Source organism: Ipomoea nil, unplaced genomic scaffold, assembly GCF_001879475.1.
Source record: "Ipomoea nil cultivar Tokyo-kokei standard unplaced genomic scaffold, Asagao_1.1 scaffold0302, whole genome shotgun sequence".
In the NCBI taxonomy this organism is placed as follows: domain Eukaryota; kingdom Viridiplantae; phylum Streptophyta; class Magnoliopsida; order Solanales; family Convolvulaceae; genus Ipomoea; species Ipomoea nil.
In genome coordinates this window covers 2,121,849-2,191,832 of record NW_017616730.1, presented here as the reverse complement: position 1 = coordinate 2,191,832, position 69,984 = coordinate 2,121,849, and the positions used below count along the sequence as shown (strand labels likewise).

General features: G+C 37.2%; 8 protein-coding genes and 1 long non-coding RNA gene across 19 annotated transcripts in view; 4 read left to right on the top strand and 5 right to left on the bottom strand.

Moving 5' to 3' along the window:
* The first annotated feature begins 10,324 nt into the window (after positions 1-10,324).
* On the top strand, positions 10,325-17,869 carry LOC109162005 (subtilisin-like protease SBT6.1). 5 transcript variants are annotated; one of them, XM_019310632.1, is made up of 11 exons: positions 10,325-10,599; positions 10,812-11,556; positions 11,641-11,769; positions 11,915-12,067; positions 13,680-13,796; positions 14,115-14,299; positions 14,596-14,859; positions 14,945-16,013; positions 16,452-16,940; positions 17,309-17,369; positions 17,470-17,786. In XM_019310632.1, the coding sequence occupies exons 2-11, from the start codon at positions 10,936-10,938 to the stop codon at positions 17,556-17,558; spliced, it is 3,177 nt and encodes a 1,058-aa protein (XP_019166177.1). In that variant the 5' UTR covers positions 10,325-10,599; positions 10,812-10,935; the 3' UTR covers positions 17,559-17,786. The 5 variants fall into 5 exon arrangements, 3 of the variants coding, with proteins under 3 accessions (XP_019166177.1, XP_019166190.1, XP_019166204.1); XR_002050994.1 differs by lacking the exon at positions 10,325-10,599 and adding an exon at positions 17,842-17,869 and having other exon boundaries at positions 10,761-11,556; positions 17,470-17,662; XR_002050995.1 differs by lacking the exon at positions 10,325-10,599 and having other exon boundaries at positions 10,761-11,556; positions 16,456-16,940.
* An 8,308-nt stretch (positions 17,870-26,177) lies between these two features.
* LOC109162047 lies at positions 26,178-30,569 on the bottom strand. The gene is made up of 3 exons (XR_002051009.1): positions 30,489-30,569; positions 27,999-28,004; positions 26,178-26,188 (listed from the first exon to the last, which is right to left on the bottom strand). It is a non-coding gene; the product is annotated as an uncharacterized LOC109162047 (long non-coding RNA).
* On the top strand, positions 29,524-31,507 carry LOC109162040 (60S ribosomal protein L13a-2-like). The gene is made up of 4 exons (XM_019310688.1): positions 29,524-29,875; positions 30,028-30,144; positions 30,257-30,344; positions 31,179-31,507. The coding sequence occupies exons 1-4, from the start codon at positions 29,604-29,606 to the stop codon at positions 31,320-31,322; spliced, it is 621 nt and encodes a 206-aa protein (XP_019166233.1). The 5' UTR covers positions 29,524-29,603; the 3' UTR covers positions 31,323-31,507.
* A 1,786-nt stretch (positions 31,508-33,293) lies between these two features.
* Positions 33,294-36,614, bottom strand: LOC109162026 (BTB/POZ domain-containing protein At5g48800). Of its 2 annotated transcripts, XM_019310670.1 has the most exons (4): positions 36,415-36,614; positions 35,770-35,836; positions 34,492-35,667; positions 33,294-34,080 (listed from the first exon to the last, which is right to left on the bottom strand). In XM_019310670.1, exons 1-4 carry the CDS (start codon positions 36,453-36,455, stop codon positions 33,562-33,564), a joined length of 1,803 nt encoding a protein of 600 aa, XP_019166215.1. In that variant the 5' UTR covers positions 36,456-36,614; the 3' UTR covers positions 33,294-33,561. The 2 variants fall into 2 exon arrangements, with proteins under 2 accessions (XP_019166215.1, XP_019166223.1); XM_019310678.1 differs by lacking the exon at positions 35,770-35,836.
* A 12,345-nt stretch (positions 36,615-48,959) lies between these two features.
* LOC109161992 lies at positions 48,960-51,273 on the top strand. Of its 2 annotated transcripts, none has more exons than XM_019310619.1 (5): positions 48,960-49,247; positions 49,319-49,428; positions 50,191-50,288; positions 50,371-50,552; positions 50,668-51,273. In XM_019310619.1, exons 1-4 carry the CDS (start codon positions 49,058-49,060, stop codon positions 50,543-50,545), a joined length of 573 nt encoding a protein of 190 aa, XP_019166164.1. In that variant the 5' UTR covers positions 48,960-49,057; the 3' UTR covers positions 50,546-50,552; positions 50,668-51,273. The 2 variants fall into 2 exon arrangements, with proteins under 2 accessions (XP_019166164.1, XP_019166157.1); XM_019310612.1 differs by having other exon boundaries at positions 50,663-51,273.
* A 3,626-nt stretch (positions 51,274-54,899) lies between these two features.
* LOC109161987 (cyclin-dependent kinase inhibitor 3-like) lies at positions 54,900-57,740 on the bottom strand. The gene is made up of 3 exons (XM_019310599.1): positions 57,066-57,740; positions 55,143-55,343; positions 54,900-55,040 (listed from the first exon to the last, which is right to left on the bottom strand). The coding sequence occupies exons 1-3, from the start codon at positions 57,542-57,544 to the stop codon at positions 54,971-54,973; spliced, it is 750 nt and encodes a 249-aa protein (XP_019166144.1). The 5' UTR covers positions 57,545-57,740; the 3' UTR covers positions 54,900-54,970.
* A 2,782-nt stretch (positions 57,741-60,522) lies between these two features.
* Positions 60,523-62,563, top strand: LOC109161981 (desumoylating isopeptidase 1-like). Its single transcript, XM_019310589.1, has 5 exons — positions 60,523-60,712; positions 61,065-61,134; positions 61,265-61,362; positions 61,497-61,813; positions 61,986-62,563. Exons 2-5 carry the CDS (start codon positions 61,126-61,128, stop codon positions 62,312-62,314), a joined length of 753 nt encoding a protein of 250 aa, XP_019166134.1. The 5' UTR covers positions 60,523-60,712; positions 61,065-61,125; the 3' UTR covers positions 62,315-62,563.
* Positions 62,564-64,881: 2,318 nt separating this feature from the next.
* LOC109161970 (serine/threonine-protein kinase At3g07070-like) lies at positions 64,882-68,022 on the bottom strand. Of its 2 annotated transcripts, none has more exons than XM_019310577.1 (5): positions 67,364-67,525; positions 66,986-67,149; positions 66,695-66,884; positions 66,100-66,491; positions 64,882-65,545 (listed from the first exon to the last, which is right to left on the bottom strand). In XM_019310577.1, the coding sequence occupies exons 1-5, from the start codon at positions 67,422-67,424 to the stop codon at positions 65,213-65,215; spliced, it is 1,140 nt and encodes a 379-aa protein (XP_019166122.1). In that variant the 5' UTR covers positions 67,425-67,525; the 3' UTR covers positions 64,882-65,212. The 2 variants fall into 2 exon arrangements, with proteins under 2 accessions (XP_019166122.1, XP_019166112.1); XM_019310567.1 differs by having other exon boundaries at positions 64,894-65,545; positions 67,374-68,022.
* A 1,789-nt stretch (positions 68,023-69,811) lies between these two features.
* Positions 69,812-69,984, bottom strand: part of LOC109161946 — a 4,638-nt gene continuing 4,465 nt past the window's right edge. For all 4 annotated transcript variants that reach the window (XM_019310534.1, XM_019310555.1, XM_019310541.1 and 1 more), the window contains exon 9: positions 69,812-69,984. This exon is cut by the window's right edge and continues 186 nt beyond it. The gene's annotated coding sequence lies outside the window, so the exon portion shown is untranslated.

The window sequence follows — 69,984 nt, the reverse complement described above, 5'->3', positions numbered from 1 at the left end:
CGAGCAAATCGCCCAGCAGGCGATCGGGGAGGCAGCCGAGCTCAAGGCTCGTCAGAACGACCCGGATAAGCTCGCCCAGCACCTATTTCAAGATACCAAGTCGGGCGCTCGCTTTCTTCAGTCCGTTCGGGGCACTGAGGTCGGGGAGAAGCTGATATGGACGTTTGGCCGGTGGGCTTACAAAACCGGTCAGCGGAAAATGCGTGATCAGACCAAGAAGATCATGGAGCAAGCCCTTGAAGGGGATGATCTGCAGTTGGTCTTGACCACCCTCCCCGACGAAGTAGCCGACCCGGGGCCAGCCCCTTTTGATCCAAAGGATCGGGCCGCGGCGAGTGGGGCTGAAGCCGGCCCGAGCGGGGAGGAAGCGCCGAGGAAGGGCGATGCCGAGGCGAGGAAGTAGAGTAGTTTTTAATTCTGCTTCTTTTGTAAGTGATATCAATCGGGAGCCCAGTCCCGAATTTGTACCGGGCACTCCTTTAAATCAATGAAACTCATCTTTTGTTAAACTTGCGCCGCTCGTCCCTCTTTCTGTATCTTTATTTTTATTCATGCACAGGCCGACCCTTAATGCTCGACCTCATGGCCTTTTGGCCCGGTCCTGCATTACTCGACCCGCTCGACGCTCGAGATTTCGACGTCCAACTGGCCAACCTGATCGGGTTTACCCGATCTCCAGGCCTGTCAGAAATCTTGAAATTACCCAAGCCTCTACGTCCGGGATATCTCCGAACAACGGACTTAAGTCAACGTCATATTGGCCAACCCGATCAGGTTTACCCGATCTTCAGGCCTTGACGAAATTTTGAAAATAGGTAAGCCCCTGATAGCCGAGTTTTCCCGAGCGATGGGCCTACGGACACTCCCTTATAGGTAAGCCCTTGATAGTCGAGTTTTCCCGAGCGATGGGCCTAGAGACACTCCCTTATAGGTAAGCCCCTGATAGTCGAGTTTTCCCGAGCGATGGGCCTACGGAGACACTCCCTTATCCCAGCCCCCACACTATTGTGCTCTCATGGCACGAGTGAGTGCAATAGTGGACAAGAGGTGATCAGACCGGGGAATTATGATGTGTGCTCCTGGCTTCCCCGACCGGTGGCGTGACTCGAATGTCCGCCGATGTGGAGCGCGTCTGACCGGTCGATAAATTCGCCCGGTCGGTGTAGCTTGAAGATAAATTGATCTGCGTGCACCGAAGGTAAAGAAAATGACCGACCGGGCCGCCGCATGCAAGCGGTCAAGCAATCACCGATCGTATATACATTAAAACCTTCCCGCTCGCAGGCGGTTAATATCTACAAACATAGGAATTTAACTACAAACGACGACCGGGACCTACACACAGGTCAAGCCCCCTCTTCGTCCAAAGATTACAAAAAATAGGCTTAATGCCTAAACATAACGAGGTGCTCGGAATTCCAAGTCCCCTTGATTACCCGACCGGTTGTCGTCTCCAATCGGTATGTACCCGGCCGTATGATCGCGCTGATGATGTACGGCCCTTCCCAGTTTTGAGCTAGCTTTCCGCCCTCTAAAGGTTGACTGGCCTCCCTTCGTCGTAGAACATAATCTCCAACCTAAAAATAACGAGGGTTGACCCGAACGTCTTTAGAACTCTTAACACGCTTCTGGTATTCGGCCATACGCCGAGCGGCTAGCTCTCTTTTTTCTTCGACCGCATCGAGGTCTACGGCCATCGCATGCTCATTCTCCTCCGCATTGTAAGTTCTCTCTCGATCGGTCGGGATCCAAGCCTCGATCTGGAGTCGAGCTTCGGCTCCATAAACCAGGGCGAAAGGGGTCTCTAAAGTAGCTTCTCTCGGGGTCGTCCGATAAGTCCACAGCACATATGGCAACTCATCGGCCCAACTACGACCAGCCGAATGTAGCTTCTTTTTCAGACCTTCCAAGATCGTCCGGTTAGCATTCTCCACTTGTCCGTTTCCCTGCGGGTAAGCCACCGACGATCGGATGTGAGTCGTCCCGATCGTGGCCAAAAAGTTCTGGAAGTACTGGCTTACGAACTGGCGGCCATTGTCACTGATGAGATGTACGGGCACGCCAAAGCGGGAAACCACATTTCGCCAGAGAAAACGAGCACATTGCTGAGAGGTGATCGTGGCTAGGGGCTCGGCTTCTATCCACTTGGAGAAATAATCAATGGCGGCAATCACGAACCTTCTCCGACCAGAGAGCTGAGGGAAGGGGCCCAAGATATCCACCCCCCACCTAGCGAAAGGAATTGCGGTCGTGACTGGTTGATAGAAGGTTGCCGGTCGTCCAGGCATCCGGGCGTACAGTTGGCACGTCTCACATTCCCGAGCTAACTTTTCACAGTCTAGCTGGAGGGACGGCCAATAGTACCCGATCAGCATGATACAACGGGCAAGCGATCGGCCTCCTTGATGCGAAGAGCAAATTCCCGAGTGAAGTTCCTTCATGACTAAATCGGCCTCAAATGCGGTTAAGCAACGCATGAGAGGGCCTCCATACGATCGCCTGTAGAGACGGCCATTCAAGACTTGGAACCTCGGGGCTCTCAACTTGGCCTTTCGAGCACGCTGAGGGTCGTCTGGAAGTCGACCGTGCTCGAGGAACTCCTTCAGATCGGTGATCCAATTGTCTTCTGCCGGTTGGATTGGATTGACCAGTAGACGATGGATGCTATGTCTCGGGATCACCAAAATCCGAGCTATCTTCGACATGTGTTCCGGGGCGTCTTGAGCCAATTTAGATAAGATATCTGCGTCGGCGTTATCCAATCGGGGTATATGTCGGACGGTATACCCCCGGAACTGAGCAAGCTTCTCCATGGCAAGGTCTCGGTATAGCTGCAAACGCTCTCCATTGACTTCATAATCCCCGAGAACTTGCCCGACCACGAGCGCGGAATCCGTTTGAGCCTGGATGTATTCAGCCCCCAAATCCCGAGCACACTGTTAGCCATTAACAAAGGCTTCGTATTCGGCTTCATTATTGGTCGGGTGGAACTGATACATGAGAGCAAAATAAACCTTGAATCCTTCCGGGCTCGTGACCACCACCCCTCCTCCTGCTCCTTTCTTGCTACTCGACCCGTCAGTAGCCAACGACCACCACTCAGCCTCGGGATCCGCTACCTCGGGGGGTCGGGTATCCCGGGCGGTGCACTCGACCAAGAAATCAGCAAGGGCCTGACCTTTGATAGATGGTCTTGGTCGGTATTCGATCGCGTATTGTGTCAGCATTAACGCCCACTTGACTAGGCGGCCGGATGATGAAGCGGTTCGGAGGACTGGCCCGATCGGCTGATCGGTCAACACGCGAATTGCTCGACCTTGGAAGTAGGGAGCCAACTTCTTCGCGGCAATGTATAAGGCGTAGACGACCTTCTCTAGCCGGGAGTACCGGAGCTCGGGACCATGTAGCGCGTGGCTTACATAGTACACCGGTCGCTGGACCCCTTCCGGATCGGTTCGGCACAACACTGCGCTTACTGCGCGATCGGACACGGCGAGGTACACGTCTAGCTCTTCTCCGAGCTCAGGCTTTGAGAGCACGATCGGTGACATGAGATATTCCTTTAGCTCATCAAAAGCCGCTCGGCACTCTTCGTCCCAGACGAATCCATTAACCTTCCGCAATACCTTGAAGAAAGGTAAAGCGTGCTCGGCTAGCTTGGAGAGGAACCGACTGAGGGCTGCCAACCGGCCGGTCAATTGCTGGACTTCCCGAACGGTGGAAGGTGGTTGCATGTCCAGAATCGCTTTTACTTTGGCCGGGTTGGGCTCAATTCCTCTCTTGGTCATCATATAGCCGAGGAACTTGCCGGTCTGAACCGCGAATGTGCACTTGGTCGGGTTCAGCCGCAACTGGTACTTCCTCATGATCTGGAAGCACTCCTGGAGATCCCGAGTGTGGTCGAATCGGTCCTGACTCTTGACCAGCATGTCATCGATGTAAGCTTCCATCGTTCGGCCCAATAGATCGGCAAAGAGCATGTTGACCATCCTCTGGTAGGTCGCCCCTGCGTTCCGGAGACTGAACGGCATCACTCGGTAACAATACAGCCCGTCCGGGGTCACGAAGGCTGTCTTGCTCTCATTTTCATGGTGCATCATGATCTGATGGTATCCCTTGAAGGCATCCATGAAGCTCATTAATTCGGCCCCGGCCGTCTCGTCGACCATCTGGTGTATGCTCGGTAGAGGATACGGGTCGAGCGGACATGCCTTGTTGAGGTCCGTAAAATCGATGCACATCCTCCATGCTGGGGGCTTAGGAACAAGAACGATGTTTGCCACCCACTCGGGATAAACCACCGGGCGGATGTGCTCGATCGCCGCCATCTTTTTGACTTCTTCTCTGACAAATTCGCGGCGATCGGAGGAAAGGTGTCGTGTTTTCTGCACGACCGGCTTGGCTGAGGGATCGACGGCCAATTTGTGACAGATGACCGATCGATCAATCCCGGACATGTCTTCAGGCCCCCACGCAAAGATATCAGCATACTCCCGGAGTATGGCCAAAACTTCCGCTCGAAGCTCGGGGGTGAGGGCTCGGCCAATCTTGATCTTCCTATCCGGGCGGTCCTCGGACAGGGGAACTTCTTCTATTTCTTCGGAAGGCTCAGGTTGTTCCTTCCGATCCTTAGCCTCCTCCTTGGCTATGGTGTTCACCCGGGAAGACGGACCGGAGTCGCGTCTATTAACCGCTCGGGTGTAACATTTCCGGGTGGATTGGACATCGCCACGGACCACACCGACCCCATTGGGGGTGGGGAATTTCATGCACAGGTGAGGCATAGAAATTATCCCACCGATCTTCATAATGGCGGGTCGGCCCAAGATTATGTTGTGGACGCAATGGAGGTTGACCACAACAAATTCCAGCTCCGTTTTGATCGACTTTGGAGGTGCGCCAATCTCGACCGGGAGCGCTATTTTTCCCTCGGGGTAAATAAGAGCCCCGGTAAACCCTGACAGTGGTACACCGACCGGAGTCAGCTCCTTCCTGTCGAGGCCAAGCTTCTCAAAGACGTCCAAGTATAGGACGTTCACACTGCTGCCCGTATCGACCATAACCCTCTGGACGTCTGTCCCCTTAACGTCAATCGTGACCACGAGCGCCTCCATGCCGTGGTTACTGCTGCTAGGTTGGTCTTCAAGGGTGAAGGTTATGGGCTCCATCTTCTGCCTCTTAATCCACTATAGCGACCGGGCAATTAGTCCGCGGTCGGGAAGCATCTTCCAGTCCACCAAAAATGACATGGATGTTAGGCTTTCCGGACGGGCGGCTACCAGACGGAGGGTCAGGGTCCCGTCGGTCATCATGACGATCGTCCCTTCGATCGTCTCTTCGGTCCTGACCTGGTCGATCGGAGCGGTGATGAGAACGCCTGTGATCTCTCCGATCGGTATTCCTCTTATTGTCTTCTCTCTTCCCCACGCACTTGTCCAATTTTCTCATGTTAAGCAGATCTTCCAACAATTGGCGCAAGTGGGTACACTCCTCGGTGTCATGCCCGGCGCATCGATGGTAAGCACAATGCTTACTCTTGTCAGGGCTGTCTCGATCGGGATGGGGGAGTTTGATGAGATTGCAGGACTGAGCGTACTGCATGGCCTCCGCTGCGGATCGATTCAAGGCCGTAAACTCGCCAGGCCTGGTGCGGGATCGGGGGTTGTCATCTCCCGACCGATGTTCCGCCCGGCCGGCCGGTTTACGGGACGAGGAGCCGACCTCCTGCAAGCGCTTTACGGCGTTCGCCTCGCCGACGTTAGCATAGTCTGTGACCCTCCGAAGGGCCTCCTCATAACTGGTCGGGGGGTGTAAGATGAAGTCTTGATACAAATGTCCCGCCCGGAGAGATATGTGAAGCATATGGGTGGCGGTCGCGTCGTCCATAGGCTCGACCTCCCCGACCGCTGCCTTCCACTTGACGAGGAAATCGGTCAGGCTTTCCCCTTCTAGCTGCTTGGCCTTCTCAAGATACATGTAGGACTTTCTCACCACTTTGGAAGTAATGAACTTCCTCACAAACTTGATCGCCAAGGTATCAAATCTGTCGATCGAGCCCGGTTGTAAGGTCCGAAACCATTCCGCTGCTCGATCAGTGAGCGTAGAGTAGAATGCCCTACACATTACGGCGTCTGAAACGCCCTTCATCATCATGTTGCTGTAAAAATCATTCACATGGGCTTCAGGGTCTGCCCGTCCGTCATAACTCTTCTCTCCAGAGACCTTCAAGTCGAGCGGGTAAGGCTGGGCCATTACCGCTGCTGTGAAAGGCGTCTGGTGCAGAGTCGATTGGTTGACCGGGGGTGTTGCAGGGTACGCATTCCTGAGCTGCGCAACTTCCGCCTGGAGGTTATAGAGCAATCCTCGAGTTTCATTGAGCTCGGCGGCTTGGACGGCTTGGGCTGTTTCCCGAGCGCGTCGCCGTCGGTGTGATCTCGACCCGCTATGCCCAGATGAAGCCTCCTGACTAGCGTCCTGCATGTGCACGTCTTCCGGTTGGCGATTCGGATCTTGGGGTCCCAATCTTTGCCGCATTTCCGGTCGAAGACGGTCAAAAGCTACCGCTCGGGCAACTTCTTCAGGGTCCTCCGCTTGGGCGGGAACCTCTTCTGCTTGCTGGGCCTGCCGTGGTGCCTCCATCGCAACAGCACCCCCCGACCCCAACCGCGAACGAGCCGAGCGTCGAGCCCGGGAAGTGGGCTGATGCTGCGGCTCTACCTGTGCGGCCGAGTATACTGGAGGGGCGGCGGCTGGAGCCGTGTACGCAGGCGTGAACGGTGGGTAACCAACCGGAGGAGTGTAGTACATCGGTTGGCCTGGCCAATACCCATACGGTTGAGGTGGGACCGGGTACGGATACTGATCGGGATACATCATTGGTTGCGGGTATTGCTGACCGGGCGTCTGAAATCCCGGTTGTATGTAGTTCACCGGCTGTTGGGCGGCCGGGTATGTGTTTGATGGATGCGGGGGCGAGAGGTTGAGGTTCAGATCGACCGTTTGACCTTGCTGTTGGGTAGCGTGATGGTCAGATGAGCTCGCCGCATCGGCTTGGTCGTCGGCGAAGTTGTTGTATGCCCACGGATACATTGTTGCAAAGAGACCGAGTGCTCGTCAAGACGTAGCTTTGTTGCACCGATCCCCACAGACGGCGCCAAAATGATACTGCTAATTACACGCAAGCAATATAAAATACCCGAGACCGTTTAAAGCAAATAAAAGACTTTATTGATCACGGTAAAGGCCCTAAGTACAATCTACTTGGTTGCTCTGAGTACCGACTGAGTGCAGTCGGGATTCTCTAACAACAACCTATCGATCGTCCAAAAGTCCCCTACATTGTAGCTACTGTGGGTATTTATAGCCGCTATGCCGGGGACAGGATTCCAGCCGTTCGGCATGTCTTCCACGTAGCCACCACGTGTCATCCTCCCGGGTGCCCTGCCTGTCGTCGTGAAGAGCCGCCACGTGTCCTTTGTCAGCTCTCCCGCCGAAGGGCTAGCGCTCGGTGGTCGACACCACCACTCGGGCAATTCCCGGTTCCTTCCCGACCGGGTTCTTCGTAAAAGCCCGACCCGTTACCTGCAAAGACAGAAAGACAAAGACAAAGGCAATCCGGTCGTGGTGGGAGTTTATGTCGGTCGGGATATTCCCTACCACATATGCATTTCTTTAATTTAGAATTATGTGTCCTCAATGCCTTTATTCAAAAAAAAAAAATTATTCATTATCAATAAATTAAATAAGAGAAATAATTTTATTAGTTATATTGTCTTTATTTTTCTTCAATATAAAAATTCATTATATTCAAATTTATTAATTGATTATATTCGCTACATTGTCCTTACAATGTCTTTATTCAGTGAAAAAAAAATTATTAATTATTAATAAATTAATTAAAAGAAATATTTTCATTAGTTATATTGTCTTTATTTTTTTCAAATGTACAAATTTTTACATTCAAATTCATCAATTGATTATATTCACTACATTAACTATTATCTTTTTTTGTGCACTATTTTTCTAATTAAATATCAAAGTTATAATACAAAATAATGCTATATATTTATTTACCAAGTATTTTATTAATACCATGAAAAAATTAATAAAGCCAACCATATTAACTACTTGAGAGATTTTGTGACAAAGAGAGTATTCAAATCACACAACAAATTGAAGTGAGGACTACCTCGTAATGTCCTTGTTTGACAATCAGCAGTTAGCGGTTAGCGGTTAGCGTTAGCGGATTTGACCAGCGAATTTATTTAATTATTAACATTGGGTAGAAAAAATGACCGCCAAATTATTAAATCAAATGAATGGTTCATATTGTTCAGGTTTTAATTTTTTTTCTTTTAAGATTTTCTAATTTATCATTAATTATATGATTATCCATTTAACTTTTCCGTTAATTCACCGTTAGTCTAATTCTAATATTAAAGTCTAATATAGAATTATAACTACACCATTAATCTAATTCTAATATTAAAGTCTTAATAGAACTTAACCACAAATCCTAATGTCGGAATCTCCTCAAACAATATTAGTATATATTTAATATTTTATACCCTAATTTTTATTTGTTCTCCCTTATGTCCTGTATTTGGTTTCAACTATACCTATACAATTATTTTATTGACAATTATAATCAATCTTGACTATATTATCTTGCATTTGTAAACTTAGAATTACCTATTTAACTCGCACGGGCTTAGCTCAATGGTTTAGTGGGTAGTATTTGGGAGAAGAGACCAAGGTTTGAACATTGGCGGCGGCAGTGCGGGAATTATGTCCAAAATGGGCAGATTCCTTGTGCATATCAGCATTTGGCCCTGTCTGCTGAACCATTGAGTCACCATGATTTACAACTTCCCAAAATGCTCTATCAGGTCGGAGTGTGGGGGGCCCTTGGGGTTGGGGACTCAACCTTTGGGGGAAGAATTACCTATTTAAATACGCAAATTCAACCTTCAATTATCTATGCATGAACAATTTCAATATAATCCTGCCTTAATATATACTTTAAAGTACTATTTAACAAAAAAGCATTGGGCATTATCCCAATCGCGCAATGCACGTAAAAAACCAGTAACTTATATAATTCTCAATTTTCGATTATTCGTTTCCGCATTATTTCACTATATTTCTAACATAAAGTCTTAAGTTTGAACTCCATCCAAATCAAATTTGACATAATTGTTAAACATATACTACGAATATGTTAGATTATATTTTTAAAAAATCCAATATAAAATTTAATATGAGCTTTGGTAAATTAAGTAAAATCACGCATTGGACATTGATGAAACGGTACACCTAATTTATTGTATATATTGATAAAAAATGAGAAACTATGCCTATTATCATTGTCTTTTTGGGGAAGGAGGATTTGATTTTGTTTTTGAAATGTGCACTCAATAATTATTTTACGGCGAAAGTGGTAACAATAGGAAATATAGATCACGCCAATTTATAGAGTTTTGTTGCAAAAATTATGCTTTGATACTATCACAAGGAAACCTCTAAAACTATTATTGATTTTATAAAAATTTTATGTCACATATCATAATTATTATGCATCTTCAAAATGAAAAATTTGTTATATTGATATTGGTTAGGATACTTGAGAATATATATATATATATATATATATATATATATATATATATATATTGTATAACCAGGATTTCCATCGTCGGACACAATGACTAATCTCCTCGCTGGATTGTAAGCACCTCTTTTAGGTGAGACAGTTGATATGGAGATTTAAGGCAGCTCTTACCCAAAGCCAAAGATCCAACTCTTAACCTTTGTCTTTGATGGCAATTTTGACTATCGTTTTTATCATTTAACATTCCAAAACTATTATTTTTGCCAATTTTAGTTCTTCTCATCACTTTTTATATATTTAAGAAGGACATTTTTGTCTTTTCATAGTTTTCTTTTGTTATTTTGTGATTTCAACTAGTTTAATTGGTTTAACACGATAATATATGATTTTTAGTAAACATATTTTTCAATCGATTTTTAATAAAGTCCTAAACCAACTAAACCAATTAAACCGAAGAAATAACAAAAGAAAAATTTGAATAGACGAAAATGTCATTACTACAAATAAAAAAAGTGAGAAGAAAGACTAAAAGTGTCAAAAACAATAGTCTATAATCTTAAATGACAAATACGATAGTTTGAGACTAAATTTAAAATTGCTCCAAAAAACAAGAGATGTGTAATGAAATTAACTCTTAAATAAATTATGAATTATGAAATACTCCGCACTAATTTAAAAAATTTAAAAATAAGGCATAGTACACATTCCGCCTCAGTCAACTTCCTCCGTTGCACACCCAAATTTTGGACAATTTTACCGCCACCGTATATGGATTCTCTTCCGCCACTTCCACCGGGATTCCGTTGCCACCAAATGCTTCTTTCGAACATTAACATCACGAATTTCCGCCATGCATTCTTCTACACTGCGATTATCTGCCTTTAGTTCCAACATATAAAAAGCATTCACACATTGCGCAGGTGTTAAAATTCACGAGTCCCTTTGGTGGAGATTTCGACACTGATCTGCGTCGATGGGAAATCCGTCTGGTATGTATTTGTTGTTTGAAGTTATAGATTTTATAGTCGGTTTGAATGATAGATTCACTGTTTATTTGTTATATATCACACTTGTTTACAGCCTTGGAGAACACAGGCTATGCATCTTGCAGACAGATAGACGATATTGGATTTCCACTGCGTGGTGCAATAAAATTATAGAAATTTGAACTTTTATTATACCTAAATGTTGGCTGCAGCAGATTTTTTGGACGCAATGACAAAAGGAAAATATGAAAGTAAGTTTCTGATTATCTGCAAGAATCCTCCCTCCTTCCTTTGACGAGGGCTTCTTCTTTCCAATTTGGACTCACTAACCCTTTCACCATGCAATATACTCCTGAATTCTCCATGTTCACCCTCTCCATCGGGTTCCTCATCCTCTCATTCATGCTCCTCCCTTTCCGTCCCTTTCTATTTCTTCATCATCCAGAGAGCACTCAGAATCAAACCCTGTTGCTCTCTACATCAGAAGCACAATTTGGGCCAGACACAACAGAGGGTTTCTACTACAACCAGTTGTTGGTCCAAAAGCAACAATCTTCACCAAGAAATTATATCATTCGGTTCACTAGATATTTGAAATCTGAATATCACCGGACGTATCTGCAAGACAATGTGAAATTGGTAGGTTGGGAATGGATAGAAAGGAAAAATCATGCATCTCAGTTTCCAATAGACTTTGCACTGGTGGCAATTGAAGAATCAATGACAGAACTTTTAATTGAGAAGTTCACAAATTTGAAGCTTGTGAAAGATGTATCATTAGATTTGAGCTATCAAAGAGGAGTTCTTGGCAAGAAGAATGACAGGGTTGGGTCATTTTTTGATGGGAAGAAGAGACCAGGCAAGATTTTCACTGCAATGTCTTTCTCTGTAGGAGAGAGAAATAGTGTGTCAAACACAAGTAACATGAAAATTAGCTGGAATAGGGAGCTTTTGATGCAGGCAAGTTGGTTATGTGTTTTCGACTTATTTATTTTTCTCTATCTTGAAAGATGAGATGTTAAATAAAAAATGTTCCTTTTGCAGAAGTCTCAAGTTACCTCCCTGTTTAGTGCAGAAGCACTTTGGTCAAAAGGATATACTGGTGCTAAAGTAAAAATGGCTATATTTGATACAGGCATTAGATCTGATCATCCACATTTTCGTAATATCAAGGTACTATATCTTTTCTGGAGAAATGGTATTAAAGGATGCTTTACTTAATATTCATGTAGTTCATGTCTAAACATGCCGCCGGTCATATTTAGCTTCTCTTATAATATTCATTTGGGGTTATTTATTTATTGATTTGATTACACAGGAGCGGACAAATTGGACCGATGAAGATACACTTAATGACAATCTAGGACATGGGACATTTGTAGCAGGAGTGATAGCTGGACAAGATTCAGAGTGTCTTGGTTTTGCCCCAGACACTGAGATATATGCTTTTCGAGTTTTTACTGATGCACAGGTAATGGAGAGGATCTAATCCCACTAACTATTTGTTTAGGAAGCTAATTTTACATATTTACCCCAATTTTGTTTTGATTTTTTTTAAAAAAAATCCTTTGTTCTTTATTATTCTCCTCCATTTATGGGGTATTACTTTCTCTCCCCACTTCACCTCCATTATGTTCATTTTCTGGGTAACTATATGCAACATTGTACTGGACATAGGTTAATCTTGAGTTCTTGACAATGTAATTGGCTAAAATATCAACTTGGCCCCTATGTTATGCCTGTTTGGTTAATTTTGCCATATCTTTTATTTATTTATTTATTCCTGTCAAGATTGCAATAACTCTAGACAATTGCTGTCAATTTAATCCATCTGTTAGCTTCTGTTAATAATCTATCCAAATTACCCATTTTGACCTGACTTGTTCTATATCATCGCTTTACCCAGCTATATGGGGGGAAAAAAGAAATATAAAACCAAAATGGGTGTTTCTTCTTCATGATTCATGAGGATTAGAGATCTGTTCTCAAGCCCCTTTTAACTCCATCTTTATCTGTGTTTTCCTTAAACCCTCTTTCTCAATCTCATTTTGTCATCTATTTTTTAATTTCTACTTCTTTACCTTGATTTTGGTGACCCTGTCTTTTTCTTCAATAATTGGACATTGATTCTCCTTCCAAACTTAAATTTGGGGTCTACTCAAAAGTCTCAAACCCTTGGCCTGCAATTTCTCAACCTCTGCAAGAAGAATGATTCACCCTCTTCAAAAAGAATTGTATTTTGCTTATTATTACAGCTTTGAAAAAAGTGGTACTCCATATTTTGTGTATTATTGTCTCTATGGCCATTTTTGCCTTGTAATTTCTTTCTTTTGGATTCATTTTTTTTTTTCTCCTTGTCATATTCTTTTGTAAAAATTTACTTACAGTTGATATAATAGGGGAATGCAATAAGACTTTATCAATTTATTTCCATAACTTCTTAATTTGGTGGTTTAGCCAACTATCCAGAAAATAACATGTATATGTGAACACAAAGTTTGTCATTTCAAAATACATTCTTTTCCCTCTGAGATTGTATAATTTGTTCAAGTTTTACTGGTGATTTTTGGGAGTGACAGCAAGATTTTTTTGACTCTGGTGACAGTAAAGGTTTAAGCAGAAACAGTAGAGTTATTTTATTATAATTTTTAGTTTTCAAGCATGTGTCTGGGTCAAAGATGGACTAAAGTGACAACAATTGACTGAAGTTATTGTAATCTTGACAAGGGAGGTATTGTAATCTTGACAAGGGAAAAAATTGGGCAAAAGTGGCTGAATGACCACAAAATAGGGGTCCAATTGATATTTTAGCCCATAGTAATCCCTAAAAGGAATTTTATTGCAATCTTATGCCGGTGACTTTTGTGATTGTGTGTGTTAGGTGTGACTTTTTTGCTGCATAGGGCATAGAGAAAGCCTAGTATGAGTGTGTAGAGTGATGAAGACAAATGTCTACAGTATAAATTTTAAGCCAAATGCTCTTGCATTTAAAAAAAAAAAAATCAAAATGGTTTTATTGTTTTCCTTATTTATGATCTGTAATCTAGCAACCATATGAGAAATTTGCCCTCAGTTCATTGCAGGTGTCATATACTTCATGGTTTCTTGATGCATTTAACTACGCAATTGCAACCAACATGGATGTGCTGAACTTGAGCATAGGTGGACCTGATTATATGGATCTTCCGTTTGTGGAGAAGGTGAGATTGTTCGGTTTTATTTTTCTAACAAGTTTTGCAATGACATTGGGGTCATTCATGAATCTTGACATTACATGTTGCTTTGTATTCATCATGCCTTCTTGTTTGATTATTATTATTATTTTTTTTTGTTTTTGTAAATTTCCATTATTAATTAGGATTTAAGTGTAAATGGAATTATTAATTGATGCATGGAAAATATAGTATAGTCCTGGTGTTGAATGCTAGTATTTTCTTGTCAGTGCATACCAAAATGGAAAAAAGAACACAGCAGGGATGATGAACATTCATTTATAGATTATCTACATCCTCTGCTAAGTTTGGGAGATAACAGCAAATAATATTATCATGGTTTCGGCAATTGGGAATGATGGGCCACTTTATGGGACTTTGAACAATCCAGCAGATCAAAGTGATGTTATTGGTGTTGGTGGCATTGATTACAATGATCATATAGCATCGTTTTCATCACGTGGAATGAGTACATGGGAGCTTCCTCATGGGTAGTGTATCTATGTTTCCTTTTCTCTTGTTTCTTTCTTTAATCTTTGGAGTTAAGTAACCTAAAGTGTAACTCAGTGTAAGACGCCCAATTTAATAATATTTAAAGTGATATGTGAGTTTACTTGGTGATTATCCATGTCCACCTTAGATGTCTAAGACATCAAGGGCTCATATTAATTAATTTCCCTTTCATCAGCCCTCTTGCTTATAATCCCACTCTGTGAAAGAGGAGGGGGAATGAAAGAGAAAAGTGTGGCGAAAGATAGATTTAGAACTGCAAATATTTGCCTTGCAGGTATGGCTGCATAAAGCCTGACATTGTTGCTTATGGACGGGAGATTATGGGATCCAAGATTAGCACAGGTTGCAAAAGCTTATCTGGTACTAGTGTTGCGAGTCCTGTAGTTGCTGGAATTGTATGCCTTCTTGTCAGTGTCATTCCTGAAAGCAAGCGAAAGGACATTCTAAATCCAGCCAGTGTGAAACAGGCACTGGTTGAGGGAGCTGTGAAGCTTTCCGGCCCTAATATGTATGAGCAGGGTGCAGGAAGGGTTAACTTGTGAGTTCTTGAACTTATCATGCAGTATGAAGATAATGCATTTTATTTCTTATTATTTAGATGTTAACTTGAATTCTGATGACAGATTGGAGTCTTATGAGATTTTAAAGAACTATGAACCTCGAGCAAGCATCTTTCCTGGTGTTCTTGATTATAGCGATTGTCCTTATTCATGGCCATTTTGTGTTCAACCGCTATATGCCGGTGCCATGCCAGTTATTTTTAATGCTACCATTTTAAATGGAATGGGTGTAATTGGTTATGTTGAAAGCCCACCAACATGGCATCCCTCAGATGAGGAGGGCAATCTCCTTAGTATACACTTCACTTATTCAGATGTTTTTTGGCCATGGGCGGGTTATCTTGCGCTGCACATACAAATCAAGGAAGAGGGAGCTAAATTTTCAGGAGATATTGTAGGCAATGTAACTGTTAAGGTCTATAGCCCTCCAGCTCCAGGAGAAAAAACTCGCCGGAGTACTACCTGTGTCCTTCAGTTGAAGCTGAAAGTGATTCCTACTCCACCGAGAGAAATGCGTATTTTATGGGATCAATTTCATAGTATCAAGTACCCACCTGGTTATATACCAAGAGACTCCTTAGATGTTAGGAATGACATTCTTGACTGGCATGGAGATCATCTTCATACAAATTTCCATATTATGTTTGACATGCTAAGAGATGCTGGATACTACGTTGAAACACTTGGATCCCCTCTTACATGCTTTGATGCACGCCAATATGGGACACTTCTCTTTGTGGATCTTGAGGATGAGTACTTTGCTGAAGAGATCAAGAAAATCAGAGATGATGTCATTAACTCTGGATTAAGTCTGGTTGTATTTGCAGACTGGTATAATGTTGACACAATGGTGAAGATGAGATTCTTTGATGATAACACACGGAGTTGGTGGACCCCTGTAACAGGAGGTGCAAATGTGCCTGCTTTGAATGATCTTTTGGCTCCATTTGGGATTGCATTTGGAGATAAAATTCTTAATGGTGATTTTGTCATCAACGGTGAGCAGACTCGATATGCATCAGGAACTGACATTGTGAAGTTTCCTAGAGGTGGATATCTGCACAGCTTCCCTTTCCTTGATAGTTCAGAGAGTGGGGCAACTCAAAGTGGTCTGTCATCTGGCATGACCAAGGTGAGCAGAAAATGCTTTTCTTATTTGTGCCCCCTTCCCGAACCTTTTTCCTTCGTATATTTTTCATGATCTTTTGGCCCCCTCCTGCTTACTTAAACTGGCTCATACAACACTGCACTGCTCAAAGTAATATTGTGTATGTTTCAATATATATATATGCATACATAATCAAACTATGTTTTCCTTTAAATGGGAATTTACTTTGAAGTCAATTATTAAATTTTAAAAGTGACACTTCAATTCATCCTAACCAAAGATTAGGTACTTTGGGCTACCTTAAAATGAAACATAGAAAGAAAAGAAAGATTAGGTTCTTTAGGATGTGCATGCAACATGTAATTTGATGCTCCTCAAATCAATAAATACCATTTTGTAACCTATTGATTGCTTTAGTTGCTATTTCTGATATAGCTTTGCAACATGTTTAAATTGATGCAGGCTGACACACCTATTCTCGGTCTTTTGGGGGTTGGTAGGGGCCGTATTGCAGTGTATGGAGACTCTAATTGTTTGGATAGCAGTCATATGGTTACCAATTGTTATGGGCTTTTGAAGAAAATACTAGATTTTACCAGCAAGAGTGTTAAAGATCCTGTACTTTTCTCTGATTCGGCTAGACAAGATAAGCCATTATATATAGACAAGAAGCAATTGCCTTCTCGAAGAACAGACGTGAATTTCTCTACCTATTATGCTGTTACCGGAAAGGAATTGATTTGCAGGCATGACTCTAGGTTCGAAGTATGGGAAACTAAAGGCTACAATTTACATGTCAGAGGAAGAAACCGCAGATTACCAGGGTACACAGTTATTGATTTGGGCACTGGCTTAAATTCTAGTGCAGAGAGCTCTTGGATGAAAATATCCAACAAAACTAAGAAGGATGTTGGTTATTCGCCAAGAAGCAAGGACCTCAGTGGAGATGATGTAAGAATTTCTTGATACTCATCTCACTCTTTAGGCGTTATTGTATTTTGAGAAAATGGCACTTCTGGTCCCTCAATCGTGACCAAAGTGTAGTTTTAGTCCTTCAAATTATTTGAAGTATAAATTTAATTAGTTATTGTCAAAATGGCAGATTTGGTCCCTCAAGGGACTAAATCCTCCACCAATATGCCACTTTGATAATAATTGAAGGACTAAATCTGCGTTGCAAATAATAACAGATGGATTAAATCTACACTCTGATCATAACTGAGGGACTAGAATTGTCATTTTCCCTTTTATTTATTTGCCATTGTTTAACACACATTGTTTAAGAAGCCTGTATTTAATTCCATTTGACTCCCTTGCAGGAAGATGTGCCAGTGCCTGTTGCTACTCATTGGCTTTTACCTGCAGTTGTTGCCATTATTGGTAAGTTGGAAAAGTTTTGAATTTTTGCAGAAAGTACAACTTGTTACCTTTTACCTGATTCATTGAATCAAATACTTCTAACTTGCCCCCACATTATCAGGGCTGTTACTTCTTTTGAGCCTTTGGCGCGTTCGACAAAAGCGTCATAGGCGGAGGAGAACCGGCTCAAGCTGCGTCATCAATCCATAGACATTCAAGTACCCGGTTTAACATTATTCTGTAATTCTGCGTGCTGAGCTCTTGTAATATCATGGGACTGGGCCGAGATTTTAGGTGCCACCCGTCGCCACAGGGTGAGTTTTGTATTACTCGCAGTAAAGATCTGAGAAATTTTCCCCATCTGATCTCTAGATGTAAATTACATGGTATTTGAGATGAATTACCTTTGAATAGAAAAATAGTCTGTTTTTCTGATGATTCTCTGTGTGCTTTTTTTTTTTTTTTTTTGGTTGATTTAATTATGGAATTTCAGCCAATGACTTGTGGGCTAGTGGCATGAAGTGGCTCTTTCGAATGAGAGGTCATGAGTTTGAATCCCGGTGAAGGCGATATTGACTTTTTGTGCTTCGATACTACGATTCTTGACACAAGCCTCAACAATGTATTATAAATAGTAAATATAAATATATAATACCATATATTGTTATTTTTGTGCCATCATAATATCATATTGGAATTTTAATCTTGAGAGCTCATGGCCTATTGGTTGAGATCTTGATTGCTAGGAGTTTGATTTTTGTTGAAGTAAAATTTTGTGAGGTATGTTAATGTGATTATTTGTGAATAATTTAATTTTAATTATTTAAGGGGTATAGTGATTATTTGTTGTGAGGTAGTGTCTTTGTAAACATGACAAACATTGACATATTATCAAACTAGAAAATCAAATCTGTTGCACACTAATATATTAATTGACTATAATAAATCATGAAATTCCCACTACAAGGGCTTAAATTTCATATCATATATTAGATTGTACACTATGTTAACCTTATGTAGAATGTATTCTTTAGTCCAATCAACGGTAGAGTAGTTAAAAAGGCCAAGTTTGTTGCTGCAATTTGCCTTTAATAAAATTAGGCCTATAACGGAAATTAAAAAATGTCCTTAGGTCATTTTATATGTTAACAGCTAAATTTAAATAACTAATTTTATCAAATATATTATTTTACAAATTGTTCATACAATTTGCCAGTCAAACATGCTAACACAACTTCGCTAATCGCCATTTGTCAAAAAAGACTATACCTAGTCTACACAGCTGTGTAGACCAATAATGATTGGTGGGCGGACATTTTGTATCAGTTAATAATTTATGTACATTTAAATAAATTGAATACACATAACATGTTAACAACATACACATAATAATATTTTAACAACATACTATATGTTTGTAGTTAACATATTATGTGTCTGTAGTTAATATGTTATGTGTCTCTAATTTATTTTACGCACAAATTATTAATTGCAGTACAAAATATGTTAAGATTTTTAATTTAAGATAAGATAGACCTTAATCAATGGTATAACAATTGGGCAATTGTTATGCTATGGAAGTGTGTTCACAAAGGATTATGAACACGGTTCTGAACGACGGCGTATTGATTTAATGGAGTAACGGTGCCGTAATTGGCACCGTTAACCTCCACCAATCACAATTTTTTTTTTTTATTTTCGCGCTTATATACACACGAAGCGTCTTGCACAAGCTTCTTCATCTTCCATTCTCTCTGTTCTCATCCATTTTCACCATAATCTCCAGTTTTCATCAACGCTCTCTCCATTATCCATTCTCGCTGTTCTCGTGATCGATTTTCACCATTCTCTTACTTCATCAACAGAGATTCCATCACCATTCTCACTGTTCTCGTAGTTCATTTTCACCATTCTCTCACTTCTCTCCGGTCGTCAAAACTACTTGACTTCATCACTATACAGGTATCTGTATACATTTTATGATTTTGAAATAGGGTTTTGAAATCGTAATATACTGTACATATAGTTCAAAATGTTATGAATGTAGAGTTTAAAAATTATAAATATACATTCGAAAAATGTGTGAATGTTCATAAATTTCGTGAAATATGGAGTTATGATATTATGGATGTGTGGTTATAACATTATGAATATACAGTATGAACATTATGGATGTAGAACTCTGAAATTTGAACAATGTGAATACAGAGTACTAGGATTATGAATGTGTGGTTATATGATTATGGACATATAGTATAAACATTATGAATATGGAACTATGTAATTTGAACAATGTGTATACACAGTTATAATATTATGGATATAGATTTATATCATTATGAATATGTAGCACAAACAATATGAAAATGTAGATTTATATGGAGTTATGATATTATGGATGTGTGGTTATAACATTATGAATATACAGTATGAACATTATGAATGTATAACTCTGAAATTTGAACAATGTGAATACAGAGTACTAGGATTATGAATGTGTGGTTATATGATTATGGACATATAGTATAAACATTATGAATATGGAACTATGTAATTTGAACAATGTGTATACACAGTTATAATATTATGGATATAGATTTATATCATTATGAATATGTAGCACAAACAATATGAAAATGTAGATTTATATGGAGTTATGATATTATGGATGTGTGGTTATAACATTATGAATATACAGTATGAACATTATGAATGTATAACTCTGAAATTTGAACAATGTGAATACAGAGTACTAGGATTATGAATGTGTGGTTATATGATTATGGACATATAGTATAAACATTATGAATATGGAACTATGTAATTTGAACAATGTGTATACACAGTTATAATATTATGGATATAGATTTATATCATTATGAATATGTAGCACAAACAATATGAAAATGTAGATTTATATGGCATTCCCCATCTCCCCTTACTTAAAGATTATATTTCCATCAAAATCATTTTAATTCCCTTCTTTATTGTAATTTGTTATATATAAAGACATCATTTTAACATTTTTTATGTCAACAATGGACACGAAGATCCTACTCTAAAGAACGTACAAATGGAAGCTCAACAGAAAAGGACAAGAGGGAGAGTAACAAAGTTGGTGTTAGGTTCACAAGGTGCTGAGCCCTCAGAACCACATCCTGCACAACAAAGCACTGCAGTGCAGGTTGAACAACAAAAGAAGCGAAAAAGAACCACACGAGCCATTTTAAATTCACAATCTGCTGAAATATCACAACCACAATGTGAGCAGCAAATCACCGAGGATATTGCCAGAGAACATAGAACCAAAAATAAGAATGATATGAAAGGAAAACAGATAGCCCAACAAGTAGAACAAATACAACAAGACGAAGAAGAAGAGAGTGATGATGAAGATTCTTCATATTTTAACACACGGATGGGCCCAAAAATAATGTTTCAACTTGTACAAGGGCTAACACCAGACCAGAAACAATCTGTCATAGATATTGGCTTTGAATCCCTCTTGCAACTCCAGTTGTGCACAAATGAGTCGCAGTTGGTGCAGTATTTGATCAATAACTTTGATGTTTGCAAGTCTGAATTCATATTGGAGGATGGTAGGCTCCATGTTCAAGAGGATGACATAGAGTACACATTAGGCATCCCACGGGGTCAAAAGGAGGTTGAAGTGGCCCCAAAAAATGAAAACAATTCAACACCTGAGTACAAAGCTGTCTTACGTGCTTGGAGGAATAGGTGGGGGATTAGGACTGGTTCACCAATAACAACTAAAATGGGAGCTGTGATTGTGAGTCGGGGAGATTACGGTGATGAGTTTAAAAGAGATTTTATGGTATTGACGGTTTCATGCATGATGCGGGGATACCAGTCACGGAACTGCAACTTCAGAGTCATCAACTCCTTGATCAACATTGGGGATATCAAAAACTACAACTGGTGTAGCTACACATACAAGTCCCTTATTAGATCCATTGAGGAGAAGGTCAAAAAGCCTAAGCGTTTCTTTATTGGACCAATGGCATTCATTCTGGTAAATTATTGTCTTTATGAATTCATTGTGTTTAGTGATAATCTGACTTTGAATACAGTGTTATGATATTATGCATATATGATTATGAAATTGTGAATATGGATTTATTAATTTATGGTTAAAAGTGTTGTGAAGTTGTTAATATATAGAGTTGTGACAATAAATCTATGAGATTATGGATATACAGTTTATATATTATGAATGTTCAGATATGGATTTATGAATATAAAGTTATACAATTGTGAACATGGTTCTTTGAAAAATTATTAATTTGCAGTTATTATATTATGAATATGTAGTTATGAAATTATGAATGTACAGTTGTTATATTATGAATGTTCATTTATGGATATATGAATAAGTTATACAATTGTGAACATGGTTCTTTGAAATTATGAATTTGCAGTTATGATATTATGAATATGTAGTTATCAAATTATGAATATGTGCTCTGAGATTATGAACATATAGCTTTGACATTATTTATGAATTTACAGTTCTGTTATTTTTTTTTTACCGGTGTTTTTTTCAAAATTGTAGTTATTCTACTTCGACCGCGTTCAATTCAAAGGGATGAAGGTCGACAGGACATACCCCACACTTATTGTATGGACCTCTAAGCTTGTAAGGAAGAGAGTTTCTGCGGAGAGGAAGGCTGGTGGGTTTGGGAAGGGAAAAGTTATCCCAAGGATAGAGAAGCCTGCTGCTGCATCTGTTGTTGATCACACTGCTAACCCTGATGCTGATCATAGAGTTCCCCCAATCTCTGTGCCACTTTCAAGTGTTGATAGAGTTACCCAGGTGCTACAAAAGCTTGCAGCCAATGTCCTAGAATTTGGAGAGGCAATGGCTGCAATTGGGAAGCAAGGCGCACCTGTAGATGTTATGAGGACAGCCTTCTCTGGAATTTCTGGCATGCTTACTGTGGCTAGCACAATGGAAACCTCTTCACCACCAACCTCCTCACAGCTTGACGACATTTTCTTTGGCCAAGAGAGTTTCACAGCAGCAGTCGATGCTTTGGTGGACGCCTTCCATAAGACAAACAGGCAAATGGAGGTAGAAGCTCCCTCCTTTGATCTAGGGATATCTCTAACCCCAGTACCATTGCATAAACGACCAGCCAAACTGAGCACGTTGGAGGAAAAACAATTAGATGCCCTTGTTGGGAAAATTGGAGGTGGTGCTGCTGCTGTTTCAACCTCTGAAGACCAAGAAGTAACTCCTCTCGTTAGGGTGCCATTCAACCAACCTACTGATGCTACTACCCCTACTTCTGAGCTTGATGATGTTGACAGGTAAACTAATATAATTATGTATGTTTAAGATCAAGATTTTCAGCCTCAATTTTTATATACAATTATGAGTTTGCAGTATTTAGATTATGAATATGAATTTATGAAATTATGAATTTACATTTATCAAATTATAAAATATTGTGCTTTAAGATTATGAACATAGAGCTATGAGATTATAGATGTACAGTTCTCAAATTATGAATGTGAATATAGCTCTCTAAAATTCTGAATATAGAGCTATAAAATTATGAACATATAGCTCTAACATTATGAATTTGCATTTATGAAATTGTGATTATATTGATATGAAATTATTAATATATAATATATAATTAGTAAATTGTTAGTATTATATTTTGTTATTATTAATTGATTACCTGCATTATATGTAAACACAGTGCATTGCAAGACAGTGAAAATGATGTTGAAGATGTAACTGTCCGAAAGCGGCCAACAAGAAGATTCAAGAATATCCCGCTGAATCTAAGGTCACCTTTTTGGACTAAGAATGAACGGTTTGTCCACAATGCAACTGTTAGAGAGAAAATCATATCCAACTATGCATTCCTGGATGTTTCTTGTGATTATCCATCAGAGTATGTTTCAATCTAAATTAATTACTTGAATATTTAAAATGAATTAGCATGAATTTATTTGTTTATTTATTTATTTGTTTATTTTTTTGTGTTGTAGAGAGATACTTTTCAACTCTAATGACTTCTATTTGACAAGAGGTCACTTCCACACACTGAGCACTGGTGAGGTTGACAGCAACTTACTTGATGTATGGTCATTGCGTCTTACAATTCTTAACATACAACGAGCATTGGGGCAACCAAAGTGCATCTACTTCAGCATATCAGTACATGTAAGTGTGTTATGATTTGCAACAAACTATTTTTTAAATTTGAATTTATATTAAAAGTTCTGTGGTTATATAGTTATGAAATTGAGAATGTAAATCTCAATAATTCTGGATATATATTCTAAAAATTCTGAATACAGAGTTGTCAACTTTTGAATATTAATTTCTGAATTTGTGAATCTACATTATCGATAATCTAAGTGTTAATACATGATTTTCTCCATAGCTGCAAATTGACCCAGTTGATCAGTGGATGAAGGATCTTCCACTAGAGAAAAAGAAGAAAAATTTCAATGACAGGTTGCGTTTTGAAATAACAAGATTTGGCAATCTTGACATCAATGATGCAGATTTGGTAATTTTTATTACACAAACTAAATTTTTATTTATTACATCCAAAAAGACTAACAACGCTTTAATTATTCCTTATTTGAAATTTAGATATTTTTTCCTGCGCTTCGACATGGTCACTATTTTGTTGTCTGCATCAACACCATTTCAAAGACAGTCCAAATTATAGACAACAAATCCCTACCCCCTGATGTCTTGGAAGTGGACAAATATCAAGATTGCCCACATTTGCTGGTAACTAGATCAAAAACTTGAGTCTCTTATCATTTCTTACTTATATATTTATTATAAAAAATTATGAACACTGACATTTTTTTTCTCCAGATGACTGCATTCAAGGAATACCTTGCAGCAGAAACTTCACCCCTGCTATGGAAATTAGATGACATTCCTGTAGAGTTTGTCAATATGCACTGGAAAGAGCTGGATAATGCAACTGACTGCGGTGTATATGTCATGCGACATCTGGAAACGTATAAAGGAATTCCAAAAAAATGGACACCTGGATTTAGGCGCAATACTCGTGTAAATGTAAGAGTATAAAATATATTAGTTATACATTACATATTCTTAATTGTTTTTTGACAATTCATTAAACTGATTATTTAATGTTTTTTTCTTTCCTTTTTTTTAAAGGCTGACTTCATTTGTGAACTCAGAGCTAAATACGCAGCTAACATTATCACATGGAGTGTGAACACCGTAAAACACAAGATTATGAAGGCAGCAAAGCAGGTGTCCAAAAAGAAGTGAATGTAGACTATTGTTGTGATCTAAAAAACTTTGTGAACATGAAAGCAATGGTTTTGTGAATGTTTAATTCTGAACTTATGACTGTGGGTATCTTTTTTTGAAAGGCATGAATGTAGACAGCTAATTCTGACAATATGGTGTTTTTTGAAAGGCATGAATGTAGACACCTAATTTTGACAATCTGGTGTTATGTAATGTGAGCATATATTTCTGCTCTTTTGAATGTATGTCTATTAATGTGATCTATAGTTGTGAAATTGTCAAAATGTACTTCTGTAGTTTTAATTGGAAATTATGAATATATAGTTGAGAGATTATGAACATGTAGTTATAAAATTATGAATTCACATTTATTAGATTATGAAAATGTAGTTATAAATTTATGAATATACTGCTCTAATATTCTGAACATAGACCTCTAATAAATTATGAATTTACACATATGAACTTATGAATATATAGTTGTGTGATTATGAATATGTATATATAAAATTATGAATTCACAGTTATAAGATTATTAACATGTTTTAAAAATTTATGAATTCACAGTTATGAGATTATGAACATGTATTTATAAATTTATGAATATACTGCACTGATATTCTGAACATAGACCTCTAATAAATTATGAATTTACATGTAAAATTATGAATATATAATTGTCAGATTATGAACATGTAGATATAAAATTATGAATTCAAAGTTATGAGATTATGAACATCTAGTTATAAAAATTATGAATATATAGTTGTGAGATTATGAACATGTAACTATAAAATTATGAATATACTTCTCTAAGATTCTAAACATAAACCTATATAATTATGAATTTACACATGTAATTATGAATTTATATTTATCAAATGAAATTATGAGTTTACAGTTATGAATTTATGAATATACAAGTCTACAATTCTGAACATAGAACACTTTGACATTATGAACGAATAGCTCTACAACTATGACCAACTAAATCACAGATACTATGAACATAGAGTGCAAAACTTGTGAACATAGAATTCAAATTAACCAGTTCTTTAACAAAAGGCAAAAGAATAGTTCACATTGTGTTCATCATATCTCTATATTGCATTTCTATTAACCAGTTCTAATAACACAATCTCAGTCTAGAACTACATTGTCGTCTAAACTCTTATTAAAATGAACAAACTGTGAACCCCCAGAACTTGGATGTACAAGGTATCCATCCCGAGCAATCTCTAATATATTTTCCAAAACCAAAGACTGTACACTGCTCTTTGTAATTGAAGCAACCTTATTTGCAGCACTCTTTCTCCCCCTTGCTATACTGTATTTCTTCTCGATAACACTACTCCTCCTTCTATTACGCTCACCTTTCAACCTCTTGGTTAAAGGATTTTGTACAACACCACTTGATGATGAAACCCCGCACTCTTCAATGTTTACTTCCCCAATCTCAGCTTCCACCTTTTTCTTTGCATTCTCGACAGCCTCATCACAAAACTGTCTAGCAACAATGTTGTCTTGACTAGAAACAATCAACCTTTGGAATTTTCTACTAATCTCAACAATCCAATTGAAGAGGGGACACCGACGTTATAGAACAAAGAAGCAATGTCCACATTTCTACCATCAACAACCTTTTTAGTCCATCTTTTCAGAATGTATTTATCTGGAATACTAGAAACACAATTCACATGAAGTATACGTAAACAATGGCAGCAAAGTATTCCCAATTCAGAAAACAACTTGCAACTACAAGAAATTTCCACATTAATTGGCTTAAAACTTACTTCATGCCTTATAATATCTATATCTGGTCGCCACACATGATACTTGTACTCAAAACCATCATTCAAAACAATTTCTTGATGACAAGAACTACCTTTCATAAATTGTTCCTCAAACAAATAGTAGATCTCAATAGTATATACCTCTCTAGCATGTGAAAGAAGTTTCACATGGTCCATCATCATAGCAGGTAGTCCTTGTGCACACCTAAAATCTTCACCATTCTCTTTACCTCTCCATTCAGAAATAACGCCAACAAAAGATGAGTAGAAATCACAAAGACCGGCAGTCTTAGATAACCTTCTAGAAATAGAATGATTCGTAGTTTCACTCCTTTGGGAAGATAGAATACCCCCAGAAAAATAATCCTTGTTAAATGCTGGACACCACTTCTCCCTACAATCATAAAGCTTTTCTAACCAAGTATTCTTATGACACTTATACTCAGTCATCATCCTGAAAATATACAAGACACATTCACTAAGTTTATATGAAAAAAGGCAATGAGATCAACAAATCTTTAACACATGTTCACAAACCTAACACTGTTGATCCATAATTTATGTACTGTAAATTCATAATCTCTATACTCTAGATTCATAATTTTTAAACAAAAAGATTCATAATTCCTAAACAGCAACACATAATTCCTATACTGTAAATAGACAAGATGAGTAAATATAATCCAGAAAAAAAAAAACAAACAGATACAAAAATCATACCCCAATCACAATTTCGTAAACCTAAATACTATATGTTCAAAACTTCCATACTAGTAATATTCAACTCCAATGCTTAAAAACCAGTAAAAAAACAGTGAATAGTAACATACCTTGTCCAATAAAATTCAAATTCAGCTTCAGTGTCTGTGTATTTTAACACACAGTTAAACAAATCCAAAAAATCTTTATTATTCCTTAATGTCTGATATGCTTCTTTGAATTCTCACCGATATGCCATATGCAAAGACGATGACGTGATGTTGGAAACACTTGAGAAATAACCGCAGCCATAGCTGCACATTGATCTGTCATGATAGACTGTGGACACTTGCCATCCATAGATCTTAAAAATGCTTTAAACAACCACAAAAAGGATTCTATCCTCTCATTCATCAAAAAACCACATCCAAACATTACATTCATGCAATGATGATTCATCCCTACAAAAGGTCCACAAATCATATCATATTTATTTGTGCGGTATGTTGTGTCATGCACTAACAAATCCCCAAACAACTCATAATCTTGTCTCATTCGACCATCCCTCCAAAAAAAACTACACAATCTTGAATCTGAATCAACTTCAAAGTCAAAAAAAAATTCAGTCTCATTCAACTGCCTCCTCCTAAATATTTCAATTAAGGAATTAGAATCATTTCCATCCAAACACTTCAAACTATCATAAGCCAGTGAATTGTAAGCATCTCGATTAGTGAACCCAACAAATGGAGACCCCCCCAGATTGATGTTTCAACAACCTCATACCATCCGCCACTGCAACCCCACTCTTTTTCAGATCTTTTAAGTAGGAAATCTGATTATTCCCCACTCTTCTATGTGAACGAAGTAGATGACTCTTGTCTAAAGCACATAACTCATGATTGTGATCTTTCACGTGTTTTGTAACTGTCCACCTCCCATCCCCACCCATATCAAACTGAACAAATGCACCACAACCCGTCCTTATATCAATTTTTGAATACAAATTGACACCACTATCTGCCTTTGCCTTAAAACCAGCCTTATGACAGAAAAACCTCTTCATTTGAATTGTCTTAGTAGAGGCCTTGTAACGTTGTTGACCCTTCCTCACACTAAAACCAACTCTATAGGCATACTCGTTGTATAGCTCAAAAGCTTCATCACCATTACTAACTACAGCACCAACCAAGTCTTCAACAGCTGCAATTATAAAATATAACCTCAACTATAACAACTACTAATGTTTGATGGAAATATAATTCCTAAGTAGAGGGGGAATGAGGAATGTCGAATAAATCCAGCCATGCTCTACAAAAAGAATAAAATTTTCATCCAAACATATAACACATAACATGAATGTACAATACGATGAATATATATGTCAAATATTATGAATCACAATTCAATGGTTTCAAACCACACATCACACAGTAAAAAACTATGAAAAAACCTGGAATCGAAGAAGATCCATCAATGTTAACATCTGATTGATCACCAATTAATGAATCACCCACCAAATCTTCATTCACTGAAACATAGAAAATAGAGGAGCATAGCAGTAAAAATTATGAACATGTAACTTGCAATTTATGAATATGGATTTTACAAGCAGATACAGATTACCAAATAACATTGAGGATATACAATTCAAAAATTCTGAATGTAGAACTCAAAAATTATGGATTTACATATTCAAAATTTATGAATGTATAACTCTCAGGATTGTATGCAAAGTAGAAACCACACATTCTGCAATAATCACAAATAAAAACAACCAAAAATCACATACATTGCAAATTCTCCCCAATAACAGACACAACTATAAATTTGAAAATAAATCTTAAACTCATAAATCTCAAATAGCAGAAAAATCACATAAATGAACTACAAAAAACGCAAAAATCGAATGGAAACAAACCTGGAATCGTAGACAAACCCTCTCCGATTAGATCTCCCCGATCTGTTGCCTCCTCCATCGACGAACTCAATAACGCAAAACAGAACACCAACGCACAACAAAAAGCGAAAGGAAAGAAGGAAATAAAATTGCGAAACTTGCGAATGGAAACTACCAAATCACGACTGCAACTACCAAAATCTCAAAAGAATTGGCTGCCAAATCAAAAATAACGCCGTTAACGGCCAAAATTTCAATTTTTTTTTTTTTTTTTTAATTAGGACGGCGTCGTTTTCCCTGAAAACGACGCCGTTTTTGAAACGTGCGCACATTGCAATGTGCGCACGTTGTGCATAGGATAATTTGCCACAATTGGGTTTGTAGAGTGCCATTCGGCCCAAATTTTGTTACCCTTAACAGGCCGCACCAGTTGTGCGAGAAATATTCAGCCCAGCCCATGTTACATTAAGCTAACCAAATAACCACTTACATAAACCCTAGTTTCGTTCCGCGTTCTGCTAGAGCAGAGCTAAGCTAGTCATCGCCGGATAGGAAGGGAGTGAAGAGAAGACGCAGCAAAAATGGTGTCGGGATCTGGAATCTGCGCTCGTAGAGTGGTGGTGGACGCGAGGCATCATATGTTGGGACGGCTGGCCTCCATCTTGGCCAAGGAGCTGCTCAATGGTCAGCGAGTGGTTGTTGTCCGCTGCGAGGAAATCTGCCTCTCCGGCGGCCTTGTCCGTCAGAAAATGAAGTATCACCGCTTCCTCCGCAAGCGCATGAACACCAAGCCCTCCCACGGCCCCATCCACTTCCGCGCACCGTCTAAGATCCTCTGGCGCACCATCCGAGGGTAAGTCTTTGCTCTCCAACTCCTCCATCAGTGTGAAATGCATTTTTGCTATCTATCTACGAAACATCGTCGGAGAATATATATATATATATATATATATATATATTTTGCGAATTAAGCGTTTTATGATTTTGTGGAACTGGAATATGTAGAATGATTCCGCATAAGACGAAGAGAGGAGCTGCGGCGCTGGCTCGATTGAAGGTGTACGAGGGTGTTCCTCCGCCGTATGATAAGGTGAAGCGGATGGTTATTCCTGATGCCCTCAAGTAAGTTTACTGCTACATCCTCTTTCTCATTCATAAAAATCCTTAAGCCTCTCTACCTTTTGATATTTTTGGTTAGTTTATTACATGATTTGAAATTATGAATTGTACGTAGGGTATTGAGGCTCCAGGCTGGGCACAAGTACTGCCTGCTGGGTAAGCTTTCATCTGAGGTTGGCTGGAACCACTATGATACCATCAAGGTAACTTATTGAAGCATCTTCTTTATATCGTTAATGATTGATATTGAAATAATGCATTGTGTTTTGTGTTACAGAGATTATTTTTCCATGACTTCTGATATTGAAATAATGCATTGTGTGTGTTATATAAATTGTTTCCAGGACTTTTGTTCAAATCTAGTAACTTTTATAGTGTAATCTATGATACACAATTAGGACTTTAGGAGTAGGAATGGCAATGCAGGTAGGGAGTTACTGTCCCAGCCTCCCTTTCCTAGCCTTGTACTGGAGTAAAATTGAATTTTCAAAATTATTACTTACAAAATAAACCTAAGCCAAGAAATTTGAATTACAATCTTATGTGATTGACCAATTTGAATTTTCAAAACTTTTCACTGAATGTTGAACTTACAATTGCTGGTATTGTGATGTGGGCATATGGTACTTACAAGACATTTTGACTTACAATCTTATGGGATTGATCCATTGAGATTTTAGAGTTCTAAATCACAACTTTTCTCTGAATGTTGTACTTTCAAGTGCTAGTATTTTGATGTGGTTGTATGGTGTGTGTTAATTGTGCTGTATATAAGCACAAATATTAGGGGGATTAGTAAATGTAATATTCCTACTAATATGCAAAACGTTTTGAATTGTCTGCTGCAACCTGTTTGACCTTCATTTGTGTTCTGGTCTTTTATGTACTTTGAGTGTTTGTGCTGTTGTAACTTTTGTCAATTCTTCAGAAATATTTTTTAATGTCAATTTGAACTGCTTGGGTTTTTGTACGCTCTAGACTATTTACAATTAGTGATGAACACAGTTTGCTTAACTATTATCCTCTTTGGATAACAGGTTCTAGAGAATAAGAGGAAGGAGAGGGCCCAAGCTGCATACGAGAGGAGGAAGCAGTTGACAAAGCTTAGGGTCAAAGCTGAGAAGGCTGCAGAGGAGAGACTGGGTACCCAACTTGACATCTTATCCTCAGTGAAGTACTAAATTGAGTTAGTAGATCCTAAATCTTAAATATAGTATTAAGTAGCCTTGGAATTTCAGAGACAATGGTATTGAGTGGAACATTTTCTTGTGGCTGTGGTACAATTTTTGTGTTACATGTGACAAATTATTTGCTTGAAGCTGTTATTTTCTTCATTTTGTTCTCAAGGCTTGTGTGATTAGACTCAGTTTTTGCTGGCATCTCTTGTAATTTTCGTGTCGTATTAATCACTGTGGGCATGATGTTTGCATTGTGTTTTTGAGTATTCCCTATCAAATGAATCCCATTTTCCACATCCTTGCATTGGCCTTTTCTTGTTGCTTAAGGTCAACTTATATACTCCATACAAAATTTCTGCACTACCAGAAATTGATTTCTTCCAAGCACACTATACTGTCTTTTCTTGAGTCAGCACGATTTGCATAATCGAAGTCAATCTTTAGACCAAGAGAATTTTATGAAAACAAGGTTGCCTGTTTTTCCAAAGCCTCCCCATTCCTTGTTTCCTCAGCCCAAGATTTCTGAAGAGATTATAAGAAGAGGATTACAGCTCTAGCCATGTCCCCTTCCCCTTGGCCAATCTATACTCATTCATTGGCAACAAGGAAGAAGAGGCAAAAATGGGGACCTCAACAAAGGAGAAAGGCTTGCTAAAACTAGTGCATCCAGGCAGGCATGTAGAGGTTTACAGAGAGCCTGTAGCAGCTGCAGAGGTGATGAAGAAATACCCCAGGCACTGCATCACCCGGCCCGACGTGTTCAAGTTTCCCTGGGTTGTTGTCAAGCCTGAAGCTGTATTGCTACCAGGTAAAGTCTTCTACGTCGTTCCTTGTCGCACAGTTTACCAGCTGTTGAAAGATAGAAGGCAGAAGAATCAGCACACGCCAAGGCGCGAACCCTCTGAAAACAGTGCTCAAGAACAGCCAGTCTTAAGTTCTGACAATTATTTCCCATCTTATAAGCTCATCAATGGTGAAAGCCACCATCACTTTGATCCTAGTTTACCACACAGGAAAAACCAACCTGTGAACAACCAAGAAAACAGCCAGTCCAGCAGCCTTAGTTTACTTTCCAAGAAAGAACATCCACTGAAGCATCACGAGAACCACCATTCCAGCAGTCAGGGCTCACCTCATTTGAGAATCAGCTCTCTGAAGATTGGCCAAAGCCATTCTCTTGCGTGTCAAGAAACGCCTATCAGGTCATCAGCCGGGAGGACTCCCAAGCACATAAATGGAAGAATGCAGAACTCGCCCTGGTACAGACCAAGAAACGAGGAAGAGCTTTCTCAGAGCCCCGACAGGCCAGTCTATTATGCTCCAAGTACTGAACTCTCTTCTTCTAGCAAGAAGAAGATGAACAGATATCAAAATGCATTGCTGGATGACAGATCTTCAGATAGAAGCTACTCATATTCAGGAAGACGACAGTACACTGATGCTAAGAACATTTCAAGACCGAGGATTAGCAGCAGAGTTCATGAAGCTGATGATCATCGCACAAGAGGCTCCACATCCACACAAGTTCAACTAAAATCTTGTTTGAGGAAGCCCGGGAGTGCTCAAAGAAAGCGGAATCTAAGGGTGACTTTCGCATCATCTGTTTTTATCCCAAGCCGGGAAAGAGACTCACCAACCCCGCAACACAACTTCGCTGAGTTTTGAAGTTGCAACCTTGCTGGCAAGGGATTTTTTCCCTCTCTTTTAATGTCTATCATCTTTTGATTCCCCCCTTTTTTCATTTTCAGGGTTAAGTTAAGTTGTACTCATGAATTGTCCAGTGAATTATATTACCAATTTGAAACAGAAAAGGACATGTATACAGCTCGAGTTCTGGAGAACAAAAGCAAATACAGCATGGAGTTTTCTCCTTAGTTCTGAATGCAAATTGCAGAATCATCAACTTTGTAGAATCTTTACTTAAAACTAGTATAATTTGGCCTCTTACATTTGTATCCTTGTGTTCGACTTTTGTAAGAAAAATCATATTCATCAAAATTTAGAAACTCTCAAGTACAGTAAAAGGGAATAGGGATTGAAGAACCTCAGTTTCTAATACACATCCCTTCAAACCATATACAATATATAGGAAAGCTAACAAGGGAAAGGGCGGGGGAAGATGGAACAAAGACTACACAATTTACAGGCGATAACTATGGTTTATCAGCATAAAAAGTTACGTATTTTTTTATTTTTTTTTTTTGTTTGCAGTAATTTGATGTACCTGAAGCAATAATAATATTCATGTTGTTTCTGTTAGCTTTGAATCAGTTCTCTGTGACTGCTTTGAGGGAGAGGTCGACTCCCTGGAAGAACTATGTCCAAAAAGGTTGAGTTTGATAATCTTTTTTGAAAAGGAACTCATAAATCGCCTAGAGTTGGACTTTTCCATACTCCTCTTCATACAGACATGCTCCTTCTCCAAATCGTTTAGTCTCATTCTCATCCGCGCTAGTTCAAGCTTGAGCTCCCTGTTCTCTCGCCTCAGGGACGCATAGTTGTCCTTGGGAGACATTGCAGCGCTAAGAGCGCCACTGTTGATCCTCCACGACTGGTGCAATGGCTTTGGATCTTCATCGGGGTAAGAGCAGAATAAGGCGTTTCGCAACCTCAACTGCTCGAAGTAAAGCACTTGGACTATCGATTGAAGGGGAAGGCGCTCGTTCGTCGCAGCGTGTGCACCGGCTTCCTGTGATAGCTTCTGAAAATCGATCAGCCTGCAGAGCTTCCTCTTGTCGGGATCTGACAAACCTTGATGAGCCTGCAATGCACACATTCACGTTATGCAAAAGTTTACGTTTTTGGTTGAGACAGAACCACTGTTGCAAAACTCGGTCTAGGCACCCCTAAACCGTGGCGATTTTCCCCCTAGGCACCCGCCTAGCAACTAACTCGGCCGAGTTAACTCGTCCATTTCGATCGAGTTAGCCGAGTTAACCTGGTCGGCTCGGCCTTGCTAATTTTTTTTCATTATATATATATATATATATATATATATACACACACACACACCCATACAGGTGCACTGTTTTTTCTTTTCTAGTAAGCCGCATAGGCGCCCGCCTAAGCCGTCTAGGCACTAGGCGCTACTCTACCGCCCGACTAGCGCCTACTGCAACCATGGACAGAACACATTGAACTAATGATGTTTCAAGCAAGAGATAGTACTTACTTTGAGATAAACATCGATTGCTCGATAGAGTCCATCGTGGATAGTACGGGCATGTGTTGGTAATGTTTCTGCAATTGCTATGAACTTGTTAAGCTTTAAATTTGCATCGGGTGCGATTTCAGCCAGGTAATTGTCCACCAGTTTCGAGACTTTAAACAGTGCAGTTTGGGAGGGCGACGAAGGGCTATCGGACTCAAACCCCGAGCCCTCTTCCATATCGTCATCACTGTCGTCCTGCTGAGAAAAATTAACCAGTATTCTGTGAACCGTGTCAACATCAAACAACGTATCACCAGCATGTCGGAAGGAAGGGATTAAGAGATCATCGAGAGTGGCTATATCTAACTGGGATCCTATGCGTCGTTCGAGATCAAGCCTGCAAGCGATTGCACAATCGAGCATCACAGCACTTCTCAGCAGCCCGAAGAGAAAGCTGATGGGAATTGCGAATTTTTCAACAGGCATTAGGCTTACAATCGTCTCCACTACAAGCTTTTCTTGGTCACTCGAGCCAGCAACTATGTCACATTTGGACTGGCTGGATTGATTCCATAACAAACTCGATTTCTTGGCCAACTCTTTCTGTGCATAATTCACCAGCGATGCTCCGATACTTTCAGGCCTAACGCCACGACACTTCATTGCAGTTATCACTCTTTGATATAAGTCGACACGAAGCACTGATAGATCCTCTATCCACCAATCTCCCTCGCATTTTGCCTGGCGACTCATATGGAGTCTCCCCGAGCTACTGTACTCCAAGCGCGAGAAACTAGAAGCGATCTGCTCCACACAAGCTTTCGAGGCAATGGCATCAATACACCTCGTGACAATCTTAAGCTCATCTGCAAGAGGGAGGAGGTTTTCGCATTGCTGAAGAACCTCAACACACATTTCAAGGTTCTTGCAAACAATACTCTCGATATATTCTTCGGCCCGGGAGCCAAGGTTGTTCTTTGAATACTCATCGGTCATTTCAAGGTAATCCGAGATGCAACAAAGCTGGGCAACGTTTGCTGCCGTGATCTCAAAGTTGACACCATAGCAGAACTTCGCTGCCAGTTCAAATGATTCCGCTCCTCCTGGTAGGCTTACGAGCTCAATCCTTGAAATGTCAGAATCCCGGTGCTCTGCTACCAGTTTCCTTATCCGCCCGCTTCTTGACACCAGGGGAAACTGCATACAATACCAAGTAAACCGAAAACCTTAAAACCCTGTCTTTCTTTATAATGAAATTGAAACCCAGGAAACAATAACAGCTAAGATATAGATTCTTACCTTGTGAAGTGAAAATATACCACCATCAACTTCTATTATAATATCACTAGGAACATCCCGAAACACCCTACAGGAGATCAACAGTTAATTAGCAGGCCTAATTTTCAGCATACATTACAATTTTTACAGGCAGAAGAAGAGACAATCAAGCTTTCTTTTTTCGAGTAACAAGGAAAACCCGCAACCACTACCCGCCTTGTGAACCTAACCGGTCCAAATAATCAGTCTAGGTTACTCATAACTGACCGGTCCAAATAAAGAAGTTACCAAGTCAACAGTCTGACCAACTTGCTGGAATTGCCCCAAACAATAAAGTTTTCTAGTGAGACATTTGTGGGGTTGGAAGGTGGGTGGATAAGTTCAGTCTGAATGGATCTATCTACCCATAAAATTAGCAATTTGCAGGTGAAATTTTCAGCATAAACATAGAATTCCCATGCCAACATGCACTCTCAATTACCATCTAGCAGGTTTGATTCTTGAAAGAATTTCAGCTAGTAAATGCATCAAATACATGTAAGCATATATGAAAGACTGTAACTTCACCATAAGCTGCAACTGAGAAATGAAGCATGAAAGCATTTTGAGGAAAGCAAATTTGTTTCTGAAACAAAATGGGGAAGAAAGCGTGTTAAGAACACAAACCATTCGTTGCATCTCTGCTGGGAGGACTTGGTGAGGGCCATAGCACAGAGAATCCAGAGCAGGCAAAGCTGGGTTTTAGAGAAACAGGAGACAAGAAGGTGAAGGTGGTTGTTAAAGGGGAAGAGGGGAAGAGGGCCGGTGGCAGTATGAACAAGTGTTGCTGCTGTTGGGAGACTTCTCTGCCCATTTTTTTGTCACACACTATCAACTCAACATCATGGATTAGGCTTTGTGTGGGTCATCCCAATCAAAGGTTTTTTTTTTTTTTTTTTTTTTTTTTTTTTTAAACTATAAAAAGCTAATTCAGAATCGATTTGAATCGCATCCTTAAAATTTGACTCTTATTCAGAGAAAGTCAAATACAATGGTCTTGTTTGGTAAATTAGTTAGCCTATAGATCAATTTTGGCTTATTTGATCACTATTAGCTGTTTGATTTGGTTAAAAAATTAATATAAGTGTTTGGTTAATTAGTTTTTTGTAACTCCAAAATGCTAAAATTTAAAAAGTTGCTCAAAACAACTTTTACAATTAGCTTTTTGAGAAAAGAAATTATAACAAACAACTATCAGCTAACAGTTAATTTACCAAACACCTTTCTACAATTAGCTAATGTTATGAACTAGTTATACCCTCTAATTAACCTAATCAGTGAACAGCTAACAACCATTTACCAAACAAGGCCAATATAAGTTTAAAACATGATTTGGACTGCGGCTCAACAATTTGAAACTATTAGATTATTAACGTCGGACGGTTGCTTGGTAACCACAAGGTTCCAAGTTTGAATTCTTGTAAAAGATGTCTATTGATTTTTTTGGTTAGAGTTGAGCTATAAACAACATCAGTTAGTTTGACCAGTTCATTGACCTTCTTAGTTTGAACTGATCAACTATGTGCAATATATGTTAGTTTACTTCCTTGTGATCCTATAGTCACAGGGTGGTTGAAGGTTTCATCAGAGCGCACATTCGGCAGTAGCTACGGATTTTTTCGTAAATCAAAGTAAGGTTAAAAGTTCGACTTTTGTAAGAGTGCACCAATAAACTTCAGACTAGAGTTTCTCGAGAGTATGAATCAAATTCTACCAAAGACTTGAGTTGTAACCAAATTACTCTTGCAAACAAGTTCTACTCCCAATGAGAGAGATTTATTAATCTCCTTAGTTTGAGCAAATCAATTATAGACAATTTAGATTAATTTATCTTCTTGTAATTATTGGTTTGATTGGGTCAGAATACGAAATTTATCTAATATATATGTCCTCAGTAGTGAATAATGCCTGTGGATTTTCCTATCGTCTAAATTACTCTGACAATGGCGTAGATACCAAGAAGATGCGGTATGAAAAACAGGGTTGTGTGGATCATCCCAATTAAATTTAATTAATCATTAATTATTGTTGCTGAAGCATTACGTGAGAGATGATAATGATCAGATCTTGCTAAATTTGTGGAGAGATAAAGGGGGCGTAAAGAGAGGAGAAAGACAATAGATTATATCTTTTTTTTTTTTGGAAATCAATCGATTATATCTTTGTTTTCATTCACCAGTACAAAGTCAAGAAAACACTCTGCTAAAGATGAGAGTAAAGAAGAAAAAGGAAAGGGAAAAGATATCGTTTTTTCTGTTTTTTCACTCTCTTTGTCCCCTACTCCTCGTATTGTCATCATTTTGCTTTTTTCACATCCTTAAGACTTTTTGATTTTTTCTTCTTTTTAACTTGATTTTTAGGACCCTCTCCTTGATTAAAGTTTTTGTCACATGCAAAGATTGGTTTAGATCTCAAGTTGAATAGAGTGTTTTATATAATCATATGTGATATACTAAACTCAATAAAAAAAAATTAAAAATACTAATAAAAACTAAGAGTTTAGACTAATGTATATGGTACTGCTTAGAGTGATTTCATCTTGTTATTTTATAATAGAATTGACTAATTCATAACTCACAATTCACTAGTGAAGTTACGAGGAACAATTCTTTGTTATGGTTGAATTGTACGAAAATGGTTGGCGAAATGAGGAAATTGAGTACGGTTTGTTACTCATACGCTCAAAGGCAAAGTGAGTGGGTGTATTATTCTCGTATCTGAAGGTCACGAGTTTAATTTTTGTCAATCCCCGTCTGCAAATAGTGACTGTGAAGTTTCCTTTTAAAAAAAATAATAAAAAAGAAGATAAGAATGACATGATTTTCTTCATCACCCAAAATAAAAGATGATAATATCATAAGGTGTTATTTTTTTAATTAGAGAAAAAATTGGACACTCTAAGGGGATGTTTGACAAATATATGTTAGCTAATTGTGTTAGTGGATTTGACTAGTTGATATCATTAGCTGATTACAGAAAAATGTTTGGTAAATTAGCTGTTAGCTGATTACATGCAAAATGATTTTTTCAAAAAGTTGATCGAAAAAACTATTTTAAGCAGCTTTTTGAATTTTAGCGTTTTGGCAATAAACTGTTACAAAAAAATAAATTAATCAAACACTAATATTGAATGTTTAACCAAGTCAAACAAACTAAAATTGACTGATAAGCTAATTATGCTACTAAACAGGGCCTAAAAACTAAGTGAGAATTAGTCGAAGAACTCCTCACACACCTCACTTGGAATGAGGTACCCCAATTGCATCCTTTATCAACACCATTAAACATTTTCATCATTTATCAACACACCTCACTTGAAAAGAGGCACCATACCTTGATCGATCCATTCATTTTACCCTTAATCATAACGAATAGAACATGTATCGTCGCAAAGATATCAACAACTCTATTATATTCTATATACAAATTTACAACGTAAATTTTTTATTACCTCATTAACTCCCCTTTGAAGTCATTTTTTGTCCACTTTTTAAACTTTTCAATGTTAAAAAATAAACACAATATTTTAGTGAATGCAATATATTTAGCATGAAAGTTCAAAGGTAAAAATGATATGAAAGAAATCATTTATCCATTTCATATTTTATTTATTCCTTTACCAAATGTTTTATTTATTTATTTATTAATAGAATTAGCCACAAGTACCAAAACGACACGTCGTAATCGGAAGGCTTGTAAGTGTGTATCGTGTTGATAGAGACGACACATATATATGCTGGTAGAGGTGGCCCAAAGAACCACAAATTCAATTCAATTATCATAGTGTGAATTTATGTTGTAATATAAATCACTGATATACATATTTATTTTTAGTATATTAAATATTTATTTTTAATATACATGTGTCTACTTTATAATATGATCCAAAAATGATAATTTTTCCTGATTTCCTCTCCAACAGGATTAGAGATAGCCCTCCCGGTACCGCCTTGCGCCTGATTCACGTACATTAATTTTTAAAAAATAATATATAAATTGGTGAAATTATCAAGAATTAAAGATTTAATTAATATATTAATATTTAATTTTTTACTTAAATATTTAAAATTATACTAAACTAATAGTTTGATTATATGGTTGGAGTGGGGATTCTCCGGCCCATCTTTGAAATTATTTGCGAGGATGGGATGGAAAAATAGTTTGATAATATGGTTGATCAGGAGTGGGGATGGGAAAGAAATTGTAGGGACAAAGATAAGGAGTATACTCACTGTCTCAGTCCATCGTCATCTGTAATATGGTTCATGGTCCACAATAATATAATTTGTCAATTCAATTTTGATAGGGCTGAGAGAGACAATTTGTGATTTGGACACTCTACAAATTAATCCTTGTGATAAAATTATAAAAGCTCTCTTTAACTTTAGTGACCTAATCACTTTTTTCTCCGTGGAGAAAGAAACCAAGAAAAGTCTCAAAAAGAAGAAAGCACACCACTATGTATAAACTTCAAACCCCCCAAAAAAAGAAAAAAGAAAAAATAAATAAAGATGGGGTGGGTGGGAGAAAATAGAAAGAGTGACCGTGGCCATATTATTATTATTGTTGTTGTAGAAATTAAATTTGCATTTAATGTGTGAAATAATGAATAACTCTTTGTGCTTCAACAGGTTGAAAAAGTATAGATCAACAAATACTACAATGTAATAGAGTCAGTACCATTAAAAAAAAAAAAAACTAATTTTGTATTTGATAATTCTTAAAAAGTAAAATGACTAAACAGGATAATTAAAAGCCTAAAAAAATTACATTTTCCCCTAAAAATGAAGATAATTAAAATAATATTTTTTTCTAGTGCGTAAAATAGCTTTTTCCTTTAATAATGTTAATTGATGATTACCCACGTCTCATTGCGGGTCACGGTTCAATTTGATCGGGTCCATATGTTTCGATCACATCATATTTTCTTAAAAGAAAAAAAAAATGTCCACTAGACATAATCAATAAACCTTTTCTCACCACTAAAATCAAATATTATTTTATTAAATGAGTGGCCGAATTGTGAAATATAATTTTTGTTTGTATTAAAAAGTCATGAATTTAATTATTGTCAACGCTCTCTCGGTTAAACTCATATACTCAATTTATTATATATGAACAGAGTTTACATCATTTATACTTTCAGGTTACACATAGTTTTCTTAGTGTGATTTACTTCTTCTGTGTGATTTGTCAAAAAATTATTTTATTTGCCGCCCCAAGTAAAGCCAAAGAATTGAGATTATCTGTCAAGAGAAAATTACATTATATTAATTGATTAGCATCATTTTAGATTTTTAGCTGTACAAATCAAGTCAAAGCACCCCGGTCAACCAACGACAATCCTCATGGCCATGGGCATGCGCAGTAGGACCCAATGCAGCCCCATTGCATCATGCATCTCTCCATATATAATCACCTTGTGTTTAATCAAGAATTATGAAAGATTAGTGTTTATAACATTATGTTAAAAGCATGATTAAAAATATGGGACAAATTAAGGGTGATGAACCAAAATAAAAAATAAAAAAAAAATCAACCAACCGATTATTTGACTGATCAAAAATTTTTAGTTATCGGTTATGAAATTATTTTTTTAATAGTTATTTCGAATTTTTATGCAGGTTACTAATTAGTTACGGCTATATTGATTGTTGGGAATGTAGTATATGTGAGTCAAATTACTTGTGAGCTGAACTATTTGGATTTGATTGAATAAATATTTGAATTCTATTCAGTTACTGTCGAGTCGAAATTGAACTCGACTAATTCAACTAACAAGTTGAATTGAATTCAAACATCTTGATACTTAACTAAAGGAGCTCACAAGTTTTATTTATTTCAATTTTTTGGTAAACTATTAGTCGGTTTTATTACAACTATCTTAAAGTTTATCTATTTATATATTAATTAAAAATCAATTAAAATATGCCTTACCCACCTCCAAGCCATATGTGCCTAACAATCGAGAGCCCACCAATATAGTGTATTAAGACCTAACATGGTAAGATCATGGTTGTGGGTTAATTAATTATATGTACGGGAAGATATTGGGAAAAATGGACTGATCATACTCTGAAAAGAATAACTGAGTATGTAGAACATGATTCTCGTACCAAAATGCTACTGATTCAATTCTTGTCTTGATCAAGTCCTTCTCATATACTCCGTAATATTTATAATATTGTTTAATTACCTATTCTATGCAGTTTACAAATTATTATATAGGAGTGAAGTTTACTCAGTGCAACGATTAACAATGACTTTGGGTTTCCCTCGCCATCCATAAAAATGGACTTAGCACCAGACAATGCGTTAGCTTATAGCTCATGGTTCATTTTCATGGGTACTTAACTTAATTAGGTTTGGGTTGATGGTCAATAATGCATGGATGACTGTACTGCTTGCACTAGATGCAAGTTTGGTCGGGCGTTGGTGGGCGAAGTGAGCAATACTAGGCATTAGATCAGTCGTCGGTTGTCATATATATATATATATATATATATATATATATATATATATATATATATATATAGATCGAACTGCGACAAAATATGGAAGCCCATTTGATTTTGTAACCATCCACGACATTTCACATCTTGCTAGCTATGTATATACCTAATTAAGCCTATGTTTATCTTCCAACTGGAGCTACCCATCACCGCCCGCTACCCGCCCAAAACCACTACTATCCGTGCGTTGTAGTTTTGATAAGGGTTCTAGAAATGGATGGTCAAGTGAGTGAAACATAATTTTCGTACGTTAATACACTCTTCATCAAGTTTGTCATACATAATTTTTCTAGTACATGTTGTTACTTTTTTTTTTTTATATCTTTAAACCAATTAAGACACAACTCGCGATTTACCTTCTTAACTCATCTCCAAAGCATGAGATGCTCTTAAGTTTAGAATCCAAACTTATAGTTAATTTGCTTTGATTGCATCTTTTTTGGTAATTTTGTATTGCTATTTTTGCCCAACTGTTATACATCTGTAATTACAATTTTCCATATATATATATATATATATATATATATATATATATATATATATATAATCAAATGAAACCACCTTTTCTCTCATATCCGTGAACCTCTTGCACACAATCTACTACACGAGTACATGCAAACTAGATTGTGCGTAATTTACCCAACATGAAAGCACACGATCCACCCTAGAGTAATTTGTGTGCATTCGTGTAGTAGATTGTCTGCATTCATAAAGGGTCTCAGGACTCACGGGAACATATATATATATATATATATATATATATATATATATATATATATATATATATATATATATATATATATATATATTTATTTATTTATTTATTTATTTATATAAGTTTTTAGACAATGCATCATTGGTTGTCACTATAGATATCACAATTTCATGTACTAATTAATAATTATATGATGAATGCTATGTCATGATAATATTATTCGACAAAATAATGTGTCAATTTTTATGGAATGCGATGGCCGACTAATTCATACATACATGCATGTGCAATTTACTCTATAGAAGCATTTTATAGGGTAGGAACAATATAAAAAATGAGACGTGTCAATACTCTTTTGGTGTCAAATTGCTCCATAATTGATTAGTGAACAATTACTCCATAAAACATGTGTTAACCTTGAGAAAAAAAAAAAAAAAAGCCACAATCCCATACAAACATGTTACTACCACACTAGCTAAGTCAAGTAACACATTCTCTAGTTTGCAATATCACAGAATGTGCGTACCTAAGTAATCCCCACATTGTTGACCATATTCTTAATAACTAGTAATTCACCCGCGCGATGCACGGGAAAAAAATTATGTTATTATAAATATAAATAAAAAAAATAGAAAAAATAAAAGTATTTTAAATTGTTTAATATAATAATATTTTTGAGCTTCCATTGGTCAAGTATTTATTATTTTTATAGAATACAAAATTACAATTAAAATTTTGTATGGTTAATATAATATCTAATTATGTACATATTCAAATAAATTTATAGAGAGAATTTACATAATTACATTGATTTATTCTTAATTGTATTTATCTATATTATAATTTTCACAATACGAATAATAACTAAGATAATTACATTTAGAAAGCAAATTTCAAATTTTGTATGAGTAAATTTAAACTCTAATTGAACACATTTTTTTATATGATTATATAATATATTCTTTATGCACATGTCATTCCATAACCCAAATGTTATTTTATAAGTCCAAGACCACTTTTTGCGCAAATTATGCCATGGAATCGTGTTCACCGAGAATGGTGAACACAAGGCAAAACGACGTCGTTTTTAGGCAAAAAAAAAAAAAAAAATTCGTGGATGTGGAGTTAATTGCGCGCATTTGATCAAATTATGAATTTTCTGTTATGAGATTATGAATTTTATGAAAATTCATAATCGCATAACAGAAAATTCATAATCTCACAACTGAAAATTCATAATCTCATAACAGAAAATTCATAATCTTATAACAGAAAATTCATAATCTCATGGTTCCAAAGTGAATGTGTAGGCATGGTTCCAAAGTGAATGTGCAGGCATGGATTCATAATTTATGAATGTCCGTGATTTCGGACGGGAATATGTAGGCATGGTTCCAAAGTGAATGTGCAGGCATGAATTCATAATTTATGAATGTCCGAAATTATGAATGTAATGAAAATTCATAATCTCATAACAGAAAATTCATAATCGCATAACAGAAAATTCATAATCTCATAACTGAAAATTCATAATCTCATAACAAAAAATTCATAATCTTATAACAGAAAATTCATAATCTCATAGTTCCAAAGTGAATGTGTAGGCATGGTTCCAAAGTGAATGTGCAGGCATGGATTCATAATTTATGAATGTCCGTAATTTCGGACAGGAATGTGTAGGCATGGTTCCAAAGTGAATGTGCAAGCATGAATTCATAATTTATGAATGTCCGAAATCTTTGTTCACCTCAAATTAAAGTGAAACCGCAAAATGTGAAAATAAAGAAGAAAAGTCACGCAATTAATTAAGAAAAAAAAAAAAAAAAGATAACGGTGTACTAACACCGTTGGAACCGTGTTCACCATGAATGGTGAACACGGTTCCATGGCATAACGTCCCCACTTTTTGGATGTGGAGATAATTCAAATGTATTTTTTTTCTTTTAAAAGTCCTAAGTTTAGACATCCAGAAAAACATTAAAGACTCATACGATATATACATTTATATATATTTAAATTTTTATTTATGGCTTAAATGATTTTTTTATTATTCTAAAGTCCAATAATTGACCCACGGCCCGCAACATTTTCTTTCTTCATCCCTTCTCGCTTCTGTCATTTCTTTGAAGCATTTGAGAGGGAGAAAAATTATATGTAGAGGCTTGCATTAGATGCACTCTTTCAGATATCGAATAGGCTTTCATCGAAAATTTAATTAATATTGTAATCCCAAGAACCACAATAAATAACAAAAGCATATCAAATAGACTTTCATGGTAAAGTCAGAGATTTAATTAATATTGCATCGTTTCATATTTTCTATTAATCATGAATCGGAATCCTTAATCCTAATATCATAACATTTAATAACTCCATTAATTCAAAATGTAATCCTTTGTTATGGGCGAGAAGAAAAAAATAGCTATTTTATTTTTCAAATGTTGTGTTGTTTTTTTTTTTTTTTTAATAGTAAAAGATGTTGTGGCTATTTTATATTTATAGCTAGTAATAATAATAATATTGGTAATTAATTATAACATTAATTACTTCCCAAACCATATAGCTTTATTATATGTAAGATTACGACCACTACTCACTCTTTAACTGCCTTAATTAGTTCTACTTCAACCAAATGCCTACACTCATCTAAGGGTTCGTTTGGAAAGCAGGAAAATGACTTCTGGAAAATGTTTTCTGGAAAATGAGTCATTTTCCGGAAAACATTTTCCTTTCCAGTGTTTGGTTACATTCTGGAAAACTGTTTTTGTGTGTTTGGTTCATTTTCTGGAAAATGAGTAGAATTGTATAATTAAACATTTTAATTATTTTATTTAGAATATTACAACATGTATAATAATATAATAATAATTTTAAATATAATAAAAAAACAAATAATATATCAAAAATATTATGGTGATGGTGGTGTAGTGGTAGTGGTGTTATTTGTTATATAATAATAATAATAATCATAATAATAATAATAATAATAATAATAATAATAATAACTAGTGGTGGTATGACGATGGTGGCAGTGTGGTGGTGGTGGTGGTGGTGGTGTGGTGGCGGTGGTTGCAGTGGTATGGTGGTGGTGGCAGCGACGACGGTGGTTGCGGTGGTATGGTGGTGGTGGTGGTGGTGGTGGTGGTGTGGTGGCGGTGGTTGCAGTGGTATGGTGGTGGTGGTGGTGGCGGCGATGGTGGTTGCGATGGTATGGTGGTGGTGGCGGCGGCGGTGGTATGGTCGTCGTGGTGGCAGCGGCGGTGGTGTGATGCTGGTGGTGGTTGCGGTGGTATGGTGGTGGTGGCGGCAACGGTGGTATGGTGGTGGTGGTGGTGGCGACGGTGGTTGCGGTGGTATGGTGGTGGTGGTGGCGGTGACGGTGATATGGTGGTGGTGGTGGCGGCGGTGGCGGTGGTGGTGGTAGTGGTGGTGGTGTGGTGGTGGTGTGGTGGCGGTGGCGGCGACGATGGTTGTGGTGGTATGGTGGTGGTGGTAGTATGGTGTTGATGATGTTGGTGGTGGTAGTGGTTGCGGTGGTATGGTGTTGGTGGTGGTAGTGGTGGTGGTGTGGTGGCGGTGGTTGCGGTGGTATAGTGGTGGCGACGGCGGCAGTAGTGGTGGTGATGGTGGTAGTGAGGTGGTGGTGGTATGGTGTTGATGATGTTGGTGGTGGTGTGATGTTGGTGTAAATGTTGGAAAATGACTTCCCCCAAAAAAAAGGGGAAGTCATTTTCCTCCAAAACAAGCCTATTTTCCCAAGTCAACGGAAAATGATTTCCGTTGACTTGATTTTCCAGACACATTCAAACAGTGAAAACTTGGAAAATGATTTCCAGAACTCATTTTCCAGGTTTCCAAACACACCCTAAGTGTGCTTTGTAGTTACGAAGTGTAGTAAAGGGCATCCTATGTTATAATGGCTGTCGTTGAATCTCTTTGCTTTTTAGGGTTCTCCCAACTTACTTTCTTTGCTAAGGCACGGGATATGATATGGTTTTCTTTTGGTGGAGCCATGCAAATTATTTCTTTGTCTGAACTCACCCAAATATATATCATTATTATTTTTTATAAACAATATATCATTATTATTTACTATAATAATTATTATGAAGAATAAACAAAACTTTATAATATTTATGAAAATAAACTCGCTCATTTTTTATTTGATTTTTTAGATCTTGCAAATCAATGGTTTGGATATGTTATATACTTTTATATATATATATATATATATATATATATATATATATATATATATATATATATATTCCAGACAGGAATATTATTAAGAAACATCACGCTGACAATCATATAGTTCATCAACCAGCAAGAATCCATCATTGAAAATACTGTATCTACCCAATTATAGTGTGGCATGATGGGACTATTTATGTAGCCTAGACTTCCATCACCAACATAAATTCAGTAATATATGTTGTTAATACCACTTTTTGAAATTAACTTTTTTAAAAAAGTTACTTACTAATAAAAAAAATGCAAGTTGGAACCTGCATCTAAACATCTATTTTAACCGACATTAAATGACCTTGTGACAATTTTAAATGATATGGCATAAATTTCTTTTAGTAAGTGTTATGTGACATAAATATAATTAGTCTCCGTATGTAATTTTCTTAGTTAGTTTGTGTAATTACTTTAGATTAATCAAAGAAAGTAGCAGCAGAAATTTGTTATATTTTCTTCCTAAATTTATCTTTATATAAGTTGATTGTTTGTAATTAACTTATGAAAACTTTGTATGTTCGTTGAATACTCATAAACTAGCTGATTTCATCACATATTAAAAAATTCACTTAAGGTGTGTTTGGTTTACACATGTGAATCGGAATCGAAATGGGAACTAAATACTGGTACGATAATGGTAATGCATTTTGATGAAATTATTTTTCATGTTTGGTAATATGAGAGAATTGGAATGACTACCAATATTGATTTTTGGTTGTGTATGACCCTATAACGGGAATAAATGTTTTTAAAATATAAAAAATAAAAAATAAAATTACTAATTCAAACTTAAAAATTAGATTACCAATAAGATGGAATGATACCCATTTTTAATTAGAAGATGAGATTTTTAATTAAAGGGGTATGATAATCAAATTTCATAATTATAATTTAAAAAGTTGTCAACCAAACACTGACTATAATTTTGATTCGGGAGAAGTGTCAAATAGGCACATCTACTACTGCCAAGTGCTCAATTCCCACCACGAACTAAATTAAAATTTGATTAACCACACTTTGATAAATTTGTTCAATTGACTTTTTTTGCAGGTTACTAACAGGTTACCAATTCAATTATTAAAAAATAATTAAAAATAATTTAAAATAAATAAAAAATAAAAAATAAAGATTTCAGCCACCGGCCGCTGGACAGTCAGTGGCTAAGTAGTATTTCACAGACAGCCGTGGCTGTCCGGCTTGTCTATGAAATACTACTCAGCCACCGACTGTCCGGTGGCCGGTGGCTGAAATCTTTTTTTTTTTTTAACTAATTATTTTTTAATTATTTTTTTAATAATTGAATTAGTAACTTGTTAGCCACCTGCAAAAAAAGTCAATTACCTGTAAAAAAATATCAATTGAACAAATTTAGCAGGTAAGTGTGGTTAATTAGACTTTAATTTAGTTCAGTGGGAATTAAGTACTTACTAGTTGTAATCTTGTAGATAGACCTATTTGACACTTATTCTTAGTATATAAAACCATAAACCAAACATCCCCTTATTTATCGAATACAAAAAAAGTCGACCAACGTTACACTAAAATGCAAATATTAAAAAATAGATTTAAGAGGAAAATTAAATAGAGAATTTTTTTTTTTTTTTTTAAAAAAAAGCCCACTAACGCTATATGGCCCACTTTAGATTATATGGGCCTGATGGTAAATCCATCTGTCAAGCCCAACACTTTTGTGGGAACGAGAAAATCATGAGAAGCGGAAGGAAGAAAGAGGACGAGTCGTGACTCAGGAGCGAGTGAGATTATCCTCAACTCGTGAGCTGAAGCAAAGGGAAAGGCGATGGATGTGTATTCATGGGTTCGACGCAGCCTATCCAGAAGCAAACGGTCATCTCTACCGGCAGGAGAAAAAAGCAAAGAATGCCGTAAAAACGATGGAGAAGAACACCAACTTTACGGCGTCACCGAAGCATTAATCGAATTTATCAAATCTTTCTCAGTTGAAACCTTCAGAAACTTCTCTTTTCCAGGTAAAGTTACTTGTAATTATATACTTCTTTGCGTATATTTCTACTGTGTCAAATTGAGTAGGTTTGCACAGATGAAGAGATAGCTGCTTCTGATGATAGTGAAGGAACTTCCGGCAACGTCCGGCAGGATCTATCGGATTGGCAACAGCACCATGCTTTGCTTGTTCTATCCAAAGTCAAGGTTTTCTTCTTCACATTGTTTTTAGATACTTGGAAAAGATTATTAATCAGTTCTATTAGGAATAGAAAGGGAATAATCTTCACATTTTCCTGTTTGTAAGTTGAGCTTTTGGATATTTAGAAATGGATTATTGTTATGCTCGCCTAGGAACCTAGCTGATTGGTGCAATTGATATTTATAGACATTGTTGTGAGTTCAAGTTAAGTTTCTGCCTCATTTGATGAGGAAAATTGTGGTGATTTTCATCTTGCCCCTTTTTGTGGCACAAAAACTGATAGTGGGATTATGCAATCATTGAAGATAGATGCATAATTGCATAAATCTTCTTTTCCAGATCCTATATGATGGAGGAGTCCTGTGCAGTGTTCCTAGCTTTTATTTTGAGGGCATTGCTATCTAAGAAGGCAACATGTTTGCACGTTTATGCTACTAAGTCAATTCTGTCATCAATACACTGTTTTCATATTGCTTGATTTGTTAACATCATTGAGAAATTTCCATTTCATTTTGAACGGCTCATATTCTCCATCAGATTTCATGTCTGGAAAATGGTTTTACTTTTAGGTCCCCGGAGCCTTTTGCAATAGGAATCTTGCTAGCTTAATTGGTTAGCTGTCTGTATCTTACAGAGTTTTGCTTTGTTGATTACTTAAATTAAATGCTTACTTTGCTATAAAATAAATTAATGGCATTTACTATTCCATATACAAATATTTTTTTCCCCCTAAATTAGCATTCAGTTTTAACAGTACCCATCTTCAGGAACTAGCACAGCTGAGATTTAAGTTATGCCCACGTTATTTGAAAGAGCAGCAGTTCTGGACAATATATTTTGTACTAGTTAAGAGCTATGTGGCTGAGTAAGTTGTGTGACGTTTTAGCCTGTCCTCTAGATTCCTTCACTTCATTATATAACCACGATTCTCAAATGTTGATGATTAGATATGAACTGCAAGCTGTGCGATTAGCAAGATTAAAGCAGATGAGTATGGAAAACGAAAGCATTCCGGATGTTTCTACATGTGAAGTTGAAATGCTGGAAACAAAGCAAAAGACACATGCAGCGCATGAAATTTCTCTGGAGGATAGTGACTGCCATGACAATATTAAAAATTGATATTTAGGTACTGGTTTTTGTCATAATTTGCAATTATCATCACTTTTCTAATCAAGTTGCTTTCAAAATGTCTTGATTTTTCTTATTAGTGGTGTTCTTTTTCTTGTTTTTTCCTAGTTTAGTTGCAAGAATTAAGAGCAAATGGTGGTGAGAAGTACTTGAGGAGGTAGAATTCAAAGGTTTGGCCCACTTGTTTACTGCAACTTCTTGGAAAATGAGAATGTAAAAAACACTGAGCTAGTGAAAATTACTCCTTGTCTTCTTTTGTTGTCATGAATCTTAAGTACTGTAATAGTTCCAGTATGCACATGACCACAACTTAACAAAGTTACAAAGAGGTGAGAAAAAAATAAAGGGGCTGCAGAATACAGGTAAACAGGGCAAAAGTAGTCTCTTTTTTTTACCCTTTTGTGTCACACAACATTTGGGAAATTGTTACTTAACACCATGGAAGGATACTAGCTCCCTGCTTTCTGTTGTTGGTAGGTAAAACAGTGCTAAGTGATGTGGCATGTCTGTAGAGGAACTGGCTCTTTGCCATTTCTTGACATCTTAAGCTGCATAAGTTTGAAGCTCATGCCTAATAGTAAGTTCACTACAATGTTGAAAAGATAATACATCTTATACTTTCAAATCTAGTGTCTCCAAAATATGATCTTCAACAGAAATGTAAGGTAAATATCTGCTTTTGAAGACAATGGCACAGCCATTAATTTGAATTCTTGAAACTGATCTCTGAAATTATGTGTAGAGCGCAGGTTGCCAAAAGTTGTTGTCTTGTTGCTTTTATGATGCCTTGCTGCATGCCTGCATTTATTAGCATTATGGTCAAGCAGGTTTAATGGCTTCTTGTAAACCTGCATTGTAATGCATGCTTTTATTGCAGAGTAATTCCATTGGATTCAATAATTACAATACTGTGAATCTGCAAGATTTTACAGTGAGCTTAGGCTATCAGAGAATTGAGCAATTGTAAAGCATACTTTTTGATTTTTTTTTAGTTATTTATTATTATTATTACTTTATTGATAACAAATAAGGAGTAAAATTTGACATTTTAAAAGTAAGAGAAGATTTCAAGATGCGATAACATTATTTTCAAAGAGCAAAGATGAAGAAGTGCTGTAATTGATTGTCTGCATGCCTGAATTGTGTACGGATATGTGCAGGACATTAAAAGCAACGCATTTGAAGGGGAAATGCTGGTAAGTGACCCAAATTTTCAGAGTTTTTAACATTTGTGCCAACCTAACCAGAATCCAATGAGTGAATTGAATGCAGTAATAAATACCAGTTAACTGGTGATGTTAGTCAATCAAAAGATTTCTGTATTGATTTGATGGATCCCCCTTTTTTTCCCCAAAGATGCAATTATTTCAGGAAAATGCTACCAGTACAATTAGTCAATTTAGTTGTTATCACTAGGTAATGAAAATAAAAATTAAATTATTATTTTTTTTAAATTAAAAAAATATACGGAGTAGTAAAGAGTTAAAGACTGAGAGTACTTGTACTATTACTCTTAAATTTACAAATGAAATGCAACATACATATATAGAGTCCCACAGTTTTGAATCTGAGTCAGAATAAAGCTCTGACTACCATATGACTTTTTGGCCATTCTTTCATTTTGTGAGGCAGTAGGGGTAATTGTGTAATTGAAGTGGTCCAATCATACTGCTCTAACGGGACCCTTGCCCTTTTAGGTTCTAGTTTGTTTGTTTTTTTCCTTGTTGGAGCAATGAATCACTCTAATTACTATAGCCATAATTCATACAAATGAACTTTTGGAGAGTGATTGGAGAAATGAATTGTTTCAATTGCTTCAACTATAACTTTTATAATGCAAACTTATGTGAAACCGGTTTACGTAAGATGGATATCACACATGTAATATTTTTCTATAGGTTAATGAATATTACATTTTCATTGAAAAGTTTCACTTGTGTTTTGAAAAGTATTAGTAACAATGTAATACTTGTTGACTTATAAATAAGTATTACATTTTTGTTAAAAAAAAAATCTCACCTGAGACGATTTCTCATGACCTTTTGAAGAAGGGTTGAAGTAGTGGTTGTACTAATTTGAAACGGTGGAATAAAAGATTAAGGGTGTGTTTGAAAATCAGAAAAATGACTTCTGAAAAATGTGTATGATAGATTATACACCCGGTCGAACTTTGACCGCTGACCTACTCTTACTTTATCCCGAGCGAGGCCAAACGGTTTGAGTGTCATCTTTGCTTCCCGATCGACATCCTCCCCGACCGCTATTCTGCCCGAACTCTATCTAGCCGCACGGGACCTCAGCCTTGCGTAATCCTATGTGTCGTCACTAGGTATTGTCGGGGGTTTGATGCGCATAAGGACACGTACACTCCACGTGGTTGCCATGCTAGTAGCCCGGACCGTGTTCCCCGCCTCTTCGTCTATAAATACTCGCATTTATTACGGCAAGGGGGACTTTTGACCGATTCTAAAACAGGCACCTACTCAAAGGCTCTCGATCGCCAACTAGTCGGACTCTGTGCTAGGGCAACTGGTTTAGCTACTAGTCCACGTGTATTAGTACTATCAGGGTCATTTTTCAAGGAATAGTTTCATTTTCTTGTTTGGTTGCATTCTAGAAAATATCTTGATGTATTTGGTTAATTTTCTAGAAAATAAGTAGAATTGTATAATTAAATATTTTAATTGTTTTATTTAGAATATAAAAATATTTATAATAATATTTAAAATAATATATATATATATATATATATATATATATATATATATATATATATATATATATATATTTAAAAAAAAACTATGATTTTTGAGGAAACCAAGGTCCAAATGAATTATGAACGTGTCGATGAGAAATAACTCCCTTCAAAATAGTCATATTTTCTATAGTTAACAGAAAATAATTTTTGTGGACTATATTTTCTAGAAATCATTTGGATTTCCAAACCTACCCTAAGTATAATAAAGAATAAAATGTACCCAAAGAATTAGACAGATGCAGATGCAGCTATTGAAACAACAGTGAACCATGCACGGCCAAGTAAAAGCCATCGTCCGGCGGTGGCACGGCGTGTACAGAGTCCCCATGTGACAAAGAAACCAAAACTAAACAGTGACGGACGCCATTAATGCTGTGTAGCTTTTGATTCAGACCAGTTTTTGGAGAGAGGTGAGGCAGCGAATGCAATAGCGACACGAGTAGTAAAAATGTCGTAGCCTACAGCTGACGGTGGTGGTTCTGACAACATCCCCCTCTCGCTCTGAAAAAGAAGACCATTTTGGCCAATGCCCAGTGGGATGCCCACCTTTTTCTTTTGAAACAATCCGAAAAGCTATGGTCGTCATTGCCCACTCACTTTTCAGTCCCCGCCATTGCTCAGTCATCTGCCAACCGCTAATCATTACTCCGTACTCTGTATTTATTGGCGTTTTCTTGAACAGATTGTGTTTGAAGAAATGCGCAGCAGAACCCAAGTATGAAGGTGTGATTGATTACTCTCGTTTTTCTTCTCCAATTATTGATCTATATATGAGGATGGCAATATTTACCCCCCAACTGATATTCTATGGAGAAAAGCTTTCTTGTTATATACCTGCGCAGGCCTCATGCTAAGGATTTGACAGGAACGTTTGGTCGGAAGGAAGGGATTCGATAAGAAAAGAATAAAGTAGGAATTTAAATTACATATAATTATTAGGAATGAGAATGAGAGAATAGTATAAAGACTAAAATGTCTTTATATAATAATAATAATAATAATTAAGGGTAAAAAAGTTATTTTCTTCATTTTCCCTTTCCTTTCCCATTGAATTGCAATTCATATGAGGAAGAGTATGAATTGCAATTCCCTCTAACCAAACATTGTAATTTGAGTGGCAAAAGAATTATGTTGCAATTGAATTGCAACTACATCCAACCAAACAGTCCATGAGTGTATTCTAATTCCTATACTCTTGTTGTCTCCAGCTTCAATGCTGAAAGTAAACTGCAAGATGTGACTCAATTTCTTTCAATTTCTCCGAGTAAAAATTGAATTGTTAAATTGTGCACCTATGATATATAATGACGAACTTTCCACCTTTTTTGAATTAATTAACTAATTGATCTGTGACTCTAGTGCTAGCTAGACCATGGAGTATTGGAGGAAGTGGGGGAAGAATAGAGATATGAATCTCTGAGGTATGAACTCAGTACAAAAGCCCAGTAATTTTCTCCATCATTTCTTGCATGTTACAAAGATGAAAGTGCAAACAGACCTATTGCATGGATGGACATTACTCCTAAGTCCTAACGGTTAAACTACACATCTCTAAGTCTACTTTTACACTGAATGTAGGTAATGGAAAGATCTCTAAGTCTACTTTTACACTGAATGTAGGTAATGGAAAGACCCCAAGAACGATTCAATTTGTTTCCTTATTGGCTAATTGTCGCCCATTCATAACGTCCTGGCAGAGGCAAATCGTTCACAATGTCAAAGTTATACCTGCAGATATGATTCGAAGAGAGGTAAGGCAATATCACACCTCAAAGGTAATGAAATCACTTCCTATATATGCAAGTTGAAATAAATGAACATGCAACATACTTCTCAATGAAAAGTGCCTGCTGTTGCTGCTCTGCACAGCCAAAAAATTCATCCATTTCCCCTGTTGAAGGAATATTTCTTACTGAACTTCGCATCCTATGAGTTGCAGAGCGCGCATTTGTCCTCCTTGTTGTGGAGCTAGGGGTCTTGACGTCGTCTGCCTCCCTTATTAAGCTACAAGGAGTAGTTTCTCTGGTGAACCTTAGAGAAAACGCAGAATTAGTTCTATAGTACCAACCACTATTCCATAGTTGTAGAGCCATGTAAATAACAGCAATGATAAACAAAATTAAGAGCATCAAAAGCAGCCTCTCCCAGTCTTGTAGATGTTACAAGGAAAAGGGGATGGAGAAAAATTTTACTCCAAGAGATTTAACAACAAAAATGGCAGTTTTTTACTTAAAACTTTCAACTTTTTTCTATAGGAGTTTTGTACACTGGTCCACCTAAGAGATCGTTGAGTAACCATTATTTAACTCCGGGTGTGAGGGCCCTGGAGGCGAAGAATTTTGCCTTATGCACCCAAGAATAGAGTTACCCATAAGAAATGCGCGTGACAAATATCAATATCAGCTGTACCTCAAGGATTGTCAGATAAAGGATAGTGGCCCCATGAAAAGGACACAACACTGAAGACAAAATTTGAGGTTTTGGAGTTCACTGTTCAGTGTTGACACTAAAATCTAACATGTGTTGTTAAAAAAGTTAAAATCAGAGTAGTAGACAAAGACCATGACCCAAGCACAGGGAAAAATTTGATCATCAAGCTTTCCATCAGAATACACACACAGTATCAAGGGATTATATGTATTTTCTGATACATAAATGAGAAGAAAAACATGTTGCATGCCTATATGAAAGCTTGTCTTTAAAACTTGTGTGGCCAAAAATGGTGAAAGCAGTAGAATCACTATATCATATTGCATGAACTATTGGAACAGTTGAAACCTTATCCATGGTACTTGAAAGGATGAAATGACTTTGCCATATGTTAGATATATACACTAATCCTTATTCAGTAAATACTAATCCCAGAAATTTTCCATTTTCCTAAGAAAGGAAAACAAAAATAGAGAAAGAAAACTGGAGAATTGAAGTGAAACTTTACACTTCCCAACCATATGAGCATGCTATTGGATAATTAAAGAAAGTGAAATGTCAAGTTAGGATCACAAGGCGTGATTTATCACGTGCATAATCTCGGGTGGTGGCTGAAGGGTTCCCTCGTCACTCAAAAATGAAAGTGCAACCTCATGTTCCATAACCAGTGTAGAGAGGCTCTTAAGTCTCAAAGGAAGAAGATGGACATGAGAAAACACAGTGAAATGGAAGAAAAAGACTAAACCATAACAGTATGGGAGAAAGGAAGAATGAAAAGGAAACCAGATTAAAACATTGTTTCACACTGTCTGAGCAAAAAAAAAAAAAAAAAAAAAAAAAAAAAAGAGCAATTTTCTAGTTTAGGATGACAGCAACAAGCAAGAAAAGGAAAATGAAAAAGAACAAAAAATTAAAAAAAAAAAAAAAAAAATCAAAGGAAAGATTGGATTTAGGCAAAGGAACAAGTGGTGCCCACAAATGCAACACTAGAGAGAAAAAACAAAGCAACTCTTTCTGTCAATATGAATGTTGGAGTCCCCTGAAATGGTTCTTTCAGCAAAAGCAGTGAACTCTAAAGCCCCGGCCCAGAGTGTCTGAGCTAAACTAGCCATTCCTTTTGTGAGATAAGAAATAAAGGGAAAAGAGCATATATATAACTAATCCCTTCTTTCAAAGTTTCGTTTCTCTAAGAAATGGAGAGATAATTATCCCTATCTCCTTCCCGCCTTCAACCATTCAAACCTTGATAATCCAAAAATGGTGGAACACATGCAGAACAGCTCAAAAATTTGGAAGAAACAATGAATACGTATATGTAAATACCTATCTCTTGGTTCACAGTCGAGAATGGTCTCCCCAAATGAAGCCTCTAAGATGCCGAAATCATTGCCATCGTTTATCTCAATCCCTCCGTTCGATTCCTGAAAATAGAGCTCGCCTGTCATGGAATGGTTAACTGAACCCGAGTTCATAGAACCGCCTCGGAGCCCCGAGCTGGACTGAGCATCCGAGTTCCGGCAAGTCCTTGATTCTTCGTCTTGTAGGAAACTCTGTTTCGAGCCTGATTTTAGGTTACGCTTAGGCAGCTTTTTGGAATTATTGGGGAGGACAGCCGGGGGCTTCTCGAGGCGGCGGGAGCGAAGCTGGAGGTAACACGAGTCCGGACTAGGCGGCGGAGCAGAGGATTGAAGGCGCTGGAGGGCTAGGGTTTTGGCACGGGTGCGAACGCCGACCGTGGACTGTGAAACCTCCATAACCGCCACATCGCCGGCCATTTTTGCGTCTCTAACGTACTTCCCCATCGCTCTTGCTGTGAATTCTGAAACGGTGTTTTTGTGATCCTTTACTCTCCGACACGGCAGAGACTTCAGCTTCTCAGAGGCTGCGGAAGTTTGAGTTGCGGGGGAATGGGATTTGACCGGAGAGGAGGGAGAAGAGAGAAGAAGTGGAAGGGGGCATTAATGGTGGAGGAGCGGTAAAAAAAAAACGAAAAATTTCACTTCGATCCCGAGATATATATGTCAGTAACAAATGAGTGATATTATAATTTAACTGTTCATTTAATTCAACAATCAATTATAAATATCATCATTTTTCTTTTTTTTTTTTGACAACAATATCATCATTTTTCTCAAACACTTTCTCAACCTACCTTGTATGTATAATTTATATATTATTACACAAAATTAAAATTTATAAATACACAACTTTAAGTAATAGTTACGATTTTTTGTCAAAAATTAAAAAGTTATAATTATAATATTTTAAAACAAATAATATTTTCTTTTATTTTAGATTGGTAATAAAGAAATAAGTGTAATATTAGATTTGTACAATGATTTTGAGTAAGAGTACATTTATTTATGATTTTTACAGCATTTTTTTAAATATTAACATGGCATACTCTGATTGATATATATAAAGTAATGTTATACAGACTTCTCCTTAAATTTTCATTCTTAATTTCTCTCATGACGTGAAATTTAGGTCCAGACAAAATAAGGATTGACAGATTAAGAGCTTTTTTAAAATTCTATGAGTGGTGGTGCATGATCGTTCTTAATTGGTGGAGAGAGGGGGGCCGGCGATCGCCGCAAAACCTTGGGCGCAAGTTCGGACCGAGTCTAACTAGTTACTTTAATGTTTAATTAAAAATATGTGAGGTTAGGCCGGTTAGCTAATTCATGGCATCAAAGTGACCTATTAGCTAACATTCTTAGTTAGAGTCGTTCAACTAGATTAGCTATAGTCAATTTAGAGTGTGCATACTCTAAAGTCTCGAATAGTGACTATATAGTTGCTTGCCAAAGGCCTTCTAGTCAAATAGTGTAACTGTTTGTTTTTGTTTTTTTTTTTTTTTTTGTAAACCACATACATTATAACTGTGGCCCTTCAAATGAGATGTCTCAAACTTGAATTTCAGTATGTATGAATAGATACTATATTGTAATAGGATGAATAATACTGCAAAAAAATATAACATTGCTTGGCATGATCTCCTAGTACAAGTAGTAAGTAGAGTGATTATTGAGATGGAAGAAAAAAAGGCACAAGCCCCATAGGAGGCCGTACAGGATCCAACGTTGGACGAGGTAGCGTTAGCCAATGACGAGTCCCCTAGGTGGGCTCGGATCTCTAGGCCCAACGGGTAAACCCACGGACTTACCCGCTTACTTAATCATACTTATGGATAATTTTGGCGTCCTCCCGCGTCTTTCCCACTCCCGCGCCCGCTTTCCCACTGTTATCCAATCATAAATCATTCATGTACATATGCGGTATTTGATTGCGCGCCAATTCCTTTTAGACATTGGATACTATGATTTCGGACCCCTTATTAAGGAAAATCATATATCATATATGTACTATAATAACTAAGTGTGTGTTTGGTTAGGAATATTTTTTTTTTTATATATACACGTGTAATTAATAAATTTTGATGAGGGTAAAATAGTCCAATTGTGTTATACTTTCTTCTTAAATCCTTTGAAAAACAAAATACTAATCTTTTGCTCAGGTTTTGTTTTCCTTCACTTAGTGTTCGTGTTCGGTAAGTGTTCGTTTATTAAGGTAAACGAACATTAACAAACAAAATTTAGAGCTCGGTTTATAAACGAACAGAGTCTGAACAGTTGTAAGCTCATTTGCTAAGTGATCATGAACAAGTTCGTTTGTGTTCTTTTAATAATGTTCGCGAACAAGCTTGTTTAGTGTTCGTTTAATAATGTTCGTGAACAATCTCGTCTGTGTTCATTTAATATTTGTTTGTATTCTCTTTGTAGTTGTGTTACTTGTTTTGTTATTTTTTGTGAACATATATATTATTTCTTGTTCATGAACGAATTATGATCATGAATATGTTCATATGTTTGGTTATTAAGCATTCACGAACGTGAACGAACATGTTCGTTAACATTAACGAACACGTTCGCAAACGTTAACAAACACTAATGAACGCTTAACAAACGAACACGAACACTTCAAAAAGCTTAACAAACGAACACGAACACCCTCCGTTCATTTATGTTCGGTTTCTTAATAGCCCTACTGGACGGTGCTTGATGGTTCTTATTCCTTTCCTGGGCGGCCGTTCGCATGAGAGCGTGCCCATATATATATATATATATATATATATATATATATATATATATATATATATATATATATATATATATATATATATATATATATATATATATATATATGGTTTAGTGGTTCACTCTTTACTGCTTTAAAGTCTAGCATTTATGGTTTAGATTTAAAATTTAATGTTTTCGTTAATTTAATAAAATTTACCAAATTTACATATTTAGTTGTTAACGATTGAATATTTAAATTTTAAAGTTTGCATAATGAAGTTGATGATAATTACGAAAATATTATCATATAAAAAAAAAACTGGTCAGATCCGTCGAATTTTTACAAATGCAAGGCTGATATTATTTATTATTTCTCTCTTATAGTATTGTTCTTGCAAGATCCTTAGCTTAAAATTGCAGTGTAACACACTAAGACTAAATCAATTCATAGATAGATCACGTCAATTAATAGAATTTAGTGTTGCAAAAACTATGTTTGAATAATTATATACATGAAAGAGATTAATAAGTCTCCTATGACAATACTAAGTACAACACATAAAAATGATTCATAAGTTTGATGTAACGTTCACTTGGCTAACATTGTGTATTTATGTCATTTTCTTACATTCTATTTATGTCATAATTAAGTAGGTGTTTGTTTGTCGGCTATAAATCCGAAGGAAAGATTCACACACGTGTAGGTGAAGGAGTGGTTTTTGGTACATTCCAGAACAGTTGAATTTCTTTGGCCTCCAGCAACTCATCAAACGCCTTCCGTTTTTGGCCAAAAGGAATAAAGGATACCTTTCGCTGCCTCTTTTACCGAGACGGGCAAAGGAAATCCAAGCTTGCTTTGACGTTCTTCAATTCACCGGAATTTTAATCCAGGTTCGATTCCTCTTCCGTTCTCTGATATACCGATTTGCAGAATGCGCATTCATTATGTAAATTTGGTTTTCGTCTTTCAATTTTTCTAGGAATTAAAAAAAAAAAGATTGATTTTCTTTTTTCGGTTTAAATTAATGGATTTATTTATGCGTTTTGCTATTTCTTTGAATCGCGTGTTTGTGTTCAATGAAAGGCTGAAATATTGCTTGTGATCATTGATCCTAAGGATCGGCCAAGGTTTTGTTTCATGTCAGTCTAGACATTTTAATGATTTCTGCTATTACATTGTCTTCGTAGTTCTTATTATCTTGTTTACTGATGAACAATTTGCTCAAAATGTTGATTCTGCTAGGCCATCAGCAACTCCAGACTGTTTATACTCTCACCTGATTTGAAATATTGGACTGTTGGAGATGGCAGAGGTACAAAAGATGTGATTCTTGCAAAGTTAAATTTGCTCTGATCTGATATATCCACTGCTCATTTTTACCTCTGTTGAATGTAGACAATGAAAGTCTGGAACCATAACTAACAATGTTGGATTTTTGGCAGGAGACCTATAGCGTGATGTTGAACGTTTATGATTTAAGCCAGGGACTTGCAAAACAGCTTTCTTCTGCATTTTTGGGCACATGTATAGAGGGCATATGGTAAACCCAACATTAATTACATGAACAGGTTAAACTATATATGTGCCTGAAAAACTGAGAGAGAAATTAGGAGTGACAGTAACAGATTTGGTGGGGTAAAATTAATGCCTGGTTTTACTGACTCTGATCTGCAGGCATACTGGAGTGGTTGTTTATGGCTATGAATACTACTTTGGAGGTGGGATCCAGCATGAACCAGCTGGGTGTACGCCGTATGGCACCCCTCTACGAGTCATTGATCTTGGCACCACGGAAGTGACCAAGGATGTGTTCGAAATGTATCTGCAGGAGATTAGCCCGCGCTACAGAGCAGAGACCTACAACTTGATGGCGCATAACTGCAACAATTTCAGTAATGAGGTTGCCCAGTTTTTGGTGGGCACAACCATTCCAGACTACATTCTCGACCTCCCTAACGAGGTCATGAACAGCCCGATGGGACCTCTCATGTGTAAGTTACATTGTTGTTTTTCGCTACTTCATAACGAGGCTTAATTTCTGAATCATATCTGACCTATAATACGATCAATTAAAATGGAACACATCATTCAATTTGGTATCAGAGCCCAGTGATGGGTCTGGGTTCTTGATTTTCAAGTTTAGAATGCAAATTTTTTGTGCAGTGCCGATGATAAAGCAACTAGAGACAACGTTAAGGGATGGTGCAGTCCCGAAAGCCCCTCAGTTCGTACTGCCAGCAGAACCTCTAGCTTTCCAGACAGGTGTCTGCGCTGATCAATCCAAAAAAGTCGAAGAAGCAGAAGTAGTGATGTCGGGAGAGCAAAGCGCAAACAGTGTGGACCCCCTCGGGGATGCTAGGAGCAAGATCCAAGGCGAGATCACCCAGGAATTTGCGGCCATCATGGCGACGGGGACATTGCGTGCAAGCGAGGCTGCTGCATTGGCAACTAAGAGAGTCATGGAAAGATATGGACACACAACCACTGCTTAGAGCTAAAGATAAGAGTGGGATTCCCACTTGGTTCTTTTTTTTGAAACTTTCCCCAGAATGTAAGTGTTTGTGGGGCTGCAGTTGGGAGCATACAGAATAGCCTGCCCAACTGTTTTTAACTGTCCAAAACTACATTGAATTGTCCCGTTCAGAATCACCAGTGACATAAATTTATTAAAAATTACAAAAAGTTGGGCTGAGAGCCTGATGATACGATTTAACACACTAAAATACTTGTTATTTTGATGTGAAATTTAAGTACATTCTTAAATTAATTTTGTATTTTAAATAAATTATATTTTGCCATTTATATTATTTATTTTGTGTTGTACATATAACAACCAAAAAAAAATTGTAGAGTATAATAGTATTCCCGTTATATCTTTAAAAAAAATCGTTTAATTCGTAACACTAATGGTCAGTTGTTGTTAGGACCGGTACGGTTCACAACACCAAATTACAATAGTAATTTTAATTGAAAATATTGAGAATATTTCTAGTGTAAGATTTAAAATAAATCATACACAATAAAAACAATTTGAAGAAGAATTTTCCGTATTGGCAAAATGGTATTACAATAGAAATTACAAATTTAACTCTTTATTTTAACCTATGTATTTTTGCTATGCTAAAGAATGGATTGAATAGGATGGGATGGAATTAAATGCAGAGATGTTGCTTATTTATAGCAACTCATGTGCCTAGAGATTTTCTCAAGAAAAAACCTTAGCCCAAGCTTTTCCCCTTACACAAACCTCTGCCCAAGCATTTTCCCATACTCAAACCTATATTGTGCCCAAACAATTTCCTTTTTACTCAAACTTATGCCCAAGCATACTTCATTCCAAACATTTATTCCTCCAAACCTCATCGCAAAAGTTTTGCTACTCTAAACTTTTGCTCATTTTCACATTATTTATAGTTCTAACATTATAATGTAGACCCTTAGGCCACTCAAGTACCTTAACTTTGATAAGGCTATATATATGCATGCTTGATTTAGGTGCTACTATAAATGTTATACCTTTGTTTCTTTATAATAAATTGTATTTAGGACCTCTAGGACAAATTCATTCGAAGCATATATACAGCACAATCTCATTCATCAAATTTGGAACCGAAAAAATTACACTCTTTTGTATCTGTCTAACCCTTTCATTTTCGAGCCTACAAACTATGGAAGAGTGCTTTACAACTATTGAAATTCTACCCGCCGATAAATGTGTCCCAACATAATTAGTCAACTATTGAAATTCTACCGATAGATGTGTCCAAACATGGGATTAGTCTATGTGTATGATTTTAGTTTACTAAACAGGAAACATGTCCCCTCAAAAAAATAGGAAACATGTGGTTAGACAAATTTAAAAAAATATTTACATTAATAATTATAAATGTAAAATATCATTTAATCAATTCTTTTTCTTTTTTTTTTTTTGAAAAGATCATTTAATCAATTCAAATCTCCAAGTTTAATTTAAATTCTAACCCAAAAACATAATGCTTTGTAACTAAAATTTTTTATATTAACAAATTTGTTTATTTAAAGTTTTAACAAATAAAAAATTAATTTATTCACATTTGTAATATATATAACAATTTTTTTTTTTTAAATTTCATTATTTATTTTCACACACAATAATTTATTTTGTAATAAATATATTAATATACTTAATATAACAACAGAGCTGGTTGTGGTTGTATCGCCAAGAATGGTAAGGGCGAATGGTTGAAAGGCCTCTCTCACAACATCGGAATATGCTCAGCTGAGTCGGCGGAGGCATGGGCGCTCCTAAAGGGCATCCAACTGGCTAAAATTTTGAGCAATCAAAGAGTCAATTTCAAAAGTGACTCAAGAGGTTTAGTCGAAGCTGTCATTTCCGGATCCAGTTATGATAACGTAGCGGACAACATTATCAGTGCTTGCAAGCCAGAGCTTAAAGGTATTCGGAGCTGTCTCATCTCGTTTGCACCCAGAGAGCAAAACCTGGCTGCTGACTTCCTTGCAAAGGCAGCCGACTGTTTAACCACCCTCCGGATGGCCTTCTACAAATCATACATGATGACCAGTGTGGTATCCCAATATGGCTCCACCCTCCGGATGGCCTTCTACAAATCATACATGATGACCAATGTGGTATCCCAATATGGCTCCAGCTAGAGAAAATAATTCTGTAATTCTGGGTGTCCCCCTTCCTTGTAATCTAAAAAATATTAATATATTTAATTAAAATATAAATTTTATTTTGAAACTTAAAAAAAAATAAAAATCTAAAGACTCAAGCTATCGAGCTCGTCACTAAATTTCAAATTACCCCATTTAAGCCATTAAATTTATCAATTTTAGACTATTATGTTAACTTTTTTTTTTTTTTTTTTGAATGCTACTGGCTCTATTACATTGTAGTATCTGTTCATATACTTTCTCAACCTACTGAAACACAAAGAACCAATAACGCCTCCACTAAGGCTCGAACTCATAATCTTCCAAATGGAAGTCCAACCCAGATACCATTAGACCACATAGTCCTGGTGACTATTATGTTAACTTTCTTATCGAGTTTACAATTTTTTTTTACCCAACCCAAAAGATTAGGTCACCATCACAAGATATAGTGCAGCTAACAAGTTGAAGAAATTTGCTAATGGTTATATTTGTGAATGAATATGATTACAGAAGGCTTCCGAAGCGTACATATAAACACACAGAGAGTTGAATCAAAGGCGACCGACGACGTTGGAGAGTTACAAAGAGCGAGCGACGATGAATAGCGGGCAGAATAAGGCCGGCCGGGAACCAAACAAATTTGTAGCACATAACCAGTCATGCATGCATGGCTTCATCACTTCCCTCAAGATTATTATATCAACCCCTCAGATTTAATTTCTCTCTCACGATTACTGGTTTCTTGAATTGGCGCCCCATTCCATGGCTTCTGCAACTGCTCTCTTGCGTTCTTCTTCTGCAGACACTCCGTTGTCGCGGGTTTCTTGCTCTTCCGGCGAGGCGGCGACGGCGGCGGTGGAATCGGATCCCTTTTCTAGCCCATCAGAGAGATAGCTGAGAGCGCTAACCACGTCGGTCATCAATGGCCTCACTTCCGGATCTTCTTCCAGGCATATTGACGCCACTGCAACTGCCTGCTTAAAGCTTTTCTCCGGCGCTTTCCCTTTCAGACGTGGATCAAGTAGTTCGAACACTCTGGTCTGATCTTTAAAAATAGGGTAGGCCTGTAAATGCATTAAAAGTTTATATTGTTAGTCACACCAAGAAAGCAACTATTATATTAAGGTGTCAGTGTGCTTGAGATTAATCTTCTTTTGTGAGTTCGCAAATCAAGGAGCTCTTGGGAATTGGTACATTTTTTTGTACGAGAATCATACTGGTTCCAATTCTGAACCGTGGATTCATCGTCCCAGGAAATGATAAATCGGTGGTTCAAATATTTTCTTCTCCGGTTTAAAACTGGAACCAGAACCGACGATTTTGGTTTTCGATTTTAATAAATCAGAATCGAAATCTTAGGTTCAAACAGAACCATGGTCATCCTTAGGTGCCCGCAATCCCTACCAAAAGGTGCATTTTGAGTAATGCTCACTTTGTGATCCTAGTCGATAAATATGATCAGTTTCAACTAAGAAGGTAATTAAACAACTCGCACCAGAAATTGTACGTAATTGAAATCTTATGATTACCAAATTAATTGTCTAATAAATTTGATTCAAATTTTTCAAAAATTGGAAAAGTCTATGATTGGTAAACGGGAATTTTATAATAGACTTACCCAGTTAACCAACATTTGATCACGGCTTTTTCCCAAAGGATCTACTGCTCTCTTTCCGGTGATTATTTCCAGCAAGACAACTCCGAAGCTATAAACATCGGACTTGATGCTTAGGTGGCCGGTTCTTTGGTACTCCGGCGCACAGTAACCGTATGTCCCCATTATTCTGGAAGAAACATGGGAGTTATCTCCCACAGGCCCGACCTTGGCTAACCCGAAATCAGACAGCTTCCCATTGAATTCCTTGTCGAGCAAGATGTTTGAGGACTTGAGGTCTCGGTAGATCACCGGCGGATTAGCCATGTCGTGCAAATATTCCAAGCCTTTGGCTGCGTGTAACGCAATTTTCATCCTCTTGTACCAATCCAATGGAGCTTGCTTTGGTGGAAGATCTGAAGAAAAAGTATGAATGTATATATATATTCACTTAAGCTTTCAAACTTATAAGAAAAACCATGTAGTATTCCTTAATTACCAAACACTTTTCTACAATCAACTAATGTTATCAACTAGTTATACTCTCTAATTAACCAAATCAGCTAACAGCCATTTACCAAACAGGGCTAGTGGCATGTATATGAAAAAAGTTTCTTACCAAATAAATGGTCTTCAAGACAGCCTAATGGCATGTACTCATAAACCAGAAGTCTCTGATCTCCATCGGCACAATATCCAATCAAATTGACAAGGTGTTGATGGTGCAGAAGGCTGAGCATGAAGACCTCCACGAGGAATTCTTTGTTTCCTTGCAATCCATTACGGTCGAGTTGCTTCACTGCGACAATCTGATCGACAATTGGGAAAACAAACCGGATAATTCATTCATGGCAAAACATCATAGCGCTAGGAGAAACATATACGAATTGAACTCCATTGATGTTAGTACCTGGCTGGTCTTCTCCAAGCGGCCCTTGTAAACGTGCCCAAATCCCCCTTCACCGATCAGACATTCTTGCCGGAAATTGTTCGTCGCCGCCGCCAGTTCCCTGAACGTGAAAGTCTGGGCTGCAATATTGGAGTTGCTTCCATCGCTATTGGCCTTCTGATCCCCTGGAATAAGTAACAAATTTTAATTTGAGCTCACAAAAACGAAATCTCAAGGACATAATTGAGTGATAGGAATAATACTAGTCCCCGATAGAAATCATCACACAAGAGGATGAATTTTGCGTTCTTATTCACAATTTGATACTCAGAAATTGACTGAGCTACTAGGGCAAATTCTAAAACAGTAAAACCCTAGCTTCATCAACAAAGACGATACGCTCAATTACCGCGCTGAGGCGGCGGCTGCGGCTTCGGAAAGCGAACTCTATGATGAGCATTATCGTCAGCCGGCGAAACCCCGTTTCTCTTGCTGTTTATCCTCTTCGACGCCTTCCATTTCTGAGATACAAAACACGAAAAACAGCTCATGTTTCCAGAACCGATAGATCGACAAAATCAAAATCAAAATCCACCAACGATAATGCCTCTGATCGATCTCGGTTCCGTATTATAATCAGAATGATCAGCCCTACAATCGCTGCCTTCGAGATGGAGCCCCTTCAATTCGTTTCGATTCCAAACAGGTAATGCCTAATCAGATCGAAACTCGATTCTTCGATGTCTAATCCTTGAATCTAAAATCAATCGCGAATGAACCACCTTCAAAAATTCCGATGAAAAGATAATCTGGAAACGGATGATCTTTAATTTGACCAATGCAATGTGCAGTGGTCTATATGTATACACATGCATGCATATTCCTGAATTACGCACGACAGAGAAGAAATGTATCGTCGAAAAACCAGGATTCAAAGATTCGGCATTTACTATATATATATATCTATACTTAGAGCGTTTATCAATCTGAGGAAGCCATGCTCAGGTAAGGGGTAAGAAGAGAGAAAGATAGGGCGGGGATTTGCTTAGTTGCTTTATATGAATTAAATTCCCAGCAGAAAATGGAGGCATCTGGGAAGCTAATAAGGGAGAATTTGTGATGGTTAGTTCTTGCTTGCTCACCACCTAAATATTAATGGAGAATTTTACAATATCGTAAATTACAAATTTTTAATATTGTTAATGTGTGTATTATGTGTTTTCTAAAGTTATGTATATATATATATATATATATATTTTTTTTTTATGTACATCTGGTAAAGCGTAAGGTATAATTTTATAAAGCACACAACATTGTAAAGCTTTTTAACGATTAGTCTACCCATCATAGTCATCTGGTTTTTGGTTTACATACATATTTTTTGAAAATTTTTCTACTCGAGAGGAGTCTAATTGATTATTTCCGTGACAATCCAAAATATGGTTTTCAGTGAAATAGAGATTTTTTTTGAAAAGCAACCAAACTAAATTTCATCATCAGAAAACAAAGTGTTCATAATAAAGGAGGAACATCAAACCAAACAATACAATAATCAGACGAAGAACAGATCTCCCTACAAGCAAATGGACAACCCGATTCGCTGATCGTTTAGCAAAATAAAAATACAAATCAACAATAATAGAGGCTGCCATGCATGCAATATCTTTAATATCGTCAACAATAAGATCAAAACAAGACTCTCCCGAACCTCCATGCAAAGCATTGAAAAGCTAATTTAGTTTGCAGATACGTCTTCCATCTTTGTCTACCTTCCTGTCGGCGCTGCAACTAACATTATTCGCAACAAAATCATCGAACGCTAACCGATTCATCAATTCGATATCGGGTTCGCTCCGTTAGGAACTTCATGCTTGCCGCCTTCAAACTCCATCCCGCCACCACCACCAGAAGAAGAAGAAGCATAAAGGCTTTTTCTTGGGGTGAAGGTCATTGTTGCCGTAGCTGATGGTTCGGTTTTAGTGTCTGATTTTCCCATGAGATCAGGCAAAGGAGAAAACACAGTAAAGATGAAGAGTGCAAGAAGGAAAGCAGAGGTTTGGGATTTTATCGGTGCCATGTAATTTGCATTTACAAGATGAGAATGTTAGTTAGACTCAAGACCATATCTCACAACGGATGATTTTAAGTTTGTATACAGTGAAGTGACAAATTCTATATGGTTGCGTGCATTTAATGTTGCTTTAGATGATATTGTTAATGGGATTTTATGGGTTTAGATGTTGACGGAATGAATTAGCATTTATTCTTTACAAGAAGTGTTCATATGACGAAACAAATAGCACAACAGTCAACAGAAATCTGATTCTAAATTGTAGTGATTCCAGCTGCTAATAATGTTTATCTATTAATATGCATTTCATCTGTTAAATAACTATGTTGCACACCCTTGAGGGCTAGTGTTTGTGTCTCAGAAACATGTATTTTCTTTGTACATTTCATGCCCTAGATTTCCCATTTCTCAATTTCTGTGCAACTTAGTTCTCAAATGATAAACAATGAGGTCTACCCAATTTGTAAAAATACATATTTTAGGCATAAATCTTGTGTAAAACCGTCTTACATAAGATATATAATACTACACAAGACTTACATATTACACGTCTTACATGAAACGGTCTCATACAAGATTTATTCGTTTTTAGAGTTGTTTTCAAATTTGGTTTGGAGAATGTTATCCAGATAAAAAAGTTGGAGTTTCAAGTGGCAAACAACGAGCCATTTGGAATCCATTAGTACATCAAGAAGTTCTCAAGCAAAAGAGATTGACTGACAAGTAAATGATGCAGAGCACATATTATCTTCTGTAATATACTTATGCTTATGAGATAAGTTTCGCCAAGTTATTTACCCTTCAATATAAACAGAAAGATATTTCCATAAGCATTTAGCCAAAGCGTTGTTTAAGGACTAAACATTTTCATTAAAGAGAATACAATGATCAAAATTTTCTTGCGAGTACAGCATGACGAGGAAAATGATCCAGTCACTAGTAGAAAGAA

Bases quoted from the DNA above. Each gene is read 5' to 3' on its own strand.
- LOC109162026 (XM_019310670.1), bottom strand. From the start codon at position 36,455: ATGGCCCTCACCAAGTCCTCCCAGCAGAGATGCAACGAATG. The intron at 35,837-36,414 runs GTTTGTGTTCTT...GATCTCCTGTAG, and splicing joins CAGCAGAGATGCAACGAATG to GGTGTTTCGGGATGTTCCTA. The intron at 34,081-34,491 runs GTAAGTACTATC...TGTGCATTGCAG, and splicing joins CAATCGATGTTTATCTCAAA to GCTCATCAAGGTTTGTCAGA.
- LOC109162005 (XM_019310632.1), top strand. From the start codon at position 10,936: ATGCAATATACTCCTGAATTCTCCATGTTCACCCTCTCCATCGGGTTC. The intron at 11,557-11,640 runs GCAAGTTGGTTA...TTCCTTTTGCAG, and splicing joins ATAGGGAGCTTTTGATGCAG to AAGTCTCAAGTTACCTCCCT. The intron at 11,770-11,914 runs GTACTATATCTT...TTGATTACACAG, and splicing joins CACATTTTCGTAATATCAAG to GAGCGGACAAATTGGACCGA.
- LOC109162040 (XM_019310688.1), top strand. From the start codon at position 29,604: ATGGTGTCGGGATCTGGAATCTGCGCTCGTAGAGTGGTGGTGGACGCG. The intron at 29,876-30,027 runs GTAAGTCTTTGC...TGGAATATGTAG, and splicing joins CTCTGGCGCACCATCCGAGG to AATGATTCCGCATAAGACGA. The intron at 30,145-30,256 runs GTAAGTTTACTG...AATTGTACGTAG, and splicing joins GTTATTCCTGATGCCCTCAA to GGTATTGAGGCTCCAGGCTG.
- LOC109161992 (XM_019310619.1), top strand. From the start codon at position 49,058: ATGGATGTGTATTCATGGGTTCGACGCAGCCTATCCAGAAGCAAACGG. The intron at 49,429-50,190 runs GTTTTCTTCTTC...ACCCATCTTCAG, and splicing joins TTGTTCTATCCAAAGTCAAG to GAACTAGCACAGCTGAGATT. The intron at 50,289-50,370 runs GTAAGTTGTGTG...GTTGATGATTAG, and splicing joins GTTAAGAGCTATGTGGCTGA to ATATGAACTGCAAGCTGTGC.
- LOC109161981 (XM_019310589.1), top strand. The intron at 61,363-61,496 runs GTAAACCCAACA...TCTGATCTGCAG, and splicing joins ACATGTATAGAGGGCATATG to GCATACTGGAGTGGTTGTTT. The intron at 61,814-61,985 runs GTAAGTTACATT...TTTTTTGTGCAG, and splicing joins CCCGATGGGACCTCTCATGT to TGCCGATGATAAAGCAACTA.
- LOC109161970 (XM_019310567.1), bottom strand. From the start codon at position 67,515: ATGAGCTGTTTTTCGTGTTTTGTATCTCAGAAATGGAAGGCGTCGAAG. The intron at 66,885-66,985 runs GTACTAACATCA...ATTGTCGATCAG, and splicing joins GCTTGGAGAAGACCAGCCAG to ATTGTCGCAGTGAAGCAACT. The intron at 65,546-66,099 runs GTAAGTCTATTA...ATGCATTTACAG, and splicing joins ATCAAATGTTGGTTAACTGG to GCCTACCCTATTTTTAAAGA.
- LOC109161987 (XM_019310599.1), bottom strand. From the start codon at position 57,544: ATGGGGAAGTACGTTAGAGACGCAAAAATGGCCGGCGATGTGGCGGTT. The intron at 55,344-57,065 runs GTATTTACATAT...GTTTTCTCTAAG, and splicing joins GACTGTGAACCAAGAGATAG to GTTCACCAGAGAAACTACTC. The intron at 55,041-55,142 runs GTATGTTGCATG...TCATATCTGCAG, and splicing joins CAGGCACTTTTCATTGAGAA to GTATAACTTTGACATTGTGA.